The sequence below is a fragment of the Anguilla rostrata genome, chromosome 2 (assembly GCF_018555375.3).
Source record: "Anguilla rostrata isolate EN2019 chromosome 2, ASM1855537v3, whole genome shotgun sequence".
NCBI classification, from domain to species: Eukaryota; Metazoa; Chordata; class Actinopteri; order Anguilliformes; family Anguillidae; genus Anguilla; species Anguilla rostrata.
The window spans coordinates 8,347,404-8,418,811 of NC_057934.1; the positions used below are offsets into that span (position 1 = coordinate 8,347,404).

The following is a 71,408-nucleotide window of genomic DNA, read 5'->3' on the forward strand; positions in this document are numbered from 1 at the left end:
TTGTTGATATTTGCGAGTAGCACGTTTTCCGGACAACGACAAGCAGACAGCATTTCTCCCGACAGAAGCTGCGTCGCTTTGGCTCACCATAGGGCCGGCAGGAAGTATCCCAGGAGTCTCCCCCCACAGGCCGAGGGCAAAGGTGCGTCACATGACAGAAGCCTGACTTCAGTTCACTTATGTCACATGCTAACGGAGTTATTCAGGCAGTCACTGCCTTCAACTCCCGCTAAGCAGCTTATTCCTAATGGCTCAGCTCTGCCCCGCTACTCTTAGGGTCATGTTTCGCAGACACAGATTAAGCCTAGCTCTAGACTAAATTCGATTTGGAATGGAGATCCTCTATGCAAAACTCGATTTAGTCCAGGTCTAAGCTTAATCTGCTGTCCGTGATACCGGTCCAGAGAGTTTAACACAATTATCCCTCTGTTACACTGTAAAACATCTTGTTTAAAGTTCTCAGCGAAAAAAAAACACAATACAATTAAAATGGATTTGATATGATTTGAATTATAACTGTATATTTAGCATGTTTAGAATACCCCTATTTACTGTTAGGATTCTGTTTTTATGCACATAAGATAAAAACAGGCCTAGTGCATTGTGTTCAGGCTATTAGTTCTTTTAAATAAAAAAGATTCTGAACCGTGCAGACATTTAAAATGAAATTACTTCAGTTAAATCGGCATGTTGTGCACCACATGCCAGCAGATATAGGCTATTTCAGGCAGAGGGCATGCTGGGAAATTGAGTTGAAGTCATAAGAATGCAGGAATACATGAGGAGAACAGGCCATTCAGCCCATCCAGGCTCGCTAAACATCATGCGGGGGCGGAGGCCGGTCTGGCCGTTTCGGTTCTGCCGAAACCCCCCATGATCGAGCGAGCGCTCAGCGAACTGGAAGACGCCAGCTGAAGGCCATCTGCTCCCAGCCGAGCCCCTCCCCGGCGCCCCCTGCTGGCCTGCTTTATGACTGCGTCCAGCTCACGGCAGACAACGACGGGCATTGCGCGGACGGTAACGGCTCGCTGCAGAGACACAGCCGCCACTAACGCCGCACGCTCACGCACGCACTCACCGACTCCCACCGTCCGCAAGCCGATTTAACATATGGATTCGCTTTTACTTAATGGCCAACAGGCCTGTGCACTGAATAGGCCCTTACAGGGCCTTTTTTACCAAAGTAAGAGCGCATAATGTATGAGCTTAGGAACCCTTGGAAGTGCACTGATCTCAGGAGGGAGAACGGCCACTGACACATCAGCCTTGCAGCAGACTGCGGAGCAGAGAGAGAAGGCTTCCTGCTAATAAGGAGAACAGACCTGCGTCTAATAGTTATGTTAAATAATTTAACCCTTTACACACCCGTAACAAAAAAAAAATCATCCGCATTACTAACAATTTGAAAAAAGAAAATTTATTTTCACTAGTGTTCACAAAAACTTATTTTTTTCATATGAATGTACTGTTTTGTGGAGTCACAACCTAACATAGGGATCTGCAGGACTGCTTACAAATTCAACTCGCCACCTGAAGCATTCAAGTGTTGCTAATACGTGTCTGACCCATGTCTGGTTCCGGGTCACCTATCTGGAATTGTCCTTTACGCGTCTTGCTGCGCACATAACGCACTACAGCCTGTGTCTGTGGGGTTTGATTAGAAACACAAAATGGATGCCGGAGCCTGCTTTCCATAATGGCTGGTGGCTGTATAATAAATGGAGATTCTATTAAGTCTGCAGATACTCCGCTCTGTGTCGCTGAACGTTACAAGTTCTGCCGACCTACCATTTGAAGGCAAAAAAGCATTTCAAGACGAGCGCTTGAAATTTGACAGTTACAGACTGCGCTTTTATTTTGTGTTTTTACGGTAAAGGGGAGCAGAGATTTTGCCCTGCTCTGTTCAGACAGGGGGAGAAGGCAGAGAGGCTTACAGATAGAGTACAGATGGGATTACAGGAAGTGCCGTGGCGGGGGATCGAACCCCTAGTCACAGAGGGGGGGTTTCATATTCTGGCTATGACTTGGCCACCATATGGATCGCACCATAAAGCCTCCCATTAATGCATTTCAAATGCATGACAGGAACTGCGAGGAGAAGCCCCGAGTTAATTGGAGGAGGGGGGTAGGAGTGGGGGTGGGGGTTTGGGGTTATAATGAGAGATGGCAGAATCAATGAAAAAGGGGGGGGGGCAGTGGGAGGGGGGACTTTGACAGAATGACCCTGTGCTCCGTGCATAAGGAGCAGCGCATTAAAATTGCATGAAGACAAAGCAGCGCTTCGCGCTGGCATGCTAATACATCTGGGGCACACACGGTGCAATTAAAGCAGCCAATCAGGACGAGAGGATCGTCCCGCTACAAGTTCGGCTGGCCAATCGGTTTTATTTCCCGCCACCACCACCCCCCCCTACGCAGCTCATGGAAACCGCGCCAAGTCATCACCATGACAACGCTCGCTGCCATCAAGGTGACTCTTCTCCGCAGCGGTAACGTGCAGGCGGTGGTGCCGAGGGGTAACTCTGCGCCCGTGAGAGAGCAAGATCTCACCCAAACACCGATCTCACACTGCCGCTTTAAGTACGACCTGCCAACACAGGTAATATCAGATCACTAAAGACCCCGCACAATCACTTTATTTCCTTTCGTTTATAGTGCTAACACTGGCACACAATAAAGACGTATCCTTTCCAATATAAACATTTATATTTAAGTTACAAACAGGTAATAACAGGAATCTCTTTCTGTTAGTTCATTTATGGGGTGGTGCTGTAACCGCTCGTTTTATTGATCAGAACCGCTCACGGTCACTAGGACCTCCTCACGCTCCGCTCGTTCACTCGATGACCGTTTCAGGACCAGCTGGCCGGCTGGCCAGACCCCCTGCTGCCGGACCGGACCTCTGACCCGCTACGGGCACTGACATTTTAACAGCGGCTGGGCCGGGTGAGTCATCGGCGTGAGTCACGGCTCACCGAAACGCCAAACGCCCGGTCACCGCTCTCCCTCACAGGGAACAGAGAGGCTGACGAACGGCAATGAAACGACTCCCATGCTGTCAGTAGCCCACAAATCTTTTTTAGGAAATGTCTTTGTACCACCAAACAACAAAAAGAAAGGAGATTCCTTTTAAAAAGTAATGGCTTCCTGGCTGTGGAAGTGAAGGCATTACACCTGGAATAAAAAAAAGGGCTGGATTTCTCAGAGGAGGAATAGAGAGAGAAGAGTCTAGAAGCTTCTGGAGTGGAAGGAAACCCATTTCTCACAGACTGACGATGAGACATGGGCATCCTGTAATGCTCCCGCTCTTCGCCGGATCACGCGAGTGGACCCGTACTCATTGATTAAAAGCCATTTCCTGTATCGCAGTGGATAACGAGAACCGTTCTGTAGTGCTGAATCACCAGCACACCACACGAACCTGCTCACGTATCCGCCCGAATACATTAAGAGATGAAGAACATGCAGCCTGCGGGGTGGGGCCTGGCAAACGGACAGCTACCCTGATTAGCTGTCACTCATTCCCGTCTCCCGGCTCCTGACCAAAGGTTGCCGATGACAACCCACTTCTGACAGCACCAATATTTGGATTGCGTGAGCTGACAGTGAAAATAGCTAAACGGAAGCCGTTTTCAGGGTAGCCGACATTGTGATGCTGATCCAGGGATTCATTTATTTAGGGTAACAGGTGAGCACTGTGGAGGAAGTAAAACCAAGCCGTATGATGGCGAAAGGTGATGGTGATGGTGAAAGCTGCACGGCAACGGCAGGTGCATTGTGGGAAACGCCTCTGACTCTAATGAAGGGTCTTCCCCACTTGCAAATCCAGCCAATGGTGGAAGCCCCCGTTCCATTATTCATGTCTGTGAACCAAGTAGCACATAGAGACCCTCGGGGGGGACATTAAGAATAACAACTCCCCCTCGCCATCATAAATTAACCATGAGGTTTTAATCATGTGTTACAGTCACACATGAACGACTGCCTCCAACAAGGCCAAGAATCGGTATGTTGAACATCAAAGATGCTTACGCCAAGAAATGTAACAGTAAAGACACTGTCTACTAAAGCAGGGACCATCACTGATATTCACATGATGAATATACAGGCTTTGACAAGACGAGAGAGCCAACAAGGACCTCATCAATAGCAGATGTAATCTTACAGCACATTTCCTTCAGTACATTACATTAAAGCACTTACAAGCGCCGTTTGCTAAACATAACGCTACACCGCCAGTACAAATTAAATATGAGAAACCAGTTATTATTATTTGATAACACTGAGCACACATCATTTTGAAATAAGTGCATGTGTGAACAATCCTTAATCAAAGTTAAATGACAGAGAGCATTCCTGGCTCCATTATAGGGGCATGCACACCCTTCATATTCCAAGAAAATATCTGTGCCCAGCAAAACAAACAAATTACAATATTTACCAGATTAAGCCCAGCTATGCAATTAAGGAACTTCTGAAAATGTAATTCATCCCAATTTGTCCAGTGGCGGCGGCTCAAGATGGATTTCTCAGCCAATTTAGACATGAAAAAAAACAAGCTCAAGGAAGGAAAGAACATCTGTGACATTTTTAAAATCATGTTTTTTTCCCTCCTCACTGTGCACTGACGTGTGCAGAATCGTTATAAGAACCTTCAGCATAACCTTCGCCAAAGCAACAAAAAAAAAAAACGCTTCCGGAACGTTATTACAGAAAGCAAAATGAAAGCAGGCTAAAGCGGCACAGACAGGGAGAGTATTAAAAAATGCTGATATTTCTTGAGCCGGCCCATAACGGACACATTATGTCTCTTGAGAATGATGCAGAGCCAGCACAAATAAACCAATCAGCTGTTCACAGGCACAAAAGAAAGGGGGAAAAAAACACAAAGAAAATGATGATGTTTGTTTTCACAAAGACAGCTTCCATACTGAAAAAAAGTCCTGAAAAAAAAAGTTGCAAACGGAAGTGATAAAGAAGCACAGCGTGTAGAACCGACAGACCCGACAGCGCAGTGGCACTGCAGATTGAGTGCGTACTACCGAGGAGGAGGAGGAGGAGGAGGAGGAAGAGGGGGAAGGAACCCGCATCACACAGCCACCCGCTGCCCCCCCCCTCACCGCGTTCGCCACAAACGCAGATAATCCCGCTAAAGGGTCTTTTTTTTTCTCCTTCTCTCCATTCTTTTATTCCTTTTTTTCCAGCACTTACTGAGACTTTGAAGTTGAGTGGCATTATAAAAAAAAGGGGCTCCCCCAGTGCACCCCCCAGTGAGATTAAGCTCGGGGGGGGGGGGGATGAAACAGGGCTCTAATGCTGTGAAGTGCTACGCTGCTCCCAGTGGTGTATGAGTGTGCGTGTATGTGTGTGTGTGTGCGTGTGTGTGTGTGTGTGTGTGTGTGTGTTTTCCAGTCCCCTGAGAGGAGCTCAGCAAAGAAGCTTTACTGGGAAATAAACAAAAAAACTACAGGAGGACAGGCCAGCGCTGCAGGCTGGCTAATCAATAACATGAGAAACACACTCACGCATAAACACACACGCACACAGAATTACAAACACACACAAATACACACACACACACATAATTCGAAACGCACACGCACAAATACACACACACGCACATACACACACATAATTACAAACACACGCATAAACACACACACACACACATACGTAATCATGCATAGCACACACACACACACACAAATACACATACAAACACACATGCACATATAAGCATGCACGTATGCATGCACACACACACGCATACATACACACACACAAATAAACATATACACACACAAAGAAAGCAAGCAATTGTTTACTCTCACACACATTTCCAAAACGCGTTCCCTCACACACACACTCCAAAGATCTGCAAATATTAGCTAAAAGCAGCAGCTGCTTCAAATGCGTTTCTGAGATCGCTCTGCGGTTAGACTGAATTAGCCCACTCCCAGGGCCTCTCAGCACTACTGAGCTGAGGGCTGCAATTACAGCTCTGCAGAGCAATCAGAGGCTCGGCCACTTCAGGTTTGAACCGCAAGCAGCAGAGACGGGTGACGGCTGCTCCGGTCCCCGGGGGGGGGGGAGGGGAGGCGGGGCCCGCTCATTAATTCTGCTGCATTCTGGGAGGAAAGCGGGGTCCGTGAGCCTCGTCCCAGATCGCGTCCCGCCAACCCCCGCCACCCGTCATTAACGAGCATTCCGCGCCTCAGATTAAAAACCGCCCCGTTGGCCCCCGTCATTTGTATTCCGAAAATGCCAACTGATACGCTAGTTGGCAAGGAGCCAACAAATGACCTTCACGGGGCCTAACTCAATCAAACCCGCAAAGCGATTTATCTTTAAATATCGATATCCCATGATGCATTGTGAGGAGACGTGCAGGATCTCTAATGACGGCGTCGGAAGCCAGAGGGAGCGGGAAAGAAAGACGTTCTGGTCCCTCTCCATCTTGTGCGAGTTAGGTACTGCAGTGAAAAAGTCGGCCTGTTTGACACCCTTTGATTAGTGAGCACAGTCTGATTCTGATCTGCTGAGAAACTCACATTTACTGTGTCATTAAAGCAGTCATACATGGGATCGTCAGTATTCTATCTCCTTGTTTTTGAGATCAAATTTTGAATTTAGTTTTTTAACCTATAACCAGAATGTACAGATTATCCACAATTAGATAGCAAATTCACAAGAGTGCACTGTGATTGAATCAAACCTGGACCGCAATCTTAAAACGCAAGTGGACATACGCCAGAAAACTGCTGTTGCAGCACTACATATGGGTTGAAAATTGCACCTAGGTTGCACCGCCAGCCACACCTAAATCAGTGACGTCAAAGCAGGTATTTTTCCATTGAAAGCCGAGGCAAAATACCTGTAATGACATCACTCTGTGATTTGGTGTGGCCAGCAGTATAATCCGTTTGAAAATTTAAACTCATAGAGAGCAGTTTTCCGCCCCGCGTGGACTTTTGCTGACTAAACCACAGGCTTCTAGAAATCTCAAAGCAATAAAATCAGCAGAACTTTCCAGGCAGCGTAACTGTTTCCTCAGATGATGAGCATGAGTAAGATTAAAAAATAAAAGTTGGAAATAAACTGTCAAAAACAACATTCTCTGGACTGCACAATGTCCTCGGTATTCAGTCTTCGGCCCTGCCAGCCAGAAAACAACCTGGCCACAGATTCTGTACGCTGACTAGATATTAATCTCCTGCATTCCTTCTGACCTCTCAGCTTCTTAACTACAGGAGATTCCTGTCTGTAGCCTTTTAACTTCTCTGAATAAGGACATAACATTATTCTTCAGACTCGCCAAATATTCAGCTCCTGTGTTCCAAAGATTCCCAGTTAGTAACACGAGCTTGTGGTGCTGTATTATAGTACAAAATGTCCATCAACACCAGGCCAGGTCCCATTTATTAATTTTTAAAAAGTGCATCAAATTTTAATGCTTGGGTTTCAACAGTACGAAGAATGGAGTATGCAGCTAAATATCTGGTGAATGTAAAGAATCTATGGCCTGGCCTCAGAACCTCCTGGGGCATCATTAGTGACATCACAATGCCCCGGAGGGCCACTGATCCAGCCCTGCTGCTCATGACCACAGACTGACCCGTTGTCCCTTCTGTGACATCACAAAGAGGATGACCCATGTCAGATTAATCCACCATGAAAACAGTGTGAAATTACAGTGTTACCATGGTGTACAAAAAAAGCAATTACGTGGTGGAATGAGCAATCTACCCATACGCACACATGTCCACGTGTACACTTCCATCCTGAAAGTGGGCTTGTGTTTTCATAGTTAGCCTAAAGAGAACACAGGGACTAATGTTGCTTTACTGACTTAACTAGACCTGATGTTCAAGGTTATGGATAACTGATACGTAATGAGAATTGCATGGCAGACCTGTGTTCTGTATTTGTTCCAGTGACCTTTGGCATGCACTTATTTTACATCGCTTTGGATGCAAGCGCCTGCCAAATAAAACGTGATGTAAGGTAATGCACTGTTGCTGGGCGCTTGCCTGTCAGACCAGACCTGGAGGTCTGCGTTTCTGGCAAAGTGTTTTTTTGGCAAACGTGCAAACGCTGCAGAGAAAAAAAAAAAGGCTCCCCAATCTCCGCAGCATCGCAAAACAGCCAGATAAAATTTCTAAACCTGAACACACAGGATACGAAGACCGAGAGAGAGAGCCAGGCAAAGCAGGGCAAAGTGACGGCTTTTCAGATAAAACTGCCTATTAGATCAGGAGAACTACAATAAACACAAACAATAAAAAAATCTCCTAAATGCCCTTTAAAAAAAAGCACAGACTGCACATTAAGCACATCTGCACTGCACTTAAGAGCCAACGGAAAAACAAAGTAAAAACAGAAAGGTCAACAACGCCCTGACACGGTGGCCGGCGATATTTCCCTGACTGAAACTGCGTTAGCGGGACAGGGGAGGAGGGCATTCTGCCATTAACCCCGGCCTGAACCCACACGCTGATCGATTTTTAATTCCATCCTCGGGCACTTCAGACCAAGCGCACAAACCTCGTCCACATCCGGAGCTCCCTCGAAACAAAGGAGACCGCAGGAGGCAGCACAAGGCATTCTCTCTGACTCTGACTAACGACGCTGGTAAGGACCTACTGCACCTGGCACACACACACACACACAGGAACAGCAGCACAGCAGAACACTCCATCGCAATGCTGGGACTGAAAGAGTATTTCACTGGAAGTAATTACTGTAGCACTACAGGAGATAAGACACTGACACATTCACTCGATAATTACAGCATTATTAGCTAGACACACACACACACACACAGGCGCGCGCGCACACACACACACACACACATCCACTCTCCTTTTGTTTAACGCCATTCTCATATCAGCGATATTGCTCCCTTGTGGGAAATTATAAGTGTTCTGTCATAAAAAAAAAACACACATACAATTACTATATTTAGCCCCCTTTAGCCAATAAACGCGGGTTAGGCTGCATGCGCCAGCGACCGTACGGGCGGGAAAAGAAAGGAAAAAAACCGGCAAGTTCCGTCACGCGAACGGGAGCGAGGAAATGCGGGAGAGGACGAGCGATTTCAGCCGATTTTACCTGCGCTTGGGGCAGAGACCGCGGCTCCTAGCTGCTCATAGCTTGAGCCCTCTCTTTCTGAGGGCTGACGAGACAATGACACCGTCACCGGTGGAGACGGAGCGGTTACCCTGGCAACTGCATCAGGGAGGGGCGTCCTGGACGGGAGGGGGGGGGGGAGAGAGGGGTCGAGCGGGACCCCAGGGTGAGGGGTCGGGGTTCTGCGACATTCCCTGCACCCCAGGACAGAGCTGAATTTGCTCTGAGCAAACAGCACAACGGCACAGAGAGAGAGAGAGCTGAAAGAAAGAACTCATGCACACACACACGCATGCACCATACCATACATACACACACACACACGTACACTCACCATACCATAAACACACACACACACACACGCACCATACCATACATAAACACACACGTACACTCACCATACCATACATACACACACACACGACATACACACACACACACACCATACATACACAGCATACCATATATACACATACACACATCATACCATACATACACACACACACATCATACATACACAGCATACCATACACACACACACGCACACGCACACGCACACCTGACCAGACAAGGCCTCCCAACAGCCCAGTAGAATAGCTGGTCTGATCTCACGGTTCTGCCCGTAACGCTGCACGACTCCCACACACCCGACACGCTTCGGCGTCACCAGGAGCCTGCGCGTGTTCCCGGGACACCAGAGTAGAGGCGGGGGACGGGGGGTATCCTTCACGCTTTGGCACACGCTGCCAATTAAATCCCACCGCGCCCGATTACCCACGAACACACGGAATAACAAACGAGTCGGGGGCCAGCCTCTTAAAATTCACCTGCCATTTGATTCTGCGGCCTTGGCAAATCTCGAAGGTCGTAGAAAACAGACGTTCAGAAAAGAGGTCAGCCACGCGGTCCGATAATAAGGCCGCGGTGTCAATCACACGCATCCGTCCGTCACCCCCCCATCACCGCGGAAGCGGAACGGAGCGGGGCGGGGCTGGTGTGCCGTCTAACAGCCGCGCTGAAAACAATCGGCGCCTGTGTGAAGGTCAGGCCGCGCAGAGCTGAGCCCCGGAGGGATAGGAAGAGCGCACGCACACCGAACCGCGATCCTCAGGAACCCGGCCCACACAGAACCAGCGCGCACACAGCGCTGAAACCACAATTCATTACTGTAAGAGCAGGTCTATGGAGGAAAAAAAAAAAGAGCGCATCTAATTTGAGCGATAATAATTTGCTCTCTCGGTTCCAAATTTCCATCGGCGAGTAAACACGGGGCAACGGAGAGAGGGAGAGAGAAAGAGAACGATGAAAGAGAGGAAGAAAAGGGAGGGGGAGAGAGAGAGAGAAAGAGAGAGAGTGGGCAGTAACTGGAGGGGTGCCTTGTGTTCCTGTAGGGTGGTGTGGGACAGAGTGGGTGGCGGATCAATGGCAGAATTCGGGATGGGCGCGGCCTGAATGCCACGGCACACGGCCGCGCCTAACCGGACCCCACCCACACAGCCAGACACCCAGCGCCAGGCCAACCCAGGCCAGCCTGGCACAGGGACAGCCACAGGCCTGACGTCAAGGGCAAGAGCCGCCAGAGTACAGAGATGTGCTGGTACACGTCCCTGAGACATCCTGTAGAACCTCTCCCTCTCCCTCTTTCTCCAACTCCCACTTTGTTCTTCTCTCTCCTTCTCCCTCCATCTCTGTCTCCCCCCCTCCCCCCCCCTTCCTCTCTCTCCGAGTTCCAATCTGCCACGGGTTAGCTCAGCTGCTGCGACTGTCACAGACCCACCCACCCCCTCTCCCCCCCACACCCCCCGAGCGGGGCAGGCTGGTGGGGGGGTGGAGGGGTGGGGGGGTTAGCCGCCCGGCAGCAGACAGCTGACAGCGGTCTTCCAGGCCCCCGAGCTCTGCAGCTCAATCTGCCCTTTGTCTGGGCCCTGAATCGGCTCAGTCTGCGCTGCAGCCGCGCGATCAGTCAGCCTGCGAGACACGCCCGCTCGCTTATGAACAAACCGGTCCGGCCTGTTCCAGCCTCCCGCGCCGCGCCGCCCCGCCCTACCCCCAACCGCACCCGCACCCCCCCACAGTCACTCCAGCCTGTTCTATTCCTGCTGGAGCTCATACACACATTTTTCTCCTGTTCTGTCGTACTCCTATTCGCTGTTCAAGCAAGTGCTGCTTTCTTTTCCTCCACTCCTCAAAGTCCTGCTTTTCCATGCAGTCTCTGACTGGGAGGTGTAGGCCTAAAAAACTGGAGCACCTGTGACTAACCAACTGACTGACTGCCTGATCACTGACTGACTGACTGACTGCCTGACTAACTAACTGACTGACTGCCTGATCACTGACTGACTGACTGACTGACTAACCAACTGACTGACTGCCTGATCACTGACTGACTGACTGACTAACCAACTGACTGACTGCCTGATCACTGACTGACTGACTGACTGCCTGACTAACTAACTGACTGCCTGCCTGATCACTGACTGCCTGACCAACTGACTGACTGCCTGATCACTGACTGACTGACTGACTGACTGACTGACCGAGTGAGCCCCATCCCCCACAGAAGGGACGTGTTCCCGCTAAGTGCGCCACAGGCTGGAAGCGGAGCTCTGGTCTGAGTGAGATCTGCAGCTGCTGCTTCAGCACGGCTCATTTTCCCAGCAGGGCCTCGTCCGGGGGCCACAGTCGCAAACAGAAATGAAAACATAAAACAACCATAATCATAATGATTTACCCTGACATTACAGGCAATGAACCTGACAACTAAGCAATACAGCTCGCACTGCCACCTGTAATGCGAAAACTGAGACACAGCGAAGTTTCATAAATTAAGGAGGCACAGTTTAGGTTCGAGACTATGAAACACAGGCAGGTCATGTCACCTTATAGCCTGGTGAAGCATAAGAACACAGAGCTCGGAGGCGCCTCTTGGCTAAACAGAGTCCAGCACGCTGTCACACCAAGAGGGCCGCCACTACATCCCGAATCGCTAGGCTGGGGGTCCTGATCCCCAACACTGGACAGACACAGGGGCTACCACTTCCCGCTTTCACCATAGAAACCAGCCACCGGGTCAGACCAAAGAACCCAGGTGTCAGAGTCCTCACAAAATGGCAATTAATGCTCCCTGAATTTCAATTCAGCTTCAAGCGCCGAGCCGACACGCTCTGCTGTGATCACGTCCGCTTTGAAGCCAACTTCAAAATGGCCTCGCCTCAGCGGCACAGGTGAAAACAAAACAGCCGACGTTCACTTAAAGATGAAGAAGGGAACACCGCTTTGATGTAAAAGAAAGACCCTTTCCAGCAGCCACCACACAGGCTTATCGTCGCCACAAACGCTCACAGCTCTTTGTTCCCGTGGCAAACGGAGCAGGCCTGTCAGCTCTCTGCTTGTTTGCGCAGCACGATGTGAAGGAATTACACGTCCCGTCTCACCCGAGTCCCTTCCACACACATCGGCAGTAAAAGGTCCCAACACGCCCCTCTGTAATGCCTCATATTCGCCATACGTTTCCTAAAGCAGTAAATAAGGGGGTAATGGAGTGCCAGACACTGCAGAGATTGGCTTTTTTCCCTCTCTCTGATGCTGTGTACCCTCTGCGTTCTGGGTGGAATTCACAGAGGTTGTGTGACACACAATGTCATAATGAGCCACAGAGAAAACACAGATGCTCGGTGTGATCTAATTCCAACATGGCTGCCCTTTCACCATACAAACCAACAGAACTGTTAATGTTGGCTAACACCAAACCATCCCTCCCTCCCTCTCTCTCGGTCTCTCTCTCCGTCTCACTGTCTCGCCCTCTCTCCACCTCTCTCAATCTCCATCCATCCATCCATCCATCTCTCTCTCTCTCTCTCTCTCTCTCGGTTCCACACAAAGCAGCCTGCGCTTGGCACCTGGGTGGAAGTCAGCCTGACGGAGGAACAGCTGAAGGGGTCAGGGGTCAGATGTCAGGGGTCAGCGTCTGTGGTGCACTAGCAGTACTCTGTTAAGCGGGGAAGGGAACAGTGTCCAAACTCGCACCAGACCTGGGGTCAAAAACTTTATTGCAGTTCAGATAAAAGAACAGCGTGACTCTCCCTCATAACTCAGGGGGCATAAGTCAGAGTTAGAATAAAAGAGAGGGGGTAACACTAACACTAATTTATGTCTCCTAACCCCTAACCAGTCTAATACTAACCCTAGCTTTAATGAACAAACCCCCAACCACAGTCTTCCACAAATCGTAGTTTCAATTAACTAACCCCCAACCACAGCATTATGCTATTCCAAGCTTCAAGTCACTAAGCCACAGCCACTCACAACTACTACACCCTAAACTAAACCCAACGTCTACCCCCTTCACCCCTAACTGTAATGTTAAAGTCATCTCCACAGCCTAAGCCCTGATGATAAAGCGGCAGTAGGACTCAGACTGCTACAGTAATTTGGACATTCCAGGAAGGCAGATGCTTTATCACTGCAGAGCCTGCAGCACAGACGCAGAGCTCCCCTGAGGACGACACAGCCGTTTACGTGCTCACACCCACACACTCACACACACACACTCACACTCACTCACACACACACACACACACACACTCACACTCACACACACACAAGAACGACTCCAGATGGACCCTGCAGGAATGGGGCTCAACTACACCAAACCTGCTCTCCTGCTGGCGAGGAAAAAAATAAAACGGCGTCAAAAGTCTTAAAAAAAGAAAATCGCTTTCATCCAGCAATTAGCACATCTGTTAATGACCAAGTGAAAAGAGACTTCGCTTCCAACCGAGAGACAGGCAAAAAAGAACCTGCCTAATTAACTGTGCAGAAAGTCTGAAAATAGGCTCAAAATCATGTGGATTTAGGTAACCTTGAACGTTACTATTTTACCAAGCCCTAATTTTCTTTGCGCAGTGCTTCCATGATGCTCAGCGGTCCCCTGAATATGAGTGTGGCCTACCCAGGAAAGCCTCCGCCCCCTGTGACTGCCCTACGACCTCTGCTCTGTGGGCTCCCTTTCACCCCCCCCCCCCCCATCCCCCACCACCCCAACTTAAAGGCCCTGTGCAGTCACTGTCTTTGTTGCGTTTGAAGCCCTCATTAAGCCTCAAGATAAAGATCGGGGACGGAAATGAACACAAGCCACCAGCTAAACGCCAGTAAATTTTATCCGTGGTCAGTTAGTTTGTCTGCTCAACCAGCCACCGTGGCAGGTAACCACCCATCACTCGGAGGTCCTGTTCTATTCTGAATATCTAGTTGTCCGTTAAAACGGTTAAATTGGCTGGTGAATTTTGGGACGCACCAGCCACTGTGGCCACTGGACGAAAATGTTCCGTTTCCCGCTCTGATGAAGATGCATGCTTTCCTTTTCCAAATTCACAGAGAAGAAACTGATAACATTTCATTTTAATGTAAAGTCTGTAATTTGTAAAAAATCTATTACTATCTATTGGTCATTTAAAGACAATTAGGTTTGTTTAATTTAAAATAAAACAAGTCTTTCAACACTGCATTAACAATCATGATGACCAGTGATTAGATTATCAATGCTTTGCATGAGGAGAACATCAAACCACATCACTGCAAAAATTATCACCCTGGACACAAGTATCAGCAGCTTGGTGAGGCTCTTATTGTTTATGAAACAGATTGTTTAGCCCCGTGAATCAAAAATGAGAAATTACGTGGAAAAACGTCATTTTCAGGAGGTCATGCAATGAATCACACCGTATCAGCTAATGACTGCTGAAAACAGGCAAAGCCCTTTCCAATACACATGTTCCCCATATGCTCCAACAGCTCCACAATAATGCAAAAATGATTCCCCTGAACGCCCTTCACGCAGTTGGGGTTTTTCTTCTTCATATTTATAATGAACTCAAATGTAGGGCAGCTCACTCCTCTTCGGTCATGCAGGTTTGACGGAAAGCCCCGAATTGGCTGTCACTAGGGGTCATAGGTCACTCAATACATCTCACTAACCTCGAAATGTATTCGTGCCAATACGTTCCTAAAGGACAGAGAAGCAGTGTCTGAAACGTAAACTCGGTACCAAAGAAAAACCCCTCAGCCTTCCATTCTGATGCCGACATTCCGAAAAACGGCCGAAATAATCCTTCCTCTCGTTCCTTATGTAGTTCCTATTAGTCACATTGGATGTTTATTTTATTTATTTTTTAAGAAAAGCATAAAACTTTTCACAAATGTACGTATTTGAATACACCGTATAATTAGCCTAATAAATCCCCGAGTCAAGGAAAAGTGAATAGAAAAGACTGTCGGTGCTTTGTGTTGTTTGGTACCCTCGGAGCTGAACAGCTAACGCTGTCACTGTCCTGGCTCTTACCTAATTTAGGACGTCATGACCGATGGGTACATTCAGGCTCATTAGAGGAAATCAATACCTCTCTCTCTCTCCCTCTCTCTATCTCTATGTCTCATATAAATATCGAAACTACCACTGCATTAAGGTAATGCATCGTTTTCCCGTTCAAAACTGAAAAACACGGCGTCGTCATTAAACTAGCCGACGGTTTTGACCGTGACGCCAGCATTCCATGTCACAATGACAGGAGTGGAGATGTCCTTTAATGTCAATTTACGGCAGGAGTCAGGACCCATTTGATCTCGCGCGATGTGCACTGGAACTGGCTTAAAAGAATGGCACGAGAAGCCAAATAGACAGGAGGGACCATTTCTACGTGGTCATGCTGACATTTCCTTTGCAAATGCAGAGCAAGCACGGACAATTATCGAGCTAACACTTGGACCTCTGCTTTTTAATATTCAATGCGATATGACAGTGGAACACTCGTCACAAGCCAAATAATGTCCAGCACGGAAAATAACATTTTCACTTTCAAAATAAGGAGTGGCAGTAGGTTAACAGCTCGCAATAATGTGTACATCTTACACTCAACATTCTCTGATATAACACAGACAAATAACGTTGGTGTCAATTATAAATAAAATATATGGCGACGTAATCGTAGCTACATAGTTTATTGTGCAGTTAAAGCTAGACGATAGTCTATGCAGCTATATATCTACATAGATATCGATATATAGTAGAACAACAGCTGTTATAGTAACAAGACTTAATTTTTACATTAATTTATGAAACACATGGCTTGTAAGCTTGCCATCTCTACTGCAATGCTCACGGACTGCAAGTTTTACATTACCGTAGTATGACATAATGCAGCTAGCACGCTAACAAAAAAACATCATAATATCTTAGGCCGAAACTGAATATAAAATGCATTTGACCATACCTTAGTATGTATCCGGAAACTGGGCAGTTCACTCTCTTTTCTTCAGATAATACACAGCAATAGAAAATATTGTATCAGCCAGCTAAAGCTACATCACACCGTCTGGTCACTCCCTCGCAAATCTTCAACTTCCCGGCCAGCACAGCCCCGGTTTACTGAGCTGTCAGCGCTGCGCTTTTTCCTCTCAAGACAACACTTCGTCCGAACAACGCGTTTATGCCACTGGACGCATCTTCTATAATGATCCGACGTTTTAAACAAAATACTAGACTGCGCAAGCTGTCTTGACTCCCTGAAACTGTGACTTTTGTCACAACCGCCTTCCGCCCGAGTCCCTTTAAATCAAAGATGTCCGCTCGTGACTGTGTTCCCAGCAGCCCTCGCGCGCGTTTATGAATGACGTTTTGTTATTTGATTGTTTGGTCTTAGGGCGGGGTCCAGATCTGCTTTTGACAGTTGCAGCTACTTGGTTACTAAGATTGATTTATGTGTTGGCAGTTTTAAATGTTAGATGTTCATTATTTCAAAAATATTAGTAAACATGCGAGAGCTTTGGAGTATCTGGCTAATATTGAAGATGTAGCAGATATATGTATATTCTTAAAGAATAATGGGACATAAGGGGGTTACAATGGAATTCGAATGGCCCTGTGTTAATATGTCTACAGTACAGACTTAATAACACTTACTTTGAAAATAGCTTATCCATCCATGATCCTCAGTTCTAATCACAAAAAATCCACCAAGGGGAATACAGCCTTTTTTTAAAACCTAGATTGCTCATGACACACACCCTGCACTGCATCATTTTCAAAATAAATAGTCATGTCAAAGTTAATTCGAAATAAATACAATACATGGATTACGGCCGTTGCGAGCGTTTTCCATGCTTTGAGCGTTTACTGCAGCTATCCATAAATCATTCCGTACGGACAATGGGCCGTTCTCCTCAGTTGTAGATATGTATCTATATTGCCATCTGGTGGTGAAAATGTACATTACAATCGATGTCAAGTTTTGCATTAATTTTTGTTAAACTATATAACATGACATTGTATTGTCTCCTCCATATCCTGGCTAGATGTCCTAAGGGTAACTTGGCGGGATGGCATACCTGCCATCCCAAACAAGAATGTATACGTGTTCATTAACTTCTCTCTATTGAGATACCAAGTCTCTAAATTTGCTCATTCGTGTCCCTTAGCTCCTCATATACCTTCTATGCAGACTGTGACAGTGCACATAATGTCCCTCTCCATTTTGTTTCCCAGTTTTCTTGCTCAATTATATTGTGTTAATCATACATCTCGTATAGGAAATGTTACCACCATAAACTAACTGAACTTTCATTCATTTTGTATATTATTTTTAATTTCTATCTGATAAACCAACTCTATGCAAGACCTGACCACTCTTTCACCTTCAGTTAAAACCTGGGGGTATGACTGAGCCTCTCCCTTCCCCCCCCCCTCTATATATAATGTCTATAGCCTAATCATTCTGGACAGGCTGGATTCTGTTCACTTTAATAGGAAAAAAAACATGCGTGAGTTGAAAAAAATCACACGTTTAATTTTCTATTTTTGTTTTTAAAAGAGCACGTGTTGTGGAAGGTTCTCAGCTTCATAGTAGCCAGGCAACATGCTGTGCGCGCTAATTAGCGGCCTCATGCCGTTGTGCTATATGAAATCTGGAGCGTCTGAGAGGGCTCGCGGCGCATAGATACGGAGCCAAACAGATGGCACAAATTTGCAGAGACGACATTTTCAATCTTCACAGTGGCATCAGAGTCCATGGTCAGGCAACGCGCATCAGGTGACCATGTGGGTTGCAACATTCCTGGTAAAACATAGCCAACAACCTGCTTTTAAGAATGTGAAAGGCTAATGCCTAAAATTCAAGAAATGCCTGGTTTTAGCTTTACCCACGTTGACAGCCTAAACTCTTCTGGTTGGTAGGAAGAATCGCATGCCACCCTCAAGGTCAAACAGAGAGCTGAAGCTCTAGTGGTGAGAGAGTGGGACAATTGCCATTCTTTGGCATCTATAGCAATTGCAATGAAGAAGTTTTGAGGAAAAGACCATTTTACAGTTCTGTGATGTACACATGATTAACACCAGGTTTATAGAGCTGTCAGAAAATTAAAACTAACTGGTTGGGTCAAAAACCAGCACGCAGACTAGCCTTCCAGGCCCAGAGTTGTGCACCCCTGGAATACAGCTACAATATTAATAGGCCACACTAGAAACAAAGCGGAGTTTGTATAATAATATTGCTTTTTTATTTGATAACTTTTACCAGCAATGAGGATATGATAATATGCACTATGCCAGAAAAAAATAATTGTATTGCATTAAACAGCAACCCATCCCTAACATTAGCTGATGACAGTGGACCAACTTAGTCCAACATTGGCCCAATTTAGGCTTATCCTGGAAAACTGCTTTTCAGTGGGTGGCCAAATGTGAGTAGAGGAGCTATTTAGATTCACAAAGAAAACTATCTACATAGCGTTGAACAATGTCACAAAGTCTGGACCGCGGGTATAATCAGACCACTGTAATATTGAGCTATTCCAACACCAAGCCTCGCTGCTGACCGAGTGTTTTTGGTCACTCAGAACGTGAAAACACAACGTCACTACGTAACTACGTCACGACAACCATATCGTCCCTTGTTTATGACATCAGAACGTTGTCGCACGCGTTTCCTTTTCAGCCCTTGTTGCCCGCTTGTATCGCGGCTGAAATTTGGCTTTATCTTTCGGTTTTCTTCACTTCGCTATAGCCATGGCAGCAGCTCCGGTACCGGTCAGAAAACGTCTTTTGAAGGAGGAGGACATGACCAAAATCGAGTTCGAGACGAGTGAGGAGGTCGATGTTACTCCAACCTTTGATACGATGGGCCTTCGAGAGGACTTGCTCCGTGGGATCTACGCTTACGGTGAGCCCGAGGCTTTGGTGGTGATGGTGGGCCTGCATGTAGGGAGCTCGTCTTAAAAGTTCATATGGTAACCGCGAGATGGCTAAACGGTTGGCAAGCTATACATTTCTTTCGTGAATGATACATAGTCAGTTAACACTGAACGAGATATATATTTTGTTAGGTTTGTAGCTAGCTTGCAGTCGTAGCACGTTAGGAGCTAGCAATGTGGCTAAGTAGTTAGCCCTACGTATGTGCCGCGAGACAAATCAGCCATGTTTGGAAACTTCAACAAATCTGGTAGGAGTAATTTTGTTCAAAGCTGCGTGGTTATCTAGCGATGGCTACTAGCGTAGTTGATTAAGTGCTACTACAGCTAAACTTCAGATATAGTCCACTAGCTGATCAGCTATTTGCAGCTCACTAACAATAGCCGTCGCTTGCTAGCTAGCTACACACATCGCTTGTATGTACAAACAAACCTACCTTTAGCTGCCTTCTCAGGCATGTAGCTACTAAGCCCCTAATACTGAAAAGTAATCCGTTTGGGAGCTGTGATATGATTATATTTAGTTTACGGCGCCTAAATTGGCTGATTTAGCTAGCAAGCTCGACTAAGCCCCAGTTAGACTAGCTAGGTGTCCAGATAACGCAGTTGTTCAGTTAATGTAAATTGAATCCAGTCGGCGTACTAAAATGGCTAACGTTCTCTTTTGCAGGTTTCGAGAAACCATCAGCTATCCAACAGAGAGCAATCAAACAGATCATTAAAGGCAGAGACGTAATTGCGCAGTAAGTATTGCACGAGTTGTTTGGGAATTTGGGGTAGCCCAACTGAATTGCTTGTAGAGGGGTTTGACTAATGGCTGTCTTCTTGGTCCATTCTAGGTCACAGTCCGGTACAGGAAAGACCGCCACCTTTTGCGTCTCTGTGTTGCAGTGCTTGGATATCCAGGTATTTAATCTCATAAAAAAACCTGCCTGCCAGTGCAATAAAGTGCTACATACATAGGTACATATCAAACAGGATTTGAACAGCAGCTCACAGGATATAAAGGCTTAATTTATGAGACCAAGTCAGGCAGTTGCAGGAAGTGGATACATGCAGGATTTTTAACTCTTTTAATGACACAATGATTGTGGACACGTGTATTTGCAAACCCTTCTATAGTGTTTCAATGGTATTACATGTAATGTATAACAGTTTGAGGTAAGAAGCTCCTGTAACTGAATTGGCGTATTGATGACCCTTCACAGGTGCGGGAAACACAGGCGCTGATTTTGGCACCAACCAGAGAATTGGCCGGACAGATCCAGAAGGTACGGTGACAATGAGTACCCTTGCATTTGCCACAGATGACAGCCTGACATTTATCCTTCAGATTTGAAAAGCTGCATACCCCACATAACCCTTACACAGATTTCAGTGTCTTTTAAAGTGGCGAAAGTCCTGTTTTCCTGTAGGGCGATAGTAGCTTATATTGAAACCAGTTTAAAGTGCAGTTCCACCTTGCAGAAGTAGCCCGATGTCTCTGAAGTTTCACAGGCTAGTGCACGAGGTTAAGGCGTGCTTTCCCCGCAGGTGCTGCTGGCCCTGGGAGACTACATGAACGTGCAGTGCCACGCCTGCATCGGTGGGACCAACGTGGGGGAGGACATCCGCAAGCTGGACTACGGCCAGCACGTCGTGGCCGGGACCCCTGGACGCGTCTTCGGTGAGACTCCTGCCGAAAAGCACCGCCCCCCCCGCTCTCTCTGGGTTTCTGAACAGGGTTTCTGCTGCAAAAGTGATTGGTTGATTGATTGGTTAATTGGCGCTGGTTCTCCCACAGACATGATCCGCAGGAGGAGCCTAAGGACTCGCGCCATCAAGATGCTGGTGCTGGACGAAGCCGACGAAATGCTCAACAAAGGTACGGCAGAGAGGGGAAAAGTGCACTTTGTGTAAAATAAGAGCAAAGGCCATGTTTTTAAATGTTAAACGCGTCTGTCCCCTCGTTCCTGGCAGGCTTTAAGGAGCAGATCTACGACGTGTACCGATACCTGCCCCCCGCCACCCAGGTGTGCCTGATCAGCGCCACCCTGCCCCACGAGATCCTGGAGATGACCAACAAGTTCATGACCGACCCCATCCGCATCCTGGTCAAGCGGTAAGAGCCCGGCCTGGAGAGCCCGTCCGCTGCAGAACCGCTGGGTTCCCCCACACTCCGGCTGTGCCGATGTGCATGTACCCGTAGAGACAAGCTTGTTGTTGTTTCGCATACCTGCAGGGATGAGTTGACATTGGACGCATTAACACTGTTCTGTTCTGCAGTGATGAGTTGACTCTGGAGGCATTAACGCTGTGTTCTGTTCTGCAGGGATGAGTTGACATTGGACGCATTAACACTGTGTTCTGTTCTGCAGTGATGAGTTGACGCTGGAGGGCATTAAGCAGTTCTTCGTGGCCGTGGAGCGGGAGGAGTGGAAGTTTGACACCCTGTGCGACCTCTACGACACCCTCACCATCACACAGGCCGTCATCTTCTGCAACACCAAGCGAAAGGTCAGAGGTCATTCTCCGTCTGTCAGCCATCACGCTTAGTAACAATAATAAAAATAATGCTAATTCAGCTAAAATCAAATATGAACGGATGTAAAGTGCTGGTGCTGTGTTCTCCTGTGCTGGTGCTGTGTTCTGCACAGTGTTGTGCTGTGTTGCGTTCTGCCGAGCCATGCGCGACTCACCCCTACTTTTCCCCGCAGGTGGACTGGCTGACTGAGAAGATGAGGGAGGCAAACTTCACCGTGTCCTCCATGCACGGGGACATGCCTCAGAAGGAGAGGGAGTCCATCATGAAGGAGTTCAGATCCGGGGCCAGGTGCGCCTCATTTACATACCCGTCAATCACCCACACAGGGCGGAGACCGGTTCAGACCGGTTTAGATCTCCCCGTGACGTCGTCTGCGCAGCGACTGCAGCCAGATTAGCCCGAGGCAGCTGTGGGCCAGGCGGAGCCCGCTCTCGTGCTTCAGAAAATGGACTTCAGCGAGAGGCGTCATGGTCTCTGCGCTAAATTAATTACTGGAGCGGTCCTGCCTTTTACTGCCCATTTCACGCGGGTGTCGTAGCTGGAACAGCGCGGTTGCTATGGCGATCTGTCTCCTTTTATAACTCTGGCTATGGCACCTCTGTTCCTCTGAAGCCCAGTACTCATCTTCACAATAAAACGGGCCAGTGCCTTTAACACCAGCAATCTCAACTCCTGTCCTGGAGGGGCCACAGTTCGCTGGGTTTTGGTGCATCAAACCTGCAGGCACTGCGGCCATCCAGGACTGGAGTTAAAACCTGCAGGCACTGCGGCCCTCTAGGTCTGGAGTTAAAACCTGCAGACACTGTTGCCCTCCAGGACTGGGGTTAGAGATTAGGAGTGGAGGAGTAGATAGAGGAGTTTAAATACTGGCTGAACGTCTCTGTTCTCTCTCCCTGTAGCCGAGTGCTCATCTCCACAGACGTGTGGGCCAGGGGCCTGGACGTGCCACAGGTGTCCCTGATCATCAACTACGACCTGCCCAACAACAGAGAGCTGTACATCCACAGGTACTGTTCTCCTGACCCAAACGCAAGCAGACACTGTACACCAGGCTACAAACCTCCGGTGCATGTTCGAAAAACTACTCTTCTGATGCTATTAAATTTAAAAAACACCTGCACCTCTCCTGAGCCCTGACGATCTCTCGCCCTCGCAGGATTGGCCGATCAGGCCGTTACGGGCGCAAGGGTGTGGCCATCAACTTTGTGAAGAACGACGACATCCGCATCCTTCGCGACATTGAGCAGTACTACTCCACACAGATTGATGAAATGCCAATGAACGGTAAATATCGCATAAAATATCCAGTCGTGTTCAAGCAAGCGGTGTTAAATTTCTGAGTTCAGGCTAAGAGGGCTGCATTGTCCACTGGTTTCATAGGCGACGCCTGGCCACGTGACTTGTCTGATAAAGGAAGGAATTATCCTGTGAATTTGAGTAGGCTTTGGGTTAGGGAATCTTAGGGAAGATGGTTGGCGAAATTACAAAATCATAAACCATCATTTAATTTCAAAATGACAGACTGAAAGTTAGCAAATTGTCACGCACTTTGGGTTTTATGCATTTCCTCTGCACCTACCTTAAGAGACCATTCTGAAAGTCTAGCTTTGCTGTATATCCAGATTGAAATGCTATATCTGGCAACTGCTTCACGAACGTCCCCTCACCAGTCTTTATCTTTATCAAAATTCCTCTCTTTCAGTTGCGGACTTGATCTGAGGGGGAGAGGTGGCAGACGGGGGAGTCCCGCGAGGAGACCTGTTTTTGTTTAATTTTTGTTTCCTATTCCGTACAAAGTCCCGTTTTATTGAGCTTGTGTTTTTATGACTATTCAGAGGACAGCCTGCGTTTCGTAGGTGACATTCTCTAGATAATGGCCAACACTTCATGTCAGTTTGATTTTGTAAATAAAGGATTTGGTTTGTCAACTGCCACTTATTGTGATGTTATTCTGTTAGATGATAATACATTTATATTGCGCCTTTCCAGAGTCCAGTGTCCCTTGACAAAGTTAAAAGGATAAAGAGAAGGTACTGAAGGTAAAACGGATGCATAGGACAGTAATACAGAAACGAGTACAGAATAAAGTACAAACGCAAACATACAAATCAGGGCAATAGTTGAGCTAAGGGTAACTTATAGTGAAGAGGTGGGGGGTCTTTAGTAGGGATTTTAAAATCAGAAGCACGTTCCACAGAGGGGGAGCAGCCACAGAGAAAGCCCTGTCACCAAACTTACAGAGATGGTAAGTAGAGTGCCAGTATTATGAGCGGAGGGTGCAAAGGGGGAGGGTACACAGCAGGTGAGTGAGGTAGGGAGGGGCCACTTCATAGAGAGCTTTCTAGGTGAGCAAAATAATTTTGAAATTGATATGAGCTTTGATGGGAAGCCAATGTAGGGCTATATTTTGTATTTTTAAGTGTTTGGGATGTGTTGCAAGGGTCTAGTGTGGGTTAGCATTCCTGCAGTAGAGTTCAGTATTTTCATATCGAACGAATGTGAATTCTACTGTAATGAAGGGACCACAGAGTGGAAGTATGTGCCTGGGTCTAAATTAAAGTTTGTTTGAGGAAAAGCTTCTGGACTGAAAAATCCATTAAGATTGAACCTTTCTGGCCTGTTCTATTAAATTCCTCACTGTTCAGCAGTCACCACCAGGGTACATAATTTTAAAATGGGGGGAATGTTAAGTGCATGTAGTCTTTGTTTATGCATTCCACTTAAAACATTCGGGGGATTTCAATCTTGTCAGAGTTTGCATATAGTTGACTTGTCCTTAGGCCTTTCATTATAAATGCATAATTCTCTCAAACTCAGACATATTAAATGTTATGCTTTTCCTTTCCTGGGGCCAAAGCAAGGCTTCTCTTCAACTGCCCACCAAGCAGATGGTCCATTAAGATTAAGATGATCTTTAATACAGGAGACCATCAGGCACTGTGCATGTTAATTTACAGCTTTGCATTTGCAGTAACCATTTTTAAATGCATTTACGTTTGATCAGATTCTTGGATCGATCATTTATTTTCACTAGTGATGGGAGTGAGCTTTCATGAGCTCCAGAGTGGGTGAGGAACTACAGTGAGCCATCAATCATGACAATTGATGAGTCACTGATATGGAGCTCCGCCCATTTGTGTCTTAATGGAGGCTGTCTTCTAGCATTAATCTCAACATACCAGTGAAGCCTGCACTTCTCCTGTGGGGTCTTGTGAACAGCTGGATTAAACCGACACCCAGGTGTCATACCTGAAATATGAGCGTCATTACATATATACACATTCCCATGTGGCTTGAACACACCTGGGACAGAGCTAATGAACAAATACGCAAGTAAGACAAATGCATATCTGAAATACTTCAGCCCTATGAATCTGAACACAGCTGCAGAATCCCGAGTCATTTCCATGAAAACAGCAAAAACAAACACGAACCTAAAAAGGTAGATTTTTTTTTTTTTGTCCTCTAAAGGTTTTTCAGCACACATTCTGCAGGAATTCCACTGACATCTGGGGGAAATTGCCTGACCCAGGTGTGTTCCACTAAACTGCGTAAGATTCCGAAATGCACTGCAAGAACAGTTCCCACCTAAACGTTTTTAGAGTCCTGCTTAAGATGGGATTTCATTACACGTAATAAAATCACATTTAAGGCAAGCCTACCTGAACAGTGATAAATGCAGACCTCAACTGCATGGATTACAGAGTCTCCGTATCCTACTAAACACATATGGACACAAGGGGGCACAAAAGTAACGAGTGCAATTTCAGAGCGGCAAATACCGTGACTACAGCGGCTGCTGTAGCGTAGATATTTGCTGTCGTTCACCGTCATTCGCCGCCGAGTTTGACGATCAGGCTCCTCGAAGCACGGTGCTGTCGTCTGTCCAAAGTTGAAGGCCGGTTTAACAAATTCTGAAAATTAAACTGACCACTTGCGCAAGAAATCTATCTTAAGAAAAAGCAGTAAAATATATACCGATATACTTTATTATATACAGTTATGCCTACACAGGTATGTACACTGACAAACGGTTTAATCACAATATTGTTTTGTACACATGTACTTCCATCGATCCACAGTATGTTCAACCATGCTCAGTAAAAAAAATATATATTTTTAAGTGTTCGTTCACAAAGACGTGCGGACACTTGTGTAGTCAGAGCGCCAATTCGGCTGCACGGTAAGAAGGGAACATTTATATTTCACGCGTTTTACCACTGTGCGTGACAAAACATGCAGCCATTATGCACTTCCACACATAATACTGATTTGCTCTTCCAATGTTTGCCATTCTAATAGCCAAGAGACGTGCGCGTTACCCATACCACCTGGGGAAAATGCCAACCGAATCGGAGACAGACCACTCGAGTATTTGCGGGTGTAATTCTCCACGGGTCTTTGTGAACTTTGATCCAGATATTAACGAGAGCCAGCGCCAAGCGGGCAAAACCGAGTATTCCACGTTGTCATGTAACTTCTTGAAGAATCCACAGACCTGCATTATTTTTGCACTCTACGCACATTACAGTTCTGTGCTACGGAGCCGTGGCGACGCGCCATTGGTAGGGTGCCAAGGTACAAAACGCCCATGCAAAGGCTGCGTTTTTGGGCTTAAGCAAGCAAGACCGTCTTCATGACCAAAGGCACTCCAATTCTGCCTTCATGGTCCTATTTAGCAATTCAATCACAACGACCAAATAAATGGTCATTCAAAAAAATTGAATTATTGAGAGTATAACATCAATTAGATATAATTGACATAAAAGCAAATATCACATGTGCACTATAGAGAATAGTCATCCTTATTTAATTTCAACTTTATTCTTTTTAAAACAAGGCAGAGGATACAGTATTAATATTGACAACATTCATATAATTAAAAATAAAACGAGGACAATACCGCACAATTTGTGTTTGCCATTATGGTCAAATTTAACGTCATTCACTACCAAACAGTATCGACTACGGTCTTCAGTCAGCCAAGCCGCAAAAACACAGCCAAATGTGGCACTGGACTGTAGTTACTTACGGAGATCAGCTGTATAGATAAAAAAAGACAAATGAGAAATACATCATAAAGGTAAGATGACGGCCATGTCAATGTCCAGCATTTACTCTCCCCCCCTCCCCCCTTTCCCCTCCCAACAAAAAAAAAGACCAAAGACAACCCATACATCTGAGCAGGAAAAAGACTTCAAACCCCCCCCCCCCCCATATTAATATCTTAAGTAGCTCGATTGATTCCATCAATTTCCACTGTAGGTCTTTCATGTGATGTCTAGTTTCTCATGGCCATCTGTGATAAATGTATTCACTGAATACGGAGCTTAAACTGTCATAAGTCTGATGGCTTCTGAGAATATAACAGTACTGTACATGTTCAACGGTCTTTGCTGCTGCTATAAAACTGGCATTAATATTTTGAACCAATATCTCTGAAACCATTTTTCTATATACACACACACAGGTAATGGGTAAAACAGACAATGGAATGACGCTACTAATTTCTTCATAATACAAGTATAACTGTCTTTTTATTTTTATGGATTCAATGTTTCAATAACTTCAAGATGCCCTTTAAAAAGTTCCTGTAAGAAGCATCGTTTTAAGGGTTGTGCATTGCAGTTTTTAAATCAATTATATCACTTAATATATAGTAGTTCGTTTTAATCTTGTACTGAAAATAAATTACAGAAAATAACTTTAAAATGCAACAGAAGACAGACAAAATAATTCAAGACACTCTTATTGACATTCCAAGATGCTTGGCTAGAAGGGGTGAAATCACGGTGCTTGAGAGCAGTTAAATTTACAAATATATCAAAAGAAATGCAACCTGACAGTGACAATCCACAAAAAACAAGCATTCCTTTACATAACCTGTACTTCATCCTACCACAGAACCACTGGATTTGTTTTTTGTCCAACTACAAAAATGTATACAAAAAAATGATATTTATATATTTATATCATATACATGCCCTAAATTTGTGATTGATTAAAAAAAAAAAAAAATGTAACCACACAAAACTGGGGTGTTTTGGATGGAATTGTGGAAATTGCCATAGCTTTTGAGGGGGGGGGGGGGGTTGAGAGGGGAGAGGCTGTAAGTCAGATTTGGACAGCTTTGATTATGCACTAAGGGCAGGTCAGTCAATTTAAAAAGGAAAGACAAAGGCAATGCACAGTTTCAAAAGTCTTCACCTCTGTTGTGGGGGTCTGAACACAAGCAGCGTTAAAACACTGGCACCAGGGGTGTAAGGGCCTAGGTGGGAGGAGTGGGGGGCAGGCGGGACATGTCCAAAGCAGGAACCCCCCACCACCCCCACCCCTATCAATAATAAGATCACTTCCCCCACAGGAGTTTCATTTTGAAAACTGCTAGGCTGTGAGCTTCTATAGGCCCCCCACATCTTTAAATTAATATACTTCAATCGTCAGTCCACACGTAGATCAGTAGGCTACCCTCTCCTTAAGTCTCGAGAAATGAGCATTTAAGCAGCTTTTGGAAAATGGCCCCCATGTCCAATTCACTCCTACACCTTGCCTGGTACACGGACCGTTGTTCATATAACAGCCTGGCTAAAAAAAAAAAAAGAATCACACAGATCTTCACTGGCCTGCTTATAAATAGGTCATGAAAGTGCCTACGTCACTGCGTTCACTGCTTCTGCCACACCGTATACTCACCGTAGAAACTGGGAAAGTATCAATTTAATTAGCCTAGCTGTACTTTTTGTTCAATAGCTACCGTTACCGTGTACCAATTAGCTAGCTAGATTAACGTTAACGAGGAGTTAATGCAGTTAACAGTTGTTTGAAATGTTCGTTTGTAAACTGAGGTGGAAAAGAGGTGAAACGCATCGAGTGGCCTGCGCTGTACGCCGGTTTTATCGTGCTTTATTCGTCCAGAGCTAACGGGAAGCACCGCTGCGTCTGGACTGTGTCTTCAGTCGGTTGTTGCCATGTGCGTTACTACGGTGACGGAACCATTTGCTCACACGAGCGGGTGGGTATAAAATGGGATACTGGGAGAGAGATTCACTTCGGTGCAGTAAGACCGGAGACAGACAGGCTAGGTCGAAACCAAGCAGCAACAAAGTCTCCTTTTCCCTGAAATAGCACTGAAATAAAAATCAATGCAGTGGTGTAATTTAAAACAAAGAAAATGGTAGAAAATGACAGAGGGGGAAAAAAAAAAAAAAACCTACGACAGCAACCCTTAATTAGGAACACACATTTTCAAAAACAGAAGGAGGGGCGGAAAAAAATCTACAAAACACACCGCTTCGCCACAGCAAAGGTCCTGATTCTGGGAGATGCGACTTGGGAACACGCTTGCAATGCATGCGAGTGAGTGAGGGGGAGGGGGGGGCATCATCCAATGCGGTGAGGCGGAATTCGGTGAAGCTAAAACAGAGGGTGTGTAAACTTTGGTTGGCGCAGCTCGTGGGCCTAAAATACGAGCTGGCGCGCTCTCTCGCACTCTCTCTCTCTCTCTCTCTAGAAGGGAGAGCGGTCAGTTTGTCTTTAACTTGGCGTGCTGCGTCACCTGCTCGGTCAGACTGGCCTTGATGGAGTTTGCCACACTCTGCCTAATGTTATCCTCCATATAGTGATCGCTCAAAGGCTTCAACACCTGGAGAGGGAGAGGATTCCAGACAGGGGGGAGAGGGAGAGAGAGAGAGAGAGAGAGAGAGAGAGAGAGAGAGAGGGAGATGGAAGAAACCAAAATGAGTGGAAGGAAAAGGAAAAAAAGGAAAGAAAAAAAAGATAAATCACTCAAATTTAACATGATCGCGGACAAAAAGAAAGGGGAAAGACAAAGTGAGGATTTCACGTACACATGCAACAACACATCCTATTAATCACCGCGTTTAAGAGAAACGTGGAGACAGACAGCTGAAATGTGAACTGAAAATGTGATGCAAAAATATGACTGTACATGCCAGCAACCCCCCCCCCCCCCAACCAAACCAGTCCCCTCACAGTACAAAAAGAGTGGAAAAGAATGAAAGCTGAAGGTGCCAACCTGTAGTGTGTAACCCAGGTAAAACAATTTCAGTTTAAATCTAGGCCAGCATGGTTATCGACCATGTACTACTAAAAATTAAATTAAATAAAAATGGAAAAATAATCGCACAAAAATAAAATTGAGACCAGAAAAAAAAAAAAAAAAGTAGAAGTAGCTATTTTTTCTTCTTGATATTGTTGTTTGAGGACAGTCTCTTTCTCTGTGCCGGTAAGAAGGAGCGCCAGGAGATTCGACTCCTCACCAGCTCAAAGAGTTTGGTAAACACCTAAAAAACGGAATGGCGGGAGGTTAGCGGCAGAACAGCACCTGCGTGAAAGTTCAAAATGAACCGTGAAACAAGAACAGACGAGCACCGAGGAGGAGCCGACGGATGATTGGGCGGGAAAAAAAAATCTCCCTCACCTTTCTCGGAGTCCTCTGTGTGAGCAGAAAGCGGACAGAGAAACAGGAAATTAGGAAGGAGGAAGAGCAGCAAGAGACACAAGATAGGCCCAGTTCAGATCAAAAAAAACTGCAAGAGCATATGAGACAAGACTGGCAATTAAAAAAAAAAACTAAATAAATCTTAGAATGTTGCCGAGTAAAGACTACATAGTCTAAAACCAAGAATTAACAAATTAAACAACCTTTTCCCACAACAATTATAAGTTGAGAAAAATTTGATGCGCTGAATCTGAGACGACCACAGTAATCAGCTAAATAAATTGCTGAATCGGCAAACCAATCAGCCAATCAGCTGATGTTCTAAAACAGAGTCGTTCACGCTCTGGAGAACTTCCTGGGAGAAAAACAAAAGTCTTGTTCGGCTGAGGAGTTTTTGATCTGAACTGGCCGTTAGACAGGTCAGCGTGGGGAAACAGCGGATCGCGGGGTGCTGAAATCATTCGGGTGTTGAGACGGACTCTGCAGTCAAAAATCAGAAATCACACCCAAGTGGGCAGTGGATCCAAACAGGGAGGAACAAGGGCAGAATGACAATGACAAATTACATACATGCACACGAGTGGCTTACACATTTTCAAGGAAGCAAGCGCGACTGGAGAAGATCACAGTTAATATGGCGGAAAATTCTCTGGCCATCAGCTGTCAGAGAGCAAAAGTGCTTATGACAAAAGTGCTCCACCTCTGATTTTGAGATGGGGTGGGGATTCAGTTTACACATACTACTTAGGGGAGGGGGAATGAGAGAGGAATCAATTTAAAAAAAAAAAAAAAACGTATAAGGAACATTTAAAAAAGAAATAAGATTTGAACGTGGCGGGGGTTCGAGGCTGGGCCTGGCTCCACCTACCTGCTCCCACAGGGTCTCGGCCACGTTGTCAATGACGGTGCCCAGGTCTCGGAACTCGCCCGAGTACTTGACGTAGGCCCAGAGGCAGAGCGAGAGCAGGGCCACGCCCATGACCAGGTTGCAGAGGCCGGCCACAGTGTTCAGTCCCACAAAGCCCGTCACCCCGGAGACGATGTACATGGCGAACATGACGGCGAAGAGGGTGGCGGGCGTGCGGGCGGCGTAGAAGATGTTCTTGCTGTCGTTGTGCTTGATGAAGTTGGCGTAGGCCTCGTCCAGCTCGCCCTCCAGCTGCTCCTGGTAGCGCCGGCAGAACTCCTCGCCGCCCATCTTCTTCACCGCGCGGAACTGCCGCACCGAGCACTCCTTCAGCTCCTCGTGGCTCCGCTCCAGGTCCGCCGGGGCGATGTACGGCTTGTCCCCGCCGCACACCTGGGGACGCGCCGACGGGAATGATTAACCAGTCAGCCGGCCGATGAAATCGGTCAGCCAATCAACCGGCCGATGAAATCGGTCAGCCAATCAACCGGTCGGCCAAGCAACCAGTCGGCCAAGCAACCAGTCGGCCAAGCAACCAGTCGGCCAAGCAACCAGTCGGCCAAGCAACCAGTCGGCCAAGCAACCAGTCGGCCAAGCAACCAGTCGGCCAAGCAACCAGTCGGCCAAGCAACCAGTCGGCCAAGCAACCAGTCGGCCAAGCAACCAGTCGGCCAAGCAACCAGTCGGCCAAGCAACCAGTCGGCCAAGCAACCAGTCGCCAAGCAACCAGTCGGCCAAGCAACCAGTCGGCCAAGCAACCAGTCGGCCAAGCAACCAGTCGGCCAAGCAACCAGTCGGCCAAGCAACCAGTCGGCCAAGCAACCAGTCGGCCAAGCAACCAGTCGGCCAAGCAACCAGTCGGCCAAGCAACCAGTCGGCCAAGCAACCAGTCGCCAAGCAACCAGTCGGCCAAGCAACCAGTCGTGCCAAGCAACCAGTCGGCCAAGCAACCAGTCGGCCAAGCAACCAGTCGGCCAAGCAACCAGTCGGCCAAGCAACCAGTCGGCCAAGCAACCAGTCGCCAAGCAACCAGTCGGCCAAGCAACCAGTCGGCCAAGCAACCAGTCGGCCAAGCAACCAGTCGGCCAAGCAACCAGTCGGCCAAGCAACCAGTCGGCCAAGCAACCAGTCGCCAAGACCAGTCGGCCAAGCAACCAGTCGGCCAAGCAACCAGTCGGCCAAGCAACCAGTCGGCCAAGCAACCAGTCGGCCAAGCAACCAGTCGGCCAAGCAACCAGTCAGCCAAGCAACCAGTCAGCCAAGCAACCAGTCAAGCAGCCAAATCAACCAGTCACCCAAGTAACCAGTCAAGCAGCCAATCAATCAACTAAGCAGTCCGATCAATCAACCCCCCCATCCTCCCACCCCGACACACAAACACCGCAACCAGTCAACCAATCAACTGGTGAATCGGTAAACCAATTAGCCATTGAATCTTCCAATCGATTCACCCTTCAGTCCACCACTCAGAAAGCTGTTTTAGTGTGATATTCACCAAGTGGCTTTTCCAGCTCTTAGCAACAGACGTTTTCCAGTCATCGGTGACCTGGCCGACCGAGCTGCTCAAAGCTGGCGGCTAAGAGCTGGCGGCTCCGCCCCGCTGCGCTCACCTGCTCCATGTTCTTATTGTACGCGTCTTTAGCTCCCGCGACGGCGGCCAGGTTGTTCGCTTCCGCGGTCGCCTGGACAACAGCGGAACACAGAGGGGTTAGCCTAGCGCTAGCATTTCCCTTCATTTCTCCAAAGCCTACCCGAAGATCTTTAACACACATCCAACCAGACATCCAATAAACTCCAACAGACTTAGTAACTGGTCTGCAGTTGCTGTTGACATTTTGAGGCACAGTAAGGAACACGTTTATTTAAATGGAACACACCTGCAACATGGATTTCGGATGAGGCAATTCTTCACCTTGATAGATTTTGATGTAGGCCTAGAAGAGAAAAAAAAAAAAAAAACATTTTAGTCCTCAATAGATAGAATTTAAAAAAAGAAAATGAAAGCGATCCAACTTTCATCCAACTTACTTTAAAATACTCCACAAGATCTCTGCATGTGACTTTGGATCCGCCGATTTCTTTCTCCACCAAATTCTCCGGGGACAACAGCAACGGCACGAGGTGCTTCAGCTCCTTCTTAAACTCGTCGTCAATATCTGCAGCAAAAACCTCTCCGTCAAATCCCCAATACTCTCCCCCAGATCTTCATTTGAGCATCTGTTAAAAAAAAAACCTCAGGATCTTACAGACGCTGATTAATGTGACAAAGTCCAGCGGTCATACCTAATTTATTCGTGTTAAACAGATCATTTTTTCAAAACTCGTGTAGTGCTCTGAGACAGAAATGATGAATTTGCTTAAATGGCCGCGTTTCCTTTAAATTGCTGGAGGAGGGAGCACAGCAATAATAATTCCGGCTCAAATGAGCCGTCACAGTGCTGCAGCTTACCCCTTCATTAGCCTGAAATAAAGTGTGAAACGCCATTTGGAAAGAATCGCCTTGAGCCGAAATGGCAGCGACAATTCACTCAATTGACCCTCCTCTGGGTGTGAGCGCGAGTGTGCGTGTGTGTGAGTGAAAGCCTGTGTGTGTGTGTGTGAGAGAGAGAGAGAGTGAGAGTGTGTGTGTGTGAGTGTGAGAGTGTGTGTGTGTGTGTGTGTGTGTGTGTGTGTGTGTGTGTGTGTGTGTGTGTGTGTGTGTTAGAGAGTGCGCGCGTGCACTGCAATTTCTGCTCAAAAAATCTCTTAAAGCAGCGGTGTGTGCCTTCTTTGTTTTGCATGTAGCGCATTTACATTCAAGCAGCCGCTCGTATCCAGAGTGATTTATGAAGCTCACTACCCCCCCCCCCCGCCCCCCCATACATAATCCAAAGTACTTAACCTGAACTGCTTCCGTAAATTACCCCAGCTGGATATTTACTGAAGCAATTAAGATGAAGTGCCTCGCTCACAGGTACCACAGCAGAGCCCCAGCTGGGACCCTCTCTCAGTCACACGCCCAGCTCCCCGACCGCTTCGCTACAGTCCAGTTCAGACACGACCTCCCCCTGGACGACGCCCACAGTTATCGATGCTCAACTGCCACAAGTTCACCTTGAGTTTCAGATTCGAAATTCAGTCGGAGGCCAAGGCCAAAGTGGTGGGGCAAGGCACAGGGGGTCAGGGGTCGGGGGGTCAGAGGGTTCGGGGGTCGCACCTTTTAACCTGCCGTCGAAGCTGGGGTTGGTGGCGACTCGGAGGCCGGGGTGCGGAAGCAGGAAGCAGCCGATGTTGGAGAAGCAGGAGTGGATGTGCTTCCGGACGTTCTGAAGCTCCTCGTGCTGGTTCTGCTTCACCTTCGGACAAGAGAAACCGGGGGGGGGCTTATCCTACAACCCACTCACGTTACCCCAAACCCCACCCCCCCACCCCCCCCAGTCAGACCACACCCTCTCTACCACCAAGTATCCAATCATTTGTTAAGGCCACAAAATTCTCCACCAAAGCGCACCCGATTCTCAGGTAGACCACGCCTTCCATTGCTGGCGGTAAGAGGGTTTTTGTCTGCCTTGGCAGGATAAGCCAGCCACTAATGCGGAAGAGAGAATGCACACGAAACAGCCTCCGCCATTGGACGGCCTCCTTCAACAAAATGTCAAGTGCAGATGAAGCTACGCTCGGCGCACACCGCGCACACGGGGGGGCACTTTCGGGGAAATTACCCGCTCTTCACCGGCGGATTATCATTTCATATCACTTAACGTAATGAACGTCATTATGGCACCGCAATATTAAAATGAACTTTCCTGGGAAAAGTTAATAGGTATCTGAAAAATGAAAAAGCGAGAGACAGCACTTTGTCGGACGTTAAACGCACACCTCCAGACTACGGTCTTTAAAAGGCTAATTAATAGATGAGCCGCGTTTATTTGCCACACGCAAATAAACATCTGCACCGGGCTTTTAATTCTTTGGAAATGAAATCGGTTTATCCTTATTAAAATGAACAATGAGGCATCGGCAGGATTTAAGCTTTGTCTGAAGGGTTAAGGCAGGGGTGCACAACTCCGGTCTTGGAAGGTCGGTCTACGTGCTGGATTTTGTTCCAACCAGTTACCTTTTAGTTTTAGTTTAGGGACAGCTTCTGTTCACTACTGTACTTGAGCACAGTAAAATCACGAGGATACACTTGCAGTCTGTGGCTGTAGCTGTTGCTCATGCAAATGTCAGAACAAGATACGGTTGAGCTAGTTAAAGAATTAAGAGCAGAATTTGGCACAAAATCCTGAAACGGATCAGTCCTTGTTGCGCACCCCTGGGTATAAAGAAAGGATTTTGGATGCACACGTGAAGCCGGTCCGCTGTGTCATTTCCTCTTTCTTCCAGTGTGCACTTATTCAAAATCAGTGCAGCTTCCGTTGGTCCTCAAGATCCAATTTCCACAACGAAGCTCAAAGGGTTATCTTCTTCTGTCCTTTGTTCCTCCATCGCCTCGGTTACATTCCGAGTGTTTTTTTTTCGCGGTTCTGTACCGCGTACTCGTTCCGCCACAGGTGAGCGCTCCGCATCGGCGGCAGGGGATCAAACGGTTCGTGGCGAGAGGCGTCCTCAAAAAAAACTCATCAGCCTGGGGGGGGGGGGGAGCTCCCCCGACAGAAGCCGCCGAAACCGCTTTGTTTAAATCTGTGTAAAGACCCCCCCCCCCCTGTGATCTGACAGTCACCGGTGACATGTTAACATCCCCCCCCCCATTTCCCTAAAAGTGTGAGAATCCCCCCCGGCTGGATGAGGCAACTCACCTGCAATCTCTTCTCCAGGAACCGCCTCCCCCCGTCCAATCCATAATTATGCTCGTACGGGTAGCTCCAGTCTCTTATTAAAAACATTAGGGTCTGTTCGGGGGGACACACAGAGTCAGTGCGTGAAAAACACAGCCACAACGCTGAATAAACAACACACAAAAACGTATCCCTTGTTCCCTTTTGTAGCAGAATTTTTACGAACGCATCGACTGAAAACTCTAAACCAAAGACTCACGGACACTTAGTTTTTATGACTGGAGTAACACAGATGGTAATGGATACCCTGAAAACAAAATAAAACCTCCAAACAGGGGGGGTATCAGGAGGTGAGCACTGCCCTTTGACAAGTCCCACGGCACAGAATGAATTCCCCTACTGCACCAAAGCCGATTGGCTGGCCATCCTGCAGGGCAGTGTGTAATTCGCCCCCTGTGGTCATTTGGGGAATTGCAGCCTGCCCGCATCAGTGTAGCAGTCGGCCAGGATGCAGCACCTGGCAGCACGCGGCCGGACGGGGCGTGGTTAAGCCCGCCTGGGGCTCAGTGATGAGGCGCCAGAGTACGCACCTGAAAGGGCTTCAGATATATCTCCTCCATGGCGAGCCGTCCGTACTCCGTGAAGAGCTGGAGGGAAAAATCAAAAACAGGAAAATTAAACAAGGGAATGGAAAATAACATGGACAGATCGAGGGTGCTCTCACTCAGTCGTACCCCTCCCTCCAGGACTACCCGTCTCCGGCTGGAGATTACAGGTGTCCCATTACAGGTGTGAAAACAACCCCAAACGCACGCTCAGTATAATCTACGAACACCTGGAGATTAGAGGCGTACCGTAACAGCTGTGAAAACAGCCCGTCACACACACACACACACTCAGAGTAATCTACACACACCTGCAGATGCTCAGAGATGCACGTTATAAAACACATCATTAAATGAAATACCTGAAGATGTTGAAGGTCATCCTCCTGTATATTCTGGGACAAGTTATAGACCTGAAAGACATCAAACATGAATCAGTTAACCATATTAAATCAAGACCCCTAATGCCTCAGGAGATCTCCAAACCCAGTTTCCTACATACGGTAATTGGTTCTGGATACAGGAAACCAACTGAGGTTTCCACACACAGAAACTGTGGTTGAGGGCTTCAGCTAAATTAGCCTGCAAAGAAACTGTTTATAGCTGCAGCAAGCGTCCCTGTGCATGTACAATTCCTCACCCAAGCACCAAAGACCCTCAGGGTTTCCGTGAGCAACAGGTCCGTTTGTGCAAATCCAGACATTCTGTCCTAAGAGGGATTTCTCATCACTGGTTCTGAAAAGCCACAGGGCCTGCTCATTTTCCAATTACTCTATGCCTGCTTATCGATTAAAACTGGTAATTACACAGTTAACTCACCTCACCTGCTATCTTGTGTCTAAACTGCAGGTTTTAAATTAAAATAAAAACCAACTAACCCAGCGACTCTCCAAGTCCAGGGCTGAGGATCCCATCAAACACTGTTCTACATGTGATTTTGAAAGGCGTCTATCCTTAATTTTCCAGCTTTGGTGCATCTGGCAACACCAGTGATGACTGATATCAAATATGGTATTTTTTAAATATAATTAAAAATGAACACTGTGGCACAGTTTGTGTGTGGTGCTCACCTGTGCGGAGCTGGTCATGGTGCTCAGGGTGAACACTAACACAGCTTGTGTGTGGTGCTCACCTGTACCGAGCTGGTCATGGTGCTCAGCCTGAACACCAACGCAGTTTGTGTGTGGTGCTCACCTGTACGGAGCTGGTCATGGTGCTCAGGGCGAACACGGTGGCGCAGTCTTTGATGGTTGACTGACTATCAAAGGCTCCCTGAGTGTCGATTAGGAGAACGGCGACCTGCGGAGACACACAGACCCCCGGTCAGAACACGGAACACGGCGAGCGCACGCCGTCTTTCTGCGACGCGGGCGCGCGGACCACCTGACACGGTCACATGGCGCGACTCCGCAGGCTCCCCGGCCTCGTTAAATATGAATTCCTTGAGGCTCGCTTGCCGGAGCTGCCTCCACCCCGGTCTCTACAGTACGCACACAAGATCATCCTTCAGAGATTACAGCTGTGTGCGGAGGGGGGGGGAGGGAGTGTGGCGTTAGGGAAGGGAAAAGCAGTGTGGAGAAAGAGAAGAGTGTTCAGTAAACCATTCAGTACCCTGGGATCCCTCTGTGTGTGAAGAGTGCTATAAAAACACAGAGCACGGATAGGATGTTAGGGGTAGAACCGAAATCCAATTCAAAACCTCAAATAAAATGCCAGTATTTCTCAACCCCCCTCACAAAAAATTCATTTCCTGAATTGGAATGGAATTGAAACCAAACCCCAAGAGGCACAGTGTAGATTAAATGGAGAGGAGGAGGAGGAAGAGGAAGAGGGCTCGTACCTTGCTGCCGTCGGGCTTGTCCACCACAAACACCTCGCTCCACGCCTGGATCCCCGTCGTCTCCCTCTCGCACCCCCCCCTCCAGGTGAAGCCAGTCAGGGGGTCTTCACTACCCCCCAGCCAGCATTCGGATGTCTAAATGGGGTCAGAAAGACGACAGGGTTTCAGGAGAACAAAGATCAATGAATCTGCCTCTCCTACAGGTGGTGTTATAAATAGCTACACTGGGACAGACCCAGACAGTGCCCCCTCCAGGACTGGAGTTAAACCTGCACACCTTGTGGCCCTTCTAGGACTGGAAATTCTTTCATTTAAAGCAATAAACAGGTTCAGACAAGAATACTTAAGTGACCTTATTTCCACATATCACCAAAATCGAACACTACAGTCACAAGATGTGCCCATCTGACCGTGCCAAAATTTCCAAGACCAAAACCAGCAGCAGAGCTTTCAGCTTCCAGGCTCCCAAGTGTCAGAAAGACCTTCCCCCAAACCGAAGGAGAAGCAGAAATTATTTTGGCCTCATGTACAGTACAACACACCTGTCCCCTGCAGTCCACATCAGCACTCTACTGTGCTAGTCGCACTGTTCATAAAGCTACACGCTGGAAACGCCTGCAGCAAGCAGTCTGCCTGTGTGACATACCGTCTGTACAAAAGCTAGGACGGACGGACAAACTGACTGAAGCGGCAATTTGCAACCGTGCCACAGGAGGGCACTAGAGAGCCACTGTTCCGGGAACACTGGGATCTCGCATCACAGGCAGTTGTCACAATCAGGCACACAGTTTTTTGGAAATCTTCGGCGGGGAAGATGGGTGCTCGGCGTGCGTCCCTCAAACGCCGCGCTCAGATACGTACAGAGAAGAGGACGGATAATCGCAATTTACTGCCCGAATAAAGGCGCTAAATTCTTCAAAGAGCTGATTTATTCTGTCCTATTCAGAGTCTCCTCTGCAATCAAAAGTTCATTTGTGCCGCGCCTGGTCCAGGGGCAAAAAAGTAATTCATTAAATATTCTTTTCACACAGATTTTTTGTAGCTGTTAAATCTGTTGGGGGGGGGGGGGGATTTCCCATGAATATAAATGGATGGTAATCCAGTGGTGCTGGGAGGGAGGGGGTAAGTTTGGAGCGCATTATCAAACGGTGATTGGAATAGGAGACGAGTTTGGATGCTAAAGCCCGTCAGAACCACAGCCCGCTCTGCTCCATACTGAACAACCTTGGAAGTGGAGTAGAGGAACACTGGACAGCTGTACTTGTGTGATAATGTAAGCATTGGAGCTAACACACACACACACCTTCACGCACACACACACACAAGCATACAAAGACTAGGTATTCTAGTCTCTAGTCTGAAGTTGCAGGTTTAATTCCCTGGTGGGGCATTGCTACTGTACCCTGAAGCTTGTGCTTGACCTGCACTTCAACTCAGCCAACGTACAGCTTGGTTGATAGTCTAAAAACATAAGGTATACAAGTAATTTTTTTAGCGTGTAATGTCAGTGACATTGTGTGCATTTGCTTGTTTCCATGGAGAAGCACACAAGAGATGAGCATGTGATGCTTTTACACGCTGCCCCCTAGACTCAAATATGCAGGCCGTTATGCACAGTGTCAGCATTTTAAAATAATATTCAGCCCAATCAGGTCGCCCTGGAGAAGAGCATGAACTACATGTATAAAAACGTGAATGTAAAATGTACGTGAATTGAACAGCGGTGCTGAACAGCACCCCGATGTAAAGTTAGGGTGAGAGGAGGTTGTGGTGCTTGACAAGACTCCAGTGTAGGGATGGGTAGAGGGCAGTGGGGCTCCAGTGCAGGGATGGGGCAGTGGGACTCCAGTGAAGGGTTAGGGGGAGACAGTGGGGGCTCCAGTGAGGGTTAGGGGGAGACAGTGGGGGCTCCAGTGTAGGGATGGGGGAGTGGGACTCCAGTGTAAGGTAAGGGTTCAGGGTTATTGGGGGACCGTGGGGCTCCAGTGTAGGGTTATTGGGGGACCGTGGGGCTCCAGTGTAGGGTTAGGGGGGGCTGGGGGGAGACAGTGGGGAGTGTAGGGTGCGAGTGGGGACTCCAGACGATGCAGAGCACCAGTAGATCAGCCCAGTCTGGATCTCAGCCATTCCTTAATGGCACTTTGGACGCAGAACCCTGAGATAACGGGACTGAGAAACCTCTCAGAGCAGAACAAACAGGGCCTTTCAGAGAGGAACAAAAGCAGCCATTACTCGCCAGAGCCGCTGCAGTCCAGGGGCATTGCCCAGATCAGGTCAGCCGTGCGCCCTCATCAAATGGAATGAAACGTTATGAAAAATAAAATAAAATCCCCCAAATTCCTTCCAATAGACTGCTTTATAAGAACAAGGTAACAAAACAAAAACAACAACAAACAAAAAAATACCGCCTTTCCTTTCGGTGCAAAAAGCAAAAGGTCGGCAGATTTTATCATATCGTTCAGGAAGCAAGAACACAAAACACAACCTCAAAATATCATCAAAAGATATTCATTCCACGCTTTCACTCGATGGTTTTATCTTATCTGAGAAAATCATTCAAACAAAACTTTTCTAACACAAACTAGGAGGTCAGAGGCACCAGTGCACTTAAAAGCAGAATGGCCGGCAGCTCGGCCATTTATAAAAACAAAACGGCAATTTATATGCAAATTCACACAGGAACCTTGGGAAAGGTAATCACGAATAACCAGAGACACCGGCAGTGTTTACAGAAAGGAGCTGGTCAGGACCAGGTAGAAACGGCCGCGAGGAGAGATTCGGCACACATTTTAGGTCCCGATTCCAGAGGCGTGCCAAACGGGACAGGGGCTCGCGAATTCTGTCCGACGCGTCCGAAACGAAACGCATGCGTGTGAAGACCAGGTCCACAAAACTGAATTTTACACGCATCCATGGGCCGTGACTGACAGGTGCCAAATTTTCAGGGAACTCGGGAGACGCCCTCTACTCACGCAGAATCAGGAGCAGGAAGGAAACCGGCGGAAACGAATGAAAAATAAGGAGAGTATTTCTTCCCTTGCATCATGAAAGCGTTCATACTTTTCCCACCTCACGTTCAAAGTATTTTGGAAGGAAAAAAAAAAACAAAAAACAAACGCAAAACCTACTGTGGTCAACCACTTGGCTCGGGGTGGTTGCAATAGCAGCTGTGTGAAATGTTTTCCCGGTTTCGTATTTGGGTGAAAACATTATGTTTTAGCTGACGGTGAAAGTGCACGTTATTCTCTGTACGGTTTTGTTTTTTGGGCAGCAGCAGAATCCCTCGCATTCTTAATTTCAGATTTCCGCTAAAGAACTGATTGTAAATTCTAGTGGGCAGCAGAATGCAGTTTCACTTGGACGAATGTGCGCACGCAATGGTAATGAGGCATTGTGAAAACGTTACCACGTTTAGGCGTTTGGGGACTTTTCGGGGAAAAACGCTGCACAGTTGGTCTCTACATCCTGAAAAGCTAACCACAAATATCCATGTGTGCATTTTAAAATGCTACGTATGCACTGCACACAAACGCACTGCTGCTCAGAGATTGGAATGTTAAGCCTCTTCTGCGACAAGGGCAGTCGGACGATTGGTTATGCCCAGGTCACATGTAGTGTCAGCAGTGGGATGATTGGTTATGCCCAGGTCGCCGGTGGTGTCGGCAGCCTGATGATTGGTTACACCCAGGTCACGTGGTGTCAGCAGTCGCATGATTGGTTAAAGCCAGATCATCTTTGAAAGGGGCCAGGGGACACAATCAGCTCGAGCCAAAAGCTTGAATGAGTTTGTGCCTTCAGTCAGCTACTCAGTTTGCTTGCTCATCTACCACTGGGTCATAGAAGTGTCAACAACGCCAAGTCCCTCTCATGTGACCACTCTTCAGTGCCAACACCATACACCTAGTGAAAGGCTCCGGTTAACTTGTGTATTTGGATAAAAAAGCTACCTGCCATAACCCCGCCCCTTGACAACAACCACACCCCCTTTACCCTGACCTGGCCAATGAGGGCATAGGAGGCGTCAGAAGGCCCAATCACACAGGCTTGAGGTACAGAGAAGGCGTGACTGAAGCTCCCCTCAGGGCTAGAAGTACTGATCTAGCACAGCTTAGGTAAGGCCATTCATCACAGGACTCCCCTACAGCTCAACAGGGAACAGCTGGGCCTCAGACAGGGCGTGGCCTAGCACAGGGGGATTGTGATGTCACTGGGGTTGGGCGGAGTTCAAGAACCCTTGGGGTAGAGCAGCATCCACTATGGCAGTGTTTCTCAACCCTGGTCCTGGGAACCTACTGTGTGTGCTGGTTTTTGTTCCAGCCATAATAACAAGCTCTGTATTGTAATGAACTGCTAATTGTTCTCAATTAGACAATTCTACAGTCTATTAAAGGGCAATTTACTCTGTTCAAGCCACATTTTGCCAGAAAGAGCTACACAAATGTCCCATATTCACATCCCTGGAATGTAAGGTCAGTCAGTTCAAAACGAAATGAATAACAGTTCTATGTTGTATGCAGTATACGGCAATTGATTCCAGTTGAAAGCGCTTCCATTTTAACCGATTCAATTACGAACTGACAGGTGAAATCAGCTGGGTCCTGTTCGGTGAGTATGGAAATCTGAAACCATCCGTGTGACATGGAGGGAGTTTACCAACAGCAAGTGACAACAAGCCAAACCTGCATCGCGTTAGAACAAGTTTAACCACCCGAGAAAGGCGGAACAAGATTTCCCACAGTGTGTATTGATCAAGAGACTGGCACTGACAAAAATCAATCAGGATCGAGGTTGAGAAACACTGCACTATGGCATTATAAGAATAGGTCGTCTTATTGGACAAGAACACAGAACTAAGTTAAAGGTGCACGCGGTGATTTCGGTAATGAGATCTCCCCCTCAGCCGAAAGCGAAAGTGTCTGCCTGACGCAAATCGAGGCGTTTCACAACACCGCTCCGGTCACTGAGAAGCACGCGGGGCCATTCACATTCACTTTCAAAATGACAGCTCTGCATCTTTCAAAAAAAGGCGAACAGTAACAGTTATGGGCACAAGAGGGGGGGGGACCCACCAGGAAGGCACTAATTACATGTAGAAGCCACGCGGGCCGTTCAATCGCTCCGTGGATTCGTAACGATCGCCTCGACCGCGGCACAGACCTGAACATCCAATCAGACCTCCGGCTCCGGCCCGCGACCGAGGGAACGCAGAAACACCCCCGCGGTCGGAACACAGCGGCCTCACACAGGAAAACACAACCGCTTCTAAAGAAGCTCGCAGCACACACAGTTACACCACACCGGCATCCTCCGATATTCATTCACCCACAGCCCGCGTCTGTTCCTCACGCCCCAGTAAACTCGCGCACACGCGCGTTACATGGATGTTGCAGAAACGCATTTTTTTTAAATGTCCCTCGTTTTTCGCAGCACGGTGGCAGTTTAGATGAAAGCATCTGGAATCTGCGGCCAATTTGGGAATTGAATCTTACTTCCCACACCAGCAACAACAGTGGACCATTCCTAAGCATGTGCTTTTCACACATATTAACATTACATTACAGGCATTTAGCAGACGTTCTTATCCAGAGCGACTTACACAACTTTTACATAGCATTTTTACATTGTATCCATTTATACAGCTGGATAAATACTGAAGCAATTTCGGTTAAGTACCTTGCTCAAGGGTACAACCGCAGTGTCCTACCCAGGAATCGAACCTGCGACCTTTCGGTTACAAGCCCAGTTCCTTACCCACTGTGCTACACTCCGTCCTCCATTATTTCCAATATTTATATTAGATATTAGAGAAATTAGCAGCACCTCACAGCGAGAAGGTCCCAGGTTCGAGTCACAGCCGTGGGCCTTTCTGTGTGGAGTTTGCATGTTCTCCCCGTGGCCCCAGGCACATGCAGGTTAAATAATGTATGCATGGATATGAGTAGATTACTTCCCATTTGCTTTTAGGGCATCATTTATTCATGTGTGTTTTCTTTTTTAACATACAAGAAAAACTTGCATTTTCCACATAGATGGCTAATTTGAGGCGGTTTCTATGCAAAATTCAATGTTGTGCACGACGGCCACATTCTTAAAACCATCAGCAGGAAAATGTCCATATCAGCGTTCAGCGACGGATTTAGCAGTCACACCGAGCGAGATTGATTAAGTGAGGGTGTCTGACCAGACAGCTGTCGAATTTAACCCTGAGAGAGACAACCACAGTCTGCTTCGGGAAGGAGCCAGCCCTGAATTCTTTCAGGGAACGTCCACATATATCACAATATTTAAAAAAGCGAGGAATTTACCAAGCAAATAACGTGACGGTTAAGTAAATATTTACAACCTGCTCTACTGTACAGCCAGTGCCCTGATGAACTGTCTTTATGAGGCTTTAGTATGCAGCACATTAATAGTAGTCTAAGACTGTTGCTACATACTTTTAGCATGTTAGCATGTTTTAGCACGTTAGCATGTTTTTAGCATGTTAGCACGACTTTAGCATGTTTTGGAGGCGTTTCACTGACAGGGAAGGTCACAGCTGCAGCTCCAGGCTCACGGACTCTTCCGGAACCCGAGCCCCCCGGCTCAAACAAAAACGTCTGCCGTCAGACCTTCTCGCCTCAACACCCACGCGTCACGGCGAAGCGTCAGGGCGCCAAAAAAAAGCAGCAGGGCGCCCGCCGTCACCGTCCAAAAAAGTAAATCTGGGCTCATTTCACAGCATTAGCGCCAGAGCGAAAATAGCGCTTCCCGAGCCACTTGACCTATAACGAGAAACGGCCGCTCGTAAAGCGTGCCGCGCCGCGGCGAGCCCCCCCGCTCATCGGTCCCGTCTGCTTTTAAACGGAGAGCAGCTTTTAAAAAACAGGAACACCGCGGGATGGTGGTCCCACGGTCACTTCCCATCAGGACACCACAAGACGCCACATTATCAACATCATAATACTATGACTAACTTCACAAAGGTGTTATGAAAAACGGAAACACATTCACAAACTATAAGACCAGTTCTGGGAAGGAAAACAGCTTGTTCCCTCCATTTTGGACAGCACACACCTGCAGTATTTGACCCCGGTAGTTTTCCAAGCAGAACACATTGTGTACATTGATACACAGTCATTTTGTGGCACATACTGCCCAAGGCCTACTCCATATGTATTCAGAGGATGCGGTGGCCTGTCTCTGTACTCCACTAAAAAAACCACACGCCGTGACTTTGCACAAAAATGCGCCGCGTGTCTCAGCCACAGACGGAAAGGTGTTTATCTTCAGGCGGAATGCTGGCGGAGCCGGCCTTTGGACACACCGCCCCCCCCTGCTGGCCCAGAGGCCTCGTCGCGCTTTCAAAATCCGTATCGCCCGGCATGAAAGCCATCTGCCGCAGGAGCACAGACACGCGATCACGCCGTCCTGCCCGCCCGCCCACCGGGCCGACCTGCCCCGAACCCGCGCCGCGGACACGCGGACACGCAGCACAGGCCCGTCGCTGCGCCCAAGACAGAGGCACCTGGCGTTTTTTGGGGGAATTGGGTGGAAATCAATCATCCAAACGAGCCATGTAGGACATCTGAGCCAGAATGGAAAAGGTAAACAAAATAAATAAGTACATACATTTTTAAAAAAAAACCTCAAACGAAAAAGGGGCTTTTCTGCAAACGAAGACTATCCAAGAACCCGGTCATTTTGTACATCAACAAAAGACTTCATGCCGATGCAATGGAGACCATGGAACATTCCAGAATCTAAACCAGATTGGCAGTGTGCGAACAAAGGCAGACTCAGTGTTTGTTGTCAGTCAATTTCATTTTCTGCCAGTTTGCTGGACATGACTCATATCACAGGTCCACACACCCAATATACGTCAACATGCAACAGGCACAGACCTGATCATCACATTCATTTCCACAGCTGTGACGCTGGAAAGTCAGGTATGAGCACAGCCTGTATGGTTTCACTTATGTAACAAAAACTCTTAACTGAAACTCTGCTTGGAATTTCTCTTAAAATTGATGTGGAATGGCTTGACCTTGTTCTCCCCGTCTGTGCAAGTTTCCTCCGGGTACTCCAGTTTTCTCCCACAGTCCAAAGACACGTCTAATGTGGACGATTCTCAAGACATTCTCTAGCGGATCACAAATCCTTGATGATTTCAGAGAACACATCTTGCCTTTTTTAAAACCACTGTACAACAGCAATTGAACATTACAACTGATCGACAATCGATGATTATGAAGCATATGAGCCTCATGTTGCCAGGTTTCTCTCTTACAGCGCATGTTTACGTTTCTTTTTAATGTTTCATTATTTTCCGCAAGCGTTGCTGCTCTTGCACAGTCCATAAGCGGTCTTAAAGCCACTGATTAAATCTTGATATTCACCATGATCCACAGAAGTGGAAGCGTTTCCATGGTGACATGGGCATCGCTGAACCAGACCAATGAGAAGACTAGCCCAATCTGTGACACGAAAATTGAAGTGATAAAGGCTGCAGTTTAGTCCGGGGGAGGGGGCTCCCTCACCTTGTTGTACATGTAGCGCGGGGGGGGGGGGAGGTGTCCCTCACCTTGTTGTACATGTAGCGCAGCATGAAGTCCAGCAGGAAGGACTTGCCCTTGCGGAAGGCCCCGGCGACGGACACCACCACCACGTTGAGGTCGCGCACGTGCTCCTGCATGAGGATCTGCTCCAGCGCGTGCTCGTCCAGCTCAAAGTTGTGGTCGTCCTCGTCCGCCAGCACGATCTGGATGGGCCGGGCCGCCACGTCCCACGGCTCGTCCTCCACCTCCACGCCACCGGGGGGCGCCGTCTCTGAGTCGGGCATGGGCAGCTCTTCCACTCCACCTCCGCTCCAATCTGCGTAGGGATAGAGATGTGTGATTATCTTTCCCTCAAATTTCAGATATTACATTTTTAAAAATACATTTTTTTTTTTTTAGATTGTAGCATCCAATACAGCAATTATGGTAGTTATAAATGTGCTAAAGTTGTACCATAATTGTTTCACTAATTTTAACACAACGCAAGTTTGGCTTGTGGCCATTTGTCCTATTCTTGAACTCGTCCAGTGTGAGCACCACTTTCATTTTCCACGAACGGTTTAGCATCCATGAGCAGGTGTCCCACTGAAAATGTATTTAATTAAAAATGTGACCCCTCTTAGAGAATCGCTTGCCAAGCGTTAGTTGATCGGACTGATTAAAAATCCCGGGATGTGAATAAGGAACCTTCATTTTCATGGTCTGACCGGCTATTTCTTACAGCTATGAGCCATCAGTGTAAAATCTCTCGCATTTAGGCGACTTACGCGTAGTCCTCTCACACAGGTCAAGACATATAGGGTCCGGAGAAATAAATATTTAATGAGTCATTAGGAGGTGTAAATGCATTTCTGGGAAATCACCAGTACTGGTCCGCATTCTGGGAAATCTCTATAAAGCAGAAGCGTTCTGTTTCTAAGACAGCAGTGGAAACACAGCTTGTTGCATGACCACGGCGCGAAAAAAGACGCATCTCATTCACATCTGTCCTTTTCGCGCACCTTCAGAAACACTGAAGCCCAGCGCGGGTCGCTAACCGAGAGGGCAGCTGACTCCAACTCTGGAAAAAAAGGTATTTAAACGTCCAAGGAGAGAGGGGGGAACAAATACATTCATCTCACCTGACAACGGAATTACATCGTGATTATCAACATTAAGACAAATGGAGAAGGTCAGCCCAACAGGAAACGCACAGTCTTACAAGGTCAAGCCAGCACCAGGGAAGACTATATTAATTACCCACTTACCACAATGCCCATCAACTGAGCGAGGCAAATAATAATAAACAATCTGCACGCGCCTCTCTCTGTAGAGCCGAGTAAAGGCACTCTGCACGCTGGTAACGACCGCTAGCAACGCCAAAGCTAACCTCAGATGGGCCTCCCTCAAACCACCAATCGTCTGGGCTCAATTAGGGCTTGTGGGGAGATCCAGACCTGTCAATCACACAGAGTCCTAGCGCGTAGACGCTCCCGTGCGATTCGTTTCCACGTTGGAAAGGCGGGAGAAAGCGCGCTACATTACCCTAAATGACGGATTAAGGTGCACACAACACCATTAAGGTCAGCGGCTTTCCTTATCTCAAATGTGTCCCACAGGTCAGGCTGAATCTCGCAGTGCTACAGGGAAAATCAATTCTATTCCGGGAAAAACACGATGCATCCGAGGCGAAAGCGAATGAACAGGTTTTGTCAGTCAACTTTCGAATATAACCGACACTGGCGGAGCTACAAATGTTTAGCATGTCTAACCAAAACCCTTCGCCTTGCTTTCTCTCGCTCACGCAACACTCCCGGGTGACTAAGGTTCAGTGGTAAGGGAGGGAAATGCGGGCACGAGATTTCTCAATTTCTCAAATTCTGCTCGCCAACTTGCGTTATGACTGATACGGCAACGAAAGCGATCCAGGCCAAACCGTTATCAAGGCCAATCTTTAACCCAAAATTCAACTAAAGCGGGGATTGAATATCATGGTACAAATTAATGTTTTGCCAAATCACAAGAACATTGAGTTGAGTGATTTAGGTGGATTTTTAACTGCAGGCAGGCATTTTGTCAGACTACTCAGTTTAATTTCAAAGCCAAAACTAAATTAGAATCACCCTGATGTCTCAACTGGTTGGCTAGAAACCATCTTTCAGCAGTCATGAAAATCAGCACACTTTAGACCAATCAGTTGGGTCTTAATTGCCATGTGGTGGGATTTCCATCGACAAGGCCAACCCTCCACAAATGACGTCAAATTGCCAAGTGTTCCCATTGGCTGCCAGTGCTGCCTGTCAATCAGTGCCATCTCTCAGAATTCTAAATGGCAGTTGTCAGTGGAAACTGTTTCTGTGCAATGCAACAATTTCTTAAACTCATAGGATTAAGAGCCATTTTTAGACAATTGTTCAAACACTTTGGGTCACAAACATCATTTAAAAAGTATGAATGGAAATTTTTTTTAAAAAAAACAGTAAATTACAACAGCAGTGCCCCATCGGGGGATCTGAACCGGCAACCTCTGATTTACAAGCGCAGTTCCCTTAACGTGAGATTATGCAGTCGCGCTGGTTAGCAGGCGGTGTTCTGCAAGGACACGGGGAAGGACGCAATCAGGCGGGCGGTGGAGTGAGACGAGGACAGGGCGCCGGGGCGGGCGGGGGCAGGGGGGGGCGGGCGAGGGGGGTCCACCGGGACGACGGGATGCCCTTTGCCTCGGCCGGACAGTCCAAATTCCTCCATTAGCAGGCGAGCCAGAGAGGGTACGCTCGGGACTAATGAGTCGTCGTACGGAATTACACCCAGCGATGACCCTGCGGGTCCTCCCCCCCCACGTCTCCCCACACGGCCCCTGTCCTTACGCCCTCCCTTCGAAGGGAGGGAAATTCGGCTGGCAGGCCCGTCCGCGCGACCTTGACCAAACCGCCGTGGAAAAAACGCAGACTCCCTCTCCGACAGGCCCCCCCCTCCCCTCCCCTCCTCCACCCTCCAAGTGCTGTGATAACACCGAGATCAAAGCGACAGTCCGCTTCTATAAACGAAAAGCCACCGCGTTGCAGATTGTTTACCGCGGTCCGGACAACCCCGGCCAGCGAAGGACCGCTGCCCAGGCCGGCCGACGGGCAAGCGCGCGGGACGCTAATACCTTCTGGCACGGTGAGCAAACAACCCTGACTGGGCCTCTGATGGAAAAGCTTTAAGCAGCCCCTGCAAGTCCGCGTCTCTCTTCATGCACAGACAGAGTCCTGGAGCTCTATAAATACTTAATGGGGAGATACTGGGAAATCCATTTAAGAAGTAAAACGGGCGTTGCTGTGGGCCGGCCCTCCTCCGTCGACGCCGAGCGTGTTTCCACATCAGCTCACGACACAGAGCCACGGTAAACACGGTGTCGCGTCATGCGACTGAGCCAAGGCAGCAGAGCCAAAATGGAGGCAGAGCCAAAATGGAGGCGGTCCGACCGCACTTGAGGAACCTCTGGCATTCCCGTTCCACGTCCAGCCGGGTTTGAGGAACGTGGACACCCTTCAGTCACAACCCCAGGACGAGGAGAAGGAGCAGAGGGAGTTAAAAACGCGGTTCTGGAAACCTCCAGGGGGCGCTGCAGACCTCAGCGAAGCGGCCGCTGAATTATTTAGGCCTTTCGCTCGAACCGGAGCGATATTTGGGGCGAAGCGGCAGGGAGAGGAGGGAGACGGTCACAGGACGATTAGACGCCGCTCCCCGCTGCTCTCAGAGCCGGGGCTTCTCCACAGTCTCCATCTTCCCGAGCTCACTGCTATCGATCCTTCGCCAAAACCTCTCCTCTTTCTCTGACACGAGCCGATCACGTAACCGATAAAGCATCAGGTCCACGGCGGTGGTCCCGCCCCCCGCACGGCGGGGGAACGTGTCTGCAGGCGCGAGGGGCGAATGGCGGACTTAGCGGGTTTCGTTCAGCGCTCACAGTACCAAAGCCTTTAAAACCCCCGCTTTAAATCGCGCCCCTCGCCTTCCCCGCACAACACACCCATCAGACAACGCGGGGATGCACAGCGGGGGGGGAGTGCATTTATCGATCGCTCGAAGACAACCCGAGGTACTTCTCCGAAATGAATTGCCGCTACTCCCCCAACTGACTATTATTTTAACTTATCTCGCCAAACGCAGGGCGAATCGTTTACAATGTCCCGTTCTTTTTTCTTTTTTTGTCATAAAATAAATCCCCCACAATAGACGCGGTAACTGACTGCCCCGCATCGATGAGATTGTCCGTACAAGGCCATTTCACCAGCGCTCGCGAGTCTGCAACCAAACACTGCTCCCATTTTCCCGTTCCCTGTCGAGACAGAGGGTGTGAACCTCACTTCCTGATGGACCGGCTGACTGAAAGCTTCACTTGCATCCAATTCCTCTCTGTTGTGTGCGACCCAACACCCGATACCTGAGGAATCCGGAACCTACGACAAGCCAGAGAAAATAGCAGGGGCCAGGGCCTACCGTACACGTGCATGTGCGTGTGCACGTGCACGTGTGAGGAGGAAATAACTAAACAGGCCTCAGATGAGGCCCTCTACACCCCCCGGACAGCAGAGGGTAAAGGGGCCGTTTCTGCATTTAAAAAAAACAACAGAGATCAGGAGTACAGACAAACAGCACAAGCGAGCGAGACAGGGCCAGAGCCAGAGCCAGGCCTGGAGCCGAGCGGAAGCAGGAAAGCAGTTCTGGCAGGGCACAGCTCCAGGCCTCCAGGTCCAAAGAGAAAAGAGAAAAGAGAGCGTCTGCATGTCAGAGGGGGGGTTTAACGTCTTTCCCCCCTTACCCCCCCGCCCCCAAAAGGCACACTGGACAACGGAGCCAGAAAATCTCCAATCCTGAACAAAAGGAGGAACAGAGGCCATTAAAGTTTTTTTTTTTTTTTTTTTTAAGTGACCTTGTGACTTGGACCGCTAGACTGACTTCAGCGTGGAGGTCCAGCGAACCCCAAGCTGGGTTTAATCAAACAAAGCAGGAGACGACAACGGAGCAACAACTGGTCGCACGCACGCGGCTACCAAGTAACTTCCAGACAAAGAGGCACGCGAAAACTTGTCACGCTTCAAACAAAGCAGCAAATCACAGCCCGATATCAAAACTAATCCCAGATAATTACGCAAACAACAATGCAGTGTGTGAGACCTGGCACTTAATAAAGGACAGATGACTAACTACAGACTTCAGGATGGCATGGGTTTTGGCCTGGTATGGCATGGGCAAGGTGTGTCTGACATTTACTGTACACGCTTGCTTAATAAGACCAATTACTTAACCTCAACACACACTGCTGAACACGGTCTTTTAGAGTACTGAGCACAAGCGACAGATTCATAAGGACATGCAAGGTCAGTAATGGTTCAGGCTAATGAAGCGAGTAAAAGCCAATGGTGGCTGATACCGTGCAGGAATTTGCATGAAATGCGCTTTGTTTCAGTAAGATACGCGCCATCTTGCATGGGAGGCCAGCAGCTGCACCCCCTCCCCCCACCAGCAAGTGAGTGAGTCTTAACAAGTGGTCAGCTACACCCCCCCCCCCTCCACCAGTGAGTGAGTGAGCCTTAACAAGTGGTGAGCAGCAACCCCCCCCCCCTCCCCCAACCAGCAAGTGGGTGAGCCTTAACAAGTGGGCAGCTGCACCCCCCCGCCCCCGCCCCACCTCAGCGAGTGAACCCTAACGAGCGGGCAGCTACACCCCCCCTCCCCACCAGAGTGAACCCTAACAGGCGGGCAGCCGAAAAACAACCTTGAGACGAATCCAAAAACAGGACAAGAAAGAGGCGCTGCCAGCAAACAGCCCTGCGGAGCGCGATAGCGGGTTTTAGCGGGTTTCACCGCAGCGGCGGGGGCGGGGCCAGAACACAGGGGCAGAATCCACACAGACACACTCAGCCCAGGCTGGCGGTCACACTCACACTCACACAGACCATTTATCTCTGAAGCTGCAACAGTGTTTTCACCGATTCACGTGACATTAAAAACAGGAACATACCAAATCACGGGGGGGGGGCAATCATTCAATGGAACTCCCCTTTCATTTCCCTGGTTGGGTAAAGCCAGGGGTCACGTTCAGGTCAGCGGAAGACCTTCCAAAACCAATCCTGCTGGAAACAATGTTTACTCTGGACATCCTGTTTCCAGGCCTGCATAACCCTAGAGAGCTGAGGTGCATTCGGAGAACACCCCTGCTGGAATGGAATACACTTTAATGCATTGTAAACACAGACACTTAGGAAACAGAAATGCGTTTCACAGCGATGTACGTTTTTTTGACCTTTCTCTGGCCGTGTTCGCTGATCTCCCAGACCTTGGCGTTTCCTGTGCGAGAGAAAACCACCGTCTGTATAGCGCTACATATAGGTGAATCGCAAGATACACATTGCTCAGCCTTTCCCCAAAAGCTGCAGCTCGTTAACGAGGCATGGGACACAGGCGGGGGCGGAACTTCAGTGGTTATGGTCTGGGAGGGGGGTTGTAAAAGAGTACCAGGAAGGTTCATGTGGGGACGGTCCCCATCTCCTGGCTGCATCACAGTCTTATATTAACACACTCATTTAGCAGACACTCTTCTTCAGCATAGGCCCCTTACACAATTAGATATTCGCAGAAGCAGTTCTGGACACATTCCTCTGCTCAAGGGTATCACGGCAGTGACCGCCAAGCACCCTCCACCCCCCAACACCCCACCCCATGTCACCCCCACCTAGGAATTGAACTCGAAACCTCTTTACAAGTTACAAGCCCAGTTCCTGAAGCATTACGCTACACTGGCAGCCCGTTTTGTCACAAGTGGAATGAAGGAAATGTCCGTCTCATTCAGTAAGCAGACCCTCTTCTCCAGCGACTTCAGCAGCTATACAGACCTGGTTAGCAACACACTGAAACCAGACTTATTGGCTTACAGGCGCAACATCACCAAACTGCTAATGTGTGTTAACTAGGGATGGCGATTTTCAGCTAGTTCACAGATCAAGGGATCGCATAACGTGCGATTCCTAGACGATTCCTAGCACGATGAAGAATCTATTTTAGAACACATCTTAGCCGGGCAGGACCACTGGCTGCATAGAAAATGCATGAACGCAAAACAATGCACATCAGTACCCAAGTTTTTCCATCATAAGTCTTAAAGCTTAGTTTATTGTGTCAATAATCACAGCGTAAGATACGACGCAAAGATCTTTATGTTCAACTCGCAAATGCTGACCACCCACAAAACCAATACACAACTGCTTGGCTGAATACTCAATTCTGATTGGCTGGGACATGTGTATTATTATTATTATTATGGAGTAATTTCATCATTAGGTAACCTGGTCGAGGTAGTCTACTAGAAAGAGCCGTGCCTTGGTATGTGGCAGCCTTGAGGGCAAGGGGTATTTGCTACAATACCCAAGTAGGCCAATGTTTCCGTTGCAATGGAACTGCATATTTTGAAACGCATGTTTTCATTACAATTGATGGAGGCTGTAAATTTGCCTTTGCCGGGAATTTCCCTCAGCATGGCATTCAAACTGCATAATGCTCAGCTGCTCGAACACTATACTGCTTATACAATCAAAACGTGTGTTTCAAAATATCCGTTTCAAAATATGTATTTGCTTTATTCTGTTCAAATTAGATGAAGAACTATACTCTATTTTAATGCGTTTCTTCTTCTTTTACGTAGGCTGCTGTATGATAAACTAATAATGGAGAAAAGTTCCAACACATAGCTGTACATGCATAGCCTTTATGAGAAAATAAAATCAATCCATTACCCGTACCGATCTCTAGCCTTAACTATGCCAACTGATAACCATTGAACTCATGATCGTGAATGCAGACAACACAAGATGACGTCGTCACAAATACCATAGCAGTCACTGAACCGTAAGACATTACGAGCATCTCCCACGTTAGGAATTTTATGAGAATTTAAGAGAGGAATTTACAGAGACGACAGATGGCTGCTCACAGTACTGATCTCTACGTCTTCAGAAAACCACACACCAGACTCAGGACACGACTCCGGTGGCAGAACAGCAAGGCCGTGCGTTCGGGACGCTCTGAAGGGGAGCACTGCTACCCCCCTCCCATTGGCTGTATAACCTGCAAGCCAGGCTCATCTACGGAAGGCTCCCGCTGTGGAGCCAGACCCACGCCCCACTAGCCTGCAGCCACAGCAGTGTAATAAAGAGGATGAGAAAGCCACTTCACACGATAACGTTGTGTCCACAGTTAGGTCGGCTTTCTCTGGCTGTTCAGCCGCAAGGACACAACACAGCTCCCCTCCATGAAACCCCCAACCCCCCCCAAAACCCCCAACCCCCCACATCTCCACTGAAAAAGACCCAAGGTGTACTACCTGGGCTCTTCAACTTATACTGCCTGTACATTTTTTATTTTTATTTTTTATTTTTTTAAATAGTACAGGGAAGCCAAACATTTCCCACATACCAGTGTGAAAACACGGTATGAATAAAACTTCAGTACGCGAGCGTAAACAAAGCAGAGGCCTTCTGAAAACAGGCACAGTCATGACTTTCTATTCGGTCAGCAGTGGGAGGTGTGCTGACCGTAACCCTGCAGATCGCAGTTACTGGACACGATCGTGTCATGATGCATCTTGATAGCTCTCTTTGCTCTTCCCCTCAACAATCAAAGGACCAGGAGCTCATCGCTGTTGGGCCGCACTCGGTCCCCCTCAGCCTATGAGGCGACTTCTTCACTGCAGGTGAAGAGAACCTAGTTTCCCCATTGGTTTGCCCAGACACTACTCTGAGATGGCTGGGGCAGAGGATCACGGAAAATGCGTGTAGGAATGTTAAAGATATGAATCGGTATAAACAGGAACTTTAGCCTGTTCATCCACCATAAAAGATAATAACAGCAGCAACACTGCGACTATCTCTGGCCACTGCAGCACTCTGGCCTTAAAAAGAAACACAGGTTATGCAATCTTATACATTAAATAAAAGATTTTAAAATATATACAATTTTTAATTGGTATACCAAAGACCAATTTAATAACATTTTATTTTACTGCAACTAAAACCAATTGCTTTAAAAATACAGAATGTTTTTCTTTTTTTTTTTTTTTTTTTTTAATTTGCAAATAAACATACTGGGGTCGATCTAAAAGTCATTTGGCGAGGGTGGAAAGAATTGCGAACGTTGGCAAGGATTTAAATATTGCACTTATTACTGACAAATTCACCGTGGACCCTTATGCTAAATTTTGCGTAAGAGCAGGGGATGTCTGGAGCACATTAAACATGGCTCTCATCTGGCACTTCCTCATGGACCGTATGCTGTCCGTTTAACACCAGAGACCCAGATGTCACCCCCAAGCACGGACAAGAGGGGAGGAAGGTTACAAATGCCCCAGTGTGGCTCAGTAACCGGGACCAGCCCAAATGCCCCAGACCAGCAACTGGGGCACCTGTGGGGTAGCTACAGGGCACCTGTGAGCTCGTATCCGTACTGCACAGCAACAGCCGAGATTCATCCAGTTCCGTAGCGAAACTGCCAACAGCCCAGCTTCAGAATCCGTAGCAAAACAGGCAACAGTCCGGCTTCATCCAACTCCATGACAAAACTGGGATAACGCACAGCCTCTCTAGAGCTTGGGCCACTTGCCGAGGGCACCGAAATGGAACAGAAGGTGCAGGCGGATAGCCGCATTCTGCACTCCCACTGACCGCGAAGCCAGGAGGATGCCGCTCATTTCCCTGTGTTTTTCCACGATATAGCCCGAGACTCCAAAACTGTCCCTCATGCATGGTGCACGGTAAAAAATATGCACACTCGCCAAATTCAAAGTAAATAAAATTCAATCTTGCATTAAAAAGAGGCGACATTGAAAGTAACGAATGGCGCTGTTGCTTTTCAACAGTAAGAAATACTTCCACGCCAGACTTGCAGAGGATTACTGAAGCTGCAGTACAGCTCTCGGACATGTCTTCCAAGCCATTGCCGCACTTGGCTTCCAAGCCAGAAATCGCTCGGTTCATACGATACCAGGGGGCAGGTCGGTCAGCCAGATCCGCGAAGATCATTTACATGGACTCCTGTCCTGGTGAGATCGGAATCAGCCGGGTGATAAGACCAGCACCGCCAGGCGCGGTGACCGCGCAGGAGGGCGACGACTGCCGACGCGCTGGCTCGGAACGCGGCCGCATTTTATTATGAACGCCCCGCGAAAATCGCCCGTCGGCGTGGAAGCCGCAAAACTCTTCAGCCCGGGCTCCAGTGAGCGCGCTCCAGCGAACGCGGCTTCCTCTGCAAACGTCCCGCTAACAAACCCGCGGGAAGCAACGCCATCAAACATCGCCAAGGCATTACAACCTACCGCCATGTGACCTGGATTGGACTTCCCATCAACCGCTTTTCTGGGGAAGGGATGGGTAGGATATGCTCAACATAACAAGGTGCTACCTGACGTGGCCATGCTTTTAGTTTCATGGAGCTGAGACAAAGTTCACAAAGTCAAAACGGTCCAAAAGCCATCAGGCATCAAAGCTTGGTGGAAATTACTGCCATTGTAAATTAAAGGATTTGAAAATTTACCGCCACACACAACAGCATATGCAGACAGTGTTCATTCTGGAGGTATCCAACCAACATATCTGTCACAAGGAGCTTCATGAACGAACTGGCTTTCTACACCAAGTAACAGACGTAAAGGTCAGTGAGACCAAAAACACAAATTTCCCCCCTCTCTGCCCCAGTTTTCAGAAAAGCAGAAACACTGGTCCCCCGGCTATACTCCATCTAAGGAGCTTTTCCTTTTGCAATAACTAAAGTAATTTAACCCCATCATCCTGTTCCTCAGCTCAATTTCCCCAGTTCCAGACTGAGACTAAATTTGGTAAATTTCGTCACCAAAGGATTAGGTCGAAACACAAGCAAATGCTCTCTGTTGGGGCCTATTGCAACTTCGGGATGGTTCCCAGCCAAGCAGGTCCAATGTTCAAAGGACATGCAATGTTTGCACGACTGACAGAAATGCAAAGGTACAGGTTGAACAGCTGCCACTTGTAAACATGGAAGGCTGTTTTACCACTTTGCGCCTAATACAGGATTTATTTCTTGACTGCCAAAACGGCACAAAGTGGAGTTAAATAAATGCGGTACACATTCATTTTTATTTCACTTTTAAATTCAATTTCACAGATTCAGGCATTCCCGCCAGCTGAAAAAACGTGTCCCTGGGTCTTTGGCAACAAAACTTTTGACGTCACCTGTAGAACTTCCCAGGATGAGAGGAAATATGTAAATTCTAGGTAAAGAGCCTCCAAGTCATTAGTAATATGCAAACTTTGAGGTAACAGTATTCCCGCCCTAACAAGAATTCAGCACTGCAAATTGATTTAAAAAATTTTCAAGTGCAATTCAATCAGGAAATGTTAACAGTCTATTTAAACTTCAGTTTGAGTATAAATATGCCCCTTTTTACATTTTAACGATAACACAGCCGTGAATGCCAGATATATCCATTGAGGGAAGCAGAAGACTGTAAGCAGAGTTAGCACACAGAAACACGTTAACTAGGCTGGTAAGTGTTATTAGTTATTCAGCTACAGTAACTGGCTACAGATGTATTAGTCAAACTACCAATAAAATGATCATCAGCACTCCGTTAATAGCACTAGTTATTGAGATGCAACTAGCGATTAGTCAACGAGAGTCAACGGTTACCGCAGGGCAGGTATCATAGGTCGTCTAAATGAGCGTAGGACACCTGTCAGTTAAACAGATCACAACACAGATATGGACTAGCTACGATGGCGCCCTAACCATAATGGCTAGTCCCAACAATCGAACAGCTGGAGTTAAAAACATTTGGCTTGAAGCTACCGATGATCCATTTCTATAAACGCAGATTGCGGTAGTAGTTAGATAGCGTTACCCAATTTCAGTCAACTATACTAACGTTCTTCAAAGTGGCTAAAATCGACGCATTAGCCACAAAGCATCTTAGCCAGCTACATAACATCTGACATAACCAACCACCCCCTTCCCCCAAATACCTTATAGCTAACGCTGACATCTAGCGAATATGCTACTAGCTCGCTAACAAGCTAGCCAAGGTTTACCACACTGAAAATGGGGGCACGATAACGGTGGACCGTTAATTACAGCTAACGTTACGCTAGCAGGAGGTTTGCAGTAAAAATGATCACGCCGTATATCAGGAGCCAGTCACCCAACCGCCTTCAATAGCCTTTGACCCTGGCAGTCTAAAAAAGTCACCCGTTAGGTTTATCTTGTTATCAGTGAATTTAACGTGCCGTCCCTACTCATTGGAAACAAAAACAGCTCAGCCAAACGGGACAAATCATTGAAACAATTGAAGCCAGCTAACTTGCCAGCTAGTGCTATCTTACATGGCTAGTGATACAGGTACAGGTAGTCTAGCTAGCTAACTAGCTAGCTAGTGTTAGCATGCATGGCTAGTGATATGCTATACAGATAGATAGCGGACCAGATAGCTAACGTTAGCAAACGAGCCAGCTAGTGTTAGCTTACATTGCCAGTGATATGCTATACAGATAGCTAGCGAACCGGATAGCTGGCTAACTAGCCAGATAGTGAACGTTAGCTGCCTATGAGTAGCGCAAATAGCAGCACATACAAGAACAGCCCGCTCTCCCGTCTTCGCATTTCGCCACTGTTTTTGCGCATACCGCATGAACATCGACGCCGTTGTCCAAAAAAACTGAAAGTGGGATAAAATACATTTATATACTACCTTCTTCAAAAACGAGGTTTTTGCAATTTTGTTGTGAATGATTCCGATTCCTCAACCCGCTCTCCTCCGCCATCTTGTTCTGTTTAAAATAATCAAATGCAGCTGACGTCCAGAGCGCTGATTCCCCGTTCGCCTTTATCAAGTTCAGACAGCACAAACTGCGTTTCCGCTGGGTCCTAAGCAAACCTAAATTCGATGCGGCCACGCTAGTGATTTGTACAGCGTCATATCGTCCACGTTTTATCGCATACATTAGAATCTGTCAGTCACATTTTTATTTCAGGACAGTTTCGACGGCGCATTAAACTGTGTTAGTCACATTTCGAATAAACAACACATGGGAACATAGTGTCTAAAAATAATTATATTTCCTTGTTATAGCACCAAACCATTGACTTAGTATTGCATTATGTAGGCCTATGCTATCACATATTTTCGAGCTTTTTAAAATCCTCTTGGAAGCCAGAAAGGGACAACTACATTACAGCCATCATAAAGACTACAATACATCACATTTTCTCTTAATATTACATTGTGTTTGTCTTCTTTTCTAGCACAAACCCTCCAGAGATACAGCATCTGTGGGGGTAATAGGCCATTTGTGAATGAAGTGCAGAAAGTAAGTTGCTGTATCTTTATTCATTATTTAGGATAAACTTTTCACTCTAACTTCATCCTTTTTTTTTTTTTGCTCGGCACAGAAAATCTCCATGATTTGTTCAGTGAAACCAGTTTAATAACAAAACAATACACAGATGTCTCACTCAAGGCAGTAAGTGGTTAAGGTACCCTCCATGAGTGAGGGCCCAGAGCAAGCTGATTTGTATAGCAGAACCACATTCCTCGTTTCTCTCAGTAGCTTAGCGTTGCAAATCCAAAGCCTGGGCAATACGTTCAAGTTGCATTGCTTTTGTAAAGGGTTTCAGTTGAACTGCTGTAGTGTCATGCAGTAATTTATAATTTGGTATTCTTTTGACTAATACATACAATATACTGTGTTTAAATTTTCCATTTGTGTTTTTCTCAGACACAGAAACTAGCATGTGCATTGTACAACATACAGTACAAAGAAAGCTTGTTTGTTTGCAGTGGACGCTAAATGGGCTGATTTTTTCATTTTTTAAAGTTGTGGTGGCGTGCAAATCCAGTTTTCATTTTGGCTTCGCCAAGGCTGAATGTTTGAAAAGGAACACAGATTACTAAGCAGCTGGTTGATGACCAGTTATGATTGAACAGCTGTGATTGTAGGAGTTGTTTTCATTCCATTTTTCAAACATGCTGTTGAATCGGCTTCAGGTGCTTGAAAAGAAAACCCTCAACAACAAAACATTTACCATAGATAGGGTTTTATTACAATCATTATTCTTAAAGTTGATATTAATAGTTTCCTGTTGGATTTTAGTATGGAAAAAAAATATTTCAATTTTTATACATACAGTACCAACACCCCCTTTTCTCATGAATCTGTATGTTTCTTCTTATTCTAATAATATATGATTGTTATGATTATGATGATGACGATTATTATCACTAGCAGTAGCAGTAGTAGTAGTAGTAGTAATCCATTGTGAGAAATTAGCTTTGCTGATGGAAAGAGATAAGAGTGGAGCAGAGAGAGGTTGTTGGTGTTGAATAGGTCACTTCCATTGCTTCTGTTTGAAGTCAGTGATTTGGAAAATCATTGTGGAAGATCATGGCTTCCCAAAGTCCCCCACACAGAAGTTTTGTGTTCCAACTCTAGACCTTCATCAGTCTCATAAACCCAGGGATCACAGAAAAGGAAACAATTATGACAACAGAGCAAAAGACAATGGTCATAACTGGGTAGAGGATGTCCTCTCTTTCAACTCCATCAGTGATAAATGCTGACTCCACAACAACCTCTGAGGTGTTTTTGATTCGCAAAGATTAAGAAAACAAGGTGTCATGTTTTCAGTGAGAGGGAAATGAAAATGCTGTCAAACCACACAAATATAGAGATGGGAGCTGGAGGCTAAGATCACCTTTTCATCTGCAGAAATTCTGGAGAAATTCAACCAAACATGTCCTGTTACTCTTTCCTCTCATGCTTCATACAATTACTCCTCCTCTCTCTCTCTCATTTACTTGTGTATGTTGGGATCCAACTGGAGACAGCGATACAAGCAGGGGCCCCAACAGGGATTTTGGGCCCCATTAAAAGATCTAACATCGAGCTCCACCTCCCCAGAAAATTTTGTTCTAATATTTTTTAGGACCCTTGGAATCATCCTTACACCCTTACAGCACCAGAACAACCACTTATTTATAACAGAATACTGGTTAACAGCTGCTAGACCAAATCAAACTGCAGCACCTCCAAGGTGAGCAGCAATTGCTGGGGTTCCAAGTGAACCCAACCACACCGCCCCCCCCCCCCCATACACCTGTTCCAGTTCGTATAATTTTATAAGAACAAGAACAACCTGTCCTCTTTGGACATATTTCTTTTTTTCACTTTATTCAGACAGGGTTACAACTAGAGATGGGTTGTCAGCACAGAAAATGCCAAGGTCAGGATTCAAACCCCCAGCCACACAGGGGATTCACATACAGGTTGAGAGTCCACTGCTCTACATACTGCACCACTCTGCCTTGCCCAAGTTTCTTATTATTAATACATGGAGCGCAGACGGCCTGCCTGTCACTATAAGAACAGCACATCCTAGACTGCACAGTGTTGGAAAAACTAGAGCACTTCGAAATCACTGATTGAAGGCTACATATTTTAATTTCTGGAACTGCTAAAAAAAAAAATCTAATTCCTTTATTATACTTTTTTTTGTTATCGTTTATTCAGAAGTGTTTATTCAAAGCCAGTACTAAATAAATCATCAAAAAAAATAATCAAGGAAAGCTGATTTCGTGAAAAGAAACAGGACATAGTTTGAATACACCGTTGCAACTTGCAGCTCAGAGTCGACCATTTTCATTCATGCGGTGCAGCTGGACTGAAGACTTTTGGGTAAAGGTTTTACACACGGGGTGCTGGGGAATGTGTTCGAGCACCGCCGTGTTGAAATACATTAGTGTCAAATTCCGTTCTGTGATGGATGGTCCAAACAACTCACAGAGCAGCGACGCAAAGCTCGAGGTGCGCTGGTACATACCAGAGAACAAAATAAAGGTTGTGTTCTCTGTCTCTCCAGCTGAGGAAAGGCCTGTCCAGAGCTGACTTTTAACACGCTGCATTTCTCTTACTGCAATGCACCTCCAGAGGACTCAAACGTAACCACGCAGGACAAAATGGCAGCATCACCTCGACTACACAAAGTCAAATTTTACCTGGAAAACAAACAGATTGTACACTTACACTATTAACGGCATTGTACAGATACAATACACATTTGTTCATGTCATGTCTTGCTAAAAATAAATACTTGCATCATAAGCTAAATATATAGTTTATACAGTGTGTGGTCAATGTGTGCATATACATGTCTGTGAAGAATCTATGTGTGCATATGGACTGTTGTAAAATTCAGATGGAAAAAATACAACAAATAAAAATAAACTAACAACACTGACTAGCTAGTTGTATTTTAAATTTTTGATCAGAACCCCCACATACGCACGAACACACAGACCACAAAAGGTAACTGTCGCCCATACGTAGCCCATAAAGAAACCTTTCTTATTGTTTACAGTTCATGTGGAAAACACAGAAGAGAAAGAGGAGAAAAGAGTCCGAGCCGATGTCGTTTTAAGCGTGGTAAACTGTGAGAGCATGAAAGCCACATACCCCAGAGGGCTGAAAGGTTTTTTAAAAAGAAAATTCTGTTAGCACAGTTCTCAAAGTGCTCTTCATAAACTGAGAGAATAAACCACAGTGAGGTCGAAAGTGTGACTCGATCGGACAGCCGGAAACGCAGAGCGAGTACGGCAACCAGATACTCAACTCCTGCATTCCTTCCTCTGCTTCGTAACCCGTTGGAGATTCCCAGTTGAGTTACGGGAGCTTCCGGCCATCGCCGCGGCACCGCGCTCAGTCACGCGCCCTAATGAATTCTCAGAAGACGCATCACACAGGCGCCTGTTCTGCTTGAGTGGCACGGACACTTTCGGATGCCGTTGAGAAAGAATGCAGAACGGTGTAGGCCTATCTGGTTTGTCGTAGCAGTCTGTGGCTAGAGTCTGAGCCCCGGTGCACTGGAGCAGTAGCTAAATCTGCCTGGTTTTTCAGACAACTGGGGGAGTCACATGAGCAGCCGCCAGGGCAGGAGAGGCCGCACGTGGCCCGCCGCAGCAACGCGCCGCTTCTCTCCACTTTCACCTAACCCCGCTGCACTGCAACAAAAAATGATGACAGCGGCTGTGTGGATGATGACGTTTATCTACACCCCTGGAGAGGGGCTCGTAAAACAGGCAGCGCGCGCAAACATCCTTATCTCCATCTGCTTACAGGCAGTAAAAAGTGAATAATCCACTCGGATGTGCGCTTGACCTCTGCCGCCAGTTAGACAAACACTGAGAGGGCTGAACGGGATTCTCTCGCTTTCCTCGCGAAAAAGGTAAACAGGTAATAAACGCATGGCGAAGAGCGAAAGAGTCACATGGAAATAACGGTGTTTTTAAATCTACAGGTACAAAAGTGTACGCAAATATGTACACGTCATTACAAGCTTATTACTTGCAGTACATTATTTGGGGCTTAAGTATTTTTAAATGTACGTATTTTTTTTATTAGTGTTTGAATGACTATGGTGTGGCCAGCTAGTTGCAGTTAAGAGGCCCAGGGTTTGTGACTTTAAAAAAGATTATCTGGTGAAAGGTCATGCTTGCATTAGGTAGTGTTGGCAGGTACATGAGGGCATGTGATAATTTGCATGTTTGAGTGACATCTTCACATTAATTTGCATATCTGTCCACTGCTTATTACATTGTTATTATTTATGAGATTGGAGCTGGATGGCATGTAGACTGATTTAGACAAACAATTTACAGACAAAGTCCAAACAAGATAGAAGCAGTGTGTATCAGGGAGTGTGTGCATGTACTGGCTAGCTATCAGTGATGTTCAGAGGTGGGTAACCCGGCTTGAAAGAGTAAAAATGTATTTGCTCCACCAACATGCACTAAACCAGCTGACTACAATAATTAGTTCTCCTATCATGCTGTAGAGTTGTGCTAATTAGAATCAGCTGGTTTAGTGCATGGTGGTGGAGCAAGTACATGGTCAGTCTTCTTACTCTTTGAAGCCGGGTTACCCACCTCTGGTGACGTTGTCGTCACAATGGGGATCTTCAGTGCGTTTAGCGAGCACTGAATAAGCAGTGAATAGGTGGACTGGATTGAGTGAAAACTATCAGCAGCAGGTGTTCTGGGAGTAAAGCAGTCACAGCTAGCAACTGTGTGCCACCCCTGGAGGGAGGGGACGGGAGGGGAGGGGCACATGGGGCAAACGCTGGTTGCCTGGCAGGGGCTGTTTGCTAGGCAACCACCACCGACAGCTTTCACTCACTACTTTCCGCTCATTCATAATGCCTGTAATTGCTAAATGCATTAAAAATCTCAATGGCCTCGGATGAAGGGTTAACATATTTTAATCTATATTATTTTTATTGTTATTATTATTGTTGTTTTCTGTCCTATTCAACATTGCTTGTTATTTTCGATCCAATAAAGACTGGCTTAGTAACTGTGAGTCAGGTGCCAATATGTCCCACAATTCCTACAGGCCTTGAGCAAAAAGCAAGAAGGGACTATGCAGCTGGATGGTGGGAAACTGAGTTTTACTTTTCTGTCTAATGAGGTGGGTGTCCTTGGTACTGACACACAGTTGCTCAGCCTCTCTGGACGGGTATAAAGGATCACTGTAAATCATTCTTTTTTTAGTACAGAGTTCACTAATAAAACCCTTATTATTGGATCTAGTTGGAAGTGTTTTCCTGACTGGATTGCCTCTTCGTTATTAGACAAGGGTGGATTTTCCCTTGTCAACACAACAGTGACAATCCTGAAAAGTAATTTGTCTCTTTTGACAACTAAAGTTGCTGAGGAGTCTTGCTAAATCTGGGAAGAAAGTTGCCTGTGCTCTGGTCAGCTTTTTAAGTAGCACTACCCCCATGGAGTACCACCCCCAACCTGCGATGGCATCAATGTTAGAGGCCATGTATAAGAACATTAATGTTTGTGTGTGTCTTTCAATCCTTCAAGAACTGAGTTCCCTGGGCCTTGAGAGATTTATAATGAGGCAAAAATGCTATTGTGTCTCGCACAGGGACATAATTCTCAAGCATTTTTCCCCCCCTGTGCAAATATATAGGCCAGCCAGGTGTTTTCACCATCTTCATACAATTATGCCTTCATCGAGCGCAAGCATTCTCGACAGGAGCGCTGAAAAAAAAAAAAAACCCCAGCAGCAGCTGTTCTTAACCAAAGTGACTTACAGGGCTTACATGCCCCCCCTCCCCCATCCCCCTCCCCCTCCTTCACATACAGTCCATTCTACAGCTCTCTGGATATTTTATCGAATAACTTCAAATTAAGCAGCTTGCTTAAGGGTAGAGCAGTGCCCCAGGGAATTAAACCTGCAACCTCTCATTTAAAAGGCCCAGTTCCCTACCCAGTGCACTATGACACCGCCACATGGGGATGTTTTGAAATGGACCTTTGTGCACGTCTCAGCGGCTGACTGGCGAGGGCTTGCGGCGCGCACTCAGAACACGTGGGCCACAGAGACCAGACGCTTCAACTTCAGCCGTCTGGCCCCGCAGACAGCAAATCAATCAACGCCTCAATCAATGAAGGAGCCAACAAGCAGCCTGCTGAATCTGTGCCGCGCGCTTGTCCTTTCGCTGCAAACAGGAGATGCACCTCACCAGCGCAATTATGGTTTACACGCACACAAATGTTGCCTTCGGCTTCCTGCTGGTAAGGTGAGGCGTTCTGGGCCTTCTTGGTGATGTCACACTTTTGTGTTCCTTAGAGTACTGCTGACGTTTTCCGCTTTTGCTTGCCACTTTGGATAAGAGCATCTGCCTAGTGAATGTAATGTTATGTAACCCCCCCTCTTCACTTCAACAACATTTCTCACTTCTCCCAAACCCGCTCCCTCAACACTCAACATCCCAGCCAAACACTCCTCCCGTCAGGAAAAAGGCCAAAACGACCAAAACAAAAATAAAATAGGAAAAAAAAAAACAATAAAAAGTAGGGAGAACTTTGCCTCGGTGCCAGTTTGGTGTGGGCCGACTGAAGCCACACTCTCGCCCCGAGGGAATGAGGGTGACATCACCACGAGAACGTCCAATCACGACGCGACATGCCAAGATGCTCCGGCACCCAATAAACACAAGTGGTATTTACAAGCGCTGTTTAGCTGGGAGAAGTCACAAGCCACCCTCTCCAAATCAATTCCAGAGGTAATTGAGGAATTGACAAAGAGGACATTTATTAATTTTATTTTTTATTTTTATTTTTTTTGTTGTTGCCGCAGGCAGTTATTCAGCAGGGCACATCATGTTAACACTGGTCCCTCATTAATCCATCTGGATCAATCTGTTTCCTTCGAAATGCTAATGCATACATCAAAGGCACCCTGTCAGGCAAATCAGTTTATGAGAGGTCGGACAATCCCCTAAATGGCACCGTATTTTTTTAATGAGATTCGTGCGATTACAGTCCATATGAGGACAAACGACGCTCACCGCAATTCGCTTATCCCAAACACCCGAACGTGAGCGGAGGACGAGAACACCGCCCCTCAATATGCAAACGTGGGTCAAACGCCCATTTGAATGCTTTGATTAAAAAAATATTTCTGGCACCAAACATATGCGCGCTTCCAGAGGGAAATAAACAGGCCGCACGCAGTCCATTTACCCAGCGGGATATTTTTGTGCTGCAGCGGTTCAGGTTAAGTACCTTTGCTCAAGGGTAAAACAGCGGCAGCCCGGCTGGAACTGAGCCAAAGGCCTTTGCATACCAAGCCTCATTCCCCGAACCATTACAGTAAAGTGCCACCTAACTTTAAAGACTTCCGCCTTTTAGGCACCTGCTAAAATTATTGCAATTACCTCACAATTTAAAAAAAAGCATTTTCACCAATATTCAAACTCATTTTCCTTTCACATGATTGTACATTTTGGTTAAAAATGTGCCTTATATATTTATTTATTTGTAATGCATTTACCCCCGTTGACTTTTGCCGTATTTTTTTTGCTGCTTTTTGCCGGTTTTCTGTGGCTGTGGTACCTGTGTTTTCGATGTTCCTATCTGGCGTGCGCTACGGCCCACAGTAGCTGTTTCAGAATAAACCGAGGATCTGAGGAACTGTTCGGTTCGCCTGGTCATTTTTAGCGAGGACGCTACAATATTAACTTCATCGGCACTAGCACTGACTACTGTAAAGAAACATAATCTTAGCAGCCCTTGGTTCTTTATGAAGGGCTTGGCCCTCAGTTTTTTTTTTGCACTAATAATATTTAATTAATTATCCCTCTTAATATTGGCCAGGATGTGAAAACAGACAGCAGTACCAGAATTGATCTCACCTTTCGCTCGTGAAGGAGTTCATTATATGGTGATTTATGATGTCAATGTTGCGGGGATTGTTAGATGATCAATACTACCCATGTTTCAGTGATGGAACCCTCGCGAAATCTCATGCTCCTTCAGACTCGTACACTGGTTTTTAAGAGCCATATTGATTGCGCCTGTTAATGAGCACCAGGATGCTTCAGTCGAAACGCCCGCTCTGCTTAAATCCAATATTATAATACTGCACTTGCTAACCATTTCATTCCGTCCAATGCGTTAAAGAGATAAGCGAAGCTCCCTTCCCCTCCTCCATTTTGTCAAAACTTAGATTACAACATAGCAAAGACCGTAAGTTCTTCCAACTTTCCAAGAGCAATTAAATTCGAATGTGCGTCCAAAAGGACATGTGAACGTGAATAATGTGGCGGGGTGGAAACTTGGACTGGTTACAGAAGGATCTGGTCTGAAAGTCGAGCCAAGGTCGTTCTGCGAAGGGAAATCCTTTAAGCGGAGGTGTTGAGGTCAAAGGTCAATCCTCCGTGAGTGGGCCTGTCAATTAACAGCTACATGGACTTTACCAACAGGACAGTTTTAGTAACACGACTCCCAAGGTTAGACTCAGAAAGTCAGCCCATTGGGAGATAAAGGGCTTGCCAGCCAATCATTCGGTTGTACTGAGGACAGCACACAGCACTCAGCCAAGCCTGATAAAACTGTTAGAAGCAAACAGCTTCAAACCAACGAGACCGAGCAAGGCGCTCCCCCCTGAAGTATCCGAGCGATTGAACTGCCGATTGCACGGCTGTAAAACTGTAAAAAAAAAAAAAGATTGCTCCTGTTACAGTGCCGAATGAGGCCGCTCCTGGCTAAGTTTGCCGGTAGCGCTCAAAGGTTTTAGTTTTTTTTTCTTCTTTAAGGCGGTGTGATTGCGTGTCCCTCCTCATTCTCTAACGTCTACACCTGTCAGCCACAAATCGTCCGCATTCTGTTCTGCATTTCAGTTCCGTGTTGAGTTGACGGGAGAGAGGTGTCAGGAGCTCAGTAATGGGCAGCCTATCAATGGGCTGCCAATCACTGACGTGTCTGGTCCAATCAAAAACAGATGTGATCTTTACTGCCAAACAGCATGATTGGTTCAAATTAGTTAGTGGGCCAGTTATAACATATGGTAGGCCCGCCCCTTTTGGAGCTCCACCCAGTTCTCCCATTTCTTGTTGATTTGTTTGGTAATGGAGGACTGACTTTGCCGTCTTCCAACCCAGCCACCGTCAAACATCACCGATGCTATTACCTAGGTAAGAAATGGCACTCTGGGGGAAAACTGTTAGAGGCTTGCAAGAGGATGGTGTTTCTATGCAGTGCCCTGTCAATCATTCTCCCCCCAGAGACAGGATGTTTTCCTCCATCGGATGAACAGAGAACCAATGTCTTCTGACTCACAGGAAGGTGGTTAGCAGGAATTCCCTTAATTAAAAAAAAAGCCTTAGACATTCTGCACACCCAGCTTCACCTTTTTTTGCAGGGGTAGGAGGTGGGGAGGGGGGGTTGTTCCAAACTTCACATTGATTAGCTAAAAACAGGTGTTATAGTACAGTACACTATGCCATTTTCAGCACATTCTAGAGTCTCCGGTGACCTCGACGTGCTCAGAAAAACAACGTCTACGCTGCCATTTTGTTTTGCGCTGTGCACCATGAACTACAGCTAAAGGCTGGCGTGTTACCCAGGAAGTGTGCGTGAGCACCGTCACCGTCCGATTATCTCTTCAAAGGAACCGAGTCAAGAGAGACGAGTATCACTGTGGACACCGGCGGAACTGAACGCGCACGAGCGCGTGATCAAAATAAAGAGAGAAGTCGATGTGCGGATTATGAGGACCGGCACAGAAGGAGCGCGTAGTACTCAGAGGTAATAATTCCAGAAGGGGAACCTAAAAATAAGATCACTGAAGTGCCTCTAATTTTGAGAACATCTGGAAGATAGGAGCATTTTTTTTTTCCTGGATCGGTAGCCACGAGATACCGCTGCTATCTGGATAACTAAAAGTGGACCTAAAAGGCTGTAGCATCAAGTCGGCCAGATGCTAAATCTTAATAGAGTTGCTGATTTGATTCATTAATATTAAAAAAAAAAATTATGTGATTCTGGTTGGGAAAGCAGGCAATAGCAAAAAAACAAAAACAAAGAGTGCTTTCTGTTTTGTATAATTTTGAATAAATGAAAAGAACATCATGACTGCATCCATGTTCAGTGGATTTTTATCGCTTTCTTGTGATGTGTACTGCATACATTATGGGTGATGGAAAACACAAGGGCAAAAAACGGTTGCATAATATTAGCAGTAAATGAGGGTTTTTTTTTTTTTTTTTCTTAGCATAAACTACTAATGGTGTTGCAGAGAACAGCCTGGAGGGAGCCCGTAAGTCCATTCTGATCTGTGTGATCATAAGGCCACCAGGCTTATTTCCCAACATTGGCAGAGCAGCGGGTTTGTGTGATCAGCTGTGGGCTTTCTCTCTAATGCGAGGTCACAGTCAGCCTGGGAGCTCGAACAGCGTACTTAGCATAGCTAATCAGTTACTGGCCTGCTACTGTTCTGTCACTCTCGCAGAAGCCCACTTTAAACTGCAATATCAGCCTCCTGCAAAAAAAAAAAACTGGTCAGGGCATGCTGATTGGCTGACATGTGTGTGTGTGTGTGTGTGGGGGGGCACCTCTCACTAACAGAGAATATGATGGGATAGCCTTGGCCTTGGAGCAAAAAAAAAAAAGAGTTGTTATTGGTTTATTATGAAAACACTAGCCCACTTACTGACGTGATAAGCTGATACGTTCAAAGGACCATTTTAAGACCCTTTAGCTACTGCTAGTTCGCTAGCATTATGGTTAAAGTTCCGATTACCAACCAAGGGCACAATGGACTGTGACTGGCTTTAGCTTTTCTTGTCTCTAACAAGGACTGCATGATGAAGCTAACTAGCTTTTAGTGGCTTCCCCAACTTCCACAGTTAAACCCTTAAGCAGACACACAGGGCGTTAGCATTAGCAGTGCCAAAAAAGTGTGGCCCCCACCACAGAACTTAGATACTCTTCTGTGGCCCTGACCCACCCAACCTCCACAACTACAAACAAGGAAGTGCAGCCATCTCTGCACCCTGTCCCCTGATTGGCTGAGGA

General features: G+C 47.0%; 3 protein-coding genes and 1 long non-coding RNA gene across 10 annotated transcripts in view; 1 reads left to right on the forward strand and 3 right to left on the reverse strand.

The window, feature by feature from the left end:
- LOC135244909 (kinesin light chain 1-like) overlaps positions 1–16,778 on the reverse strand; it is a 57,076-nt gene extending 40,298 nt beyond the window's left edge. For 4 of the 5 annotated variants that reach the window (XM_064317601.1, XM_064317592.1, XM_064317610.1 and 1 more), the window contains exon 1: positions 16,398–16,777. The gene's annotated coding sequence lies outside the window, so the exon portion shown is untranslated. Of the gene's footprint in view, positions 1–16,397 lie in introns of all 5 variants that reach the window. The other variant, XM_064317583.1, reaches the window with a different exon arrangement.
- A 1,117-nt stretch (positions 16,779–17,895) lies between these two features.
- LOC135244960 (uncharacterized) lies at positions 17,896–20,044 on the reverse strand. Its single transcript, XR_010327107.1, has 3 exons — positions 19,806–20,044; positions 18,326–18,400; positions 17,896–18,236 (listed from the first exon to the last, which is right to left on the reverse strand). It is a non-coding gene; the product is annotated as an uncharacterized LOC135244960 (long non-coding RNA).
- On the forward strand, positions 19,074–23,826 carry eif4a3 (eukaryotic translation initiation factor 4A3). The gene is made up of 12 exons (XM_064317651.1): positions 19,074–19,340; positions 20,039–20,111; positions 20,208–20,274; positions 20,577–20,639; positions 20,902–21,034; positions 21,152–21,232; positions 21,328–21,469; positions 21,726–21,864; positions 22,065–22,180; positions 22,792–22,899; positions 23,049–23,176; positions 23,595–23,826. Exons 1-12 carry the CDS (start codon positions 19,187–19,189, stop codon positions 23,609–23,611), a joined length of 1,221 nt encoding a protein of 406 aa, XP_064173721.1. The 5' UTR covers positions 19,074–19,186; the 3' UTR covers positions 23,612–23,826.
- A 2,870-nt stretch (positions 23,827–26,696) lies between these two features.
- On the reverse strand, positions 26,697–59,870 carry LOC135244933 (atlastin-2). 3 transcript variants are annotated; one of them, XR_010327099.1, is made up of 14 exons: positions 59,733–59,870; positions 47,026–47,315; positions 38,463–38,597; positions 37,817–37,921; positions 36,985–37,035; positions 36,608–36,664; positions 36,039–36,131; positions 34,457–34,595; positions 33,289–33,416; positions 33,138–33,194; positions 32,871–32,942; positions 31,222–31,653; positions 29,928–30,195; positions 26,697–29,534 (listed from the first exon to the last, which is right to left on the reverse strand). XR_010327099.1 is itself a non-coding variant. In XM_064317629.1 (13 exons), exons 1-13 carry the CDS (start codon positions 59,803–59,805, stop codon positions 29,415–29,417), a joined length of 1,752 nt encoding a protein of 583 aa, XP_064173699.1. In that variant the 5' UTR covers positions 59,806–59,870; the 3' UTR covers positions 26,697–29,414. The 3 variants fall into 3 exon arrangements, 2 of the variants coding, with proteins under 2 accessions (XP_064173699.1, XP_064173709.1); XM_064317629.1 differs by lacking the exon at positions 29,928–30,195; XM_064317639.1 differs by lacking the exons at positions 29,928–30,195; positions 47,026–47,315; positions 59,733–59,870 and adding an exon at positions 46,982–46,994.
- Positions 59,871–71,408: the final 11,538 nt, after the last annotated feature.

What these genes read in the sequence shown, in the direction of transcription:
- eif4a3 (XM_064317651.1), top strand. Translation starts at nt 19,187, where the DNA reads ATGGCAGCAGCTCCGGTACCGGTCAGAAAACGTCTTTTGAAGGAGGAG. An exon ending in CCGTGGGATCTACGCTTACG is followed by an intron (nt 19,341 to 20,038) that starts GTGAGCCCGAGG and finishes TCTCTTTTGCAG; the next exon opens with GTTTCGAGAAACCATCAGCT. An exon ending in ATCCGCATCCTGGTCAAGCG is followed by an intron (nt 21,470 to 21,725) that starts GTAAGAGCCCGG and finishes TCTGTTCTGCAG; the next exon opens with TGATGAGTTGACGCTGGAGG.
- LOC135244933 (XM_064317629.1), bottom strand. Translation starts at nt 59,805, where the DNA reads ATGGCGGAGGAGAGCGGGTTGAGGAATCGGAATCATTCACAACAAAAT. An exon ending in TGCGCTACATGTACAACAAG is followed by an intron (nt 38,598 to 47,025) that starts GTGAGGGACACC and finishes GACCCCATTTAG; the next exon opens with ACATCCGAATGCTGGCTGGG. An exon ending in ACAATAAGAACATGGAGCAG is followed by an intron (nt 31,654 to 32,870) that starts GTGAGCGCAGCG and finishes GCGCGTCCCCAG; the next exon opens with GTGTGCGGCGGGGACAAGCC.